Source organism: Rosa chinensis, chromosome 1 (genome assembly GCF_002994745.2).
Source record: "Rosa chinensis cultivar Old Blush chromosome 1, RchiOBHm-V2, whole genome shotgun sequence".
Classification (NCBI taxonomy): Eukaryota; Viridiplantae; Streptophyta; class Magnoliopsida; order Rosales; family Rosaceae; genus Rosa; species Rosa chinensis.
In genome coordinates, this window is record NC_037088.1 from 52860396 (window position 1) to 52931724 (window position 71329).

General features: G+C 38.9%; 5 protein-coding genes, 1 long non-coding RNA gene and 1 other non-coding gene across 8 annotated transcripts; 2 read left to right on the plus strand and 5 right to left on the minus strand.

Annotated features, from left to right (window-relative positions):
- The first annotated feature begins 429 nt into the window (after nucleotides 1-429).
- LOC112169581 (zinc finger BED domain-containing protein RICESLEEPER 2-like) lies at nucleotides 430-2953 on the plus strand. The gene is made up of 4 exons (XM_024306644.1): nucleotides 430-805; nucleotides 1210-2301; nucleotides 2354-2601; nucleotides 2948-2953. The coding sequence occupies exons 1-4, from the start codon at nucleotides 430-432 to the stop codon at nucleotides 2951-2953; spliced, it is 1722 nt and encodes a 573-aa protein (XP_024162412.1).
- A 10238-nt stretch (nucleotides 2954-13191) lies between these two features.
- Nucleotides 13192-17344, minus strand: LOC112196598 (probable L-gulonolactone oxidase 6). The gene is made up of 4 exons (XM_024336994.2): nucleotides 16523-17344; nucleotides 15171-15426; nucleotides 14297-14398; nucleotides 13192-14149 (listed from the first exon to the last, which is right to left on the minus strand). Exons 1-4 carry the CDS (start codon nucleotides 17192-17194, stop codon nucleotides 13437-13439), a joined length of 1743 nt encoding a protein of 580 aa, XP_024192762.1. The 5' UTR covers nucleotides 17195-17344; the 3' UTR covers nucleotides 13192-13436.
- Nucleotides 17345-22409: 5065 nt separating this feature from the next.
- LOC112169588 lies at nucleotides 22410-23453 on the plus strand. The gene has a single exon (XM_024306647.1). It carries the CDS (start codon nucleotides 22410-22412, stop codon nucleotides 23451-23453), a length of 1044 nt encoding a protein of 347 aa, XP_024162415.1.
- An 8887-nt stretch (nucleotides 23454-32340) lies between these two features.
- LOC112182141 (protein IQ-DOMAIN 1) lies at nucleotides 32341-34804 on the minus strand. Of its 2 annotated transcripts, none has more exons than XM_024320586.2 (5): nucleotides 34499-34804; nucleotides 34141-34404; nucleotides 33791-34042; nucleotides 33520-33657; nucleotides 32341-33424 (listed from the first exon to the last, which is right to left on the minus strand). In XM_024320586.2, exons 1-5 carry the CDS (start codon nucleotides 34580-34582, stop codon nucleotides 32579-32581), a joined length of 1584 nt encoding a protein of 527 aa, XP_024176354.1. In that variant the 5' UTR covers nucleotides 34583-34804; the 3' UTR covers nucleotides 32341-32578. The 2 variants fall into 2 exon arrangements, with proteins under 2 accessions (XP_024176354.1, XP_024176353.1); XM_024320585.2 differs by having other exon boundaries at nucleotides 33520-33660; nucleotides 34499-34803.
- A 2662-nt stretch (nucleotides 34805-37466) lies between these two features.
- LOC121051703 lies at nucleotides 37467-40761 on the minus strand. The gene is made up of 3 exons (XR_005806545.1): nucleotides 40626-40761; nucleotides 38432-38596; nucleotides 37467-37657 (listed from the first exon to the last, which is right to left on the minus strand). It is a non-coding gene; the product is annotated as an uncharacterized LOC121051703 (long non-coding RNA).
- Nucleotides 40762-52164: 11403 nt separating this feature from the next.
- LOC112175173 (NAC domain-containing protein 43) lies at nucleotides 52165-54047 on the minus strand. The gene is made up of 3 exons (XM_024312841.2): nucleotides 53678-54047; nucleotides 53313-53584; nucleotides 52165-53146 (listed from the first exon to the last, which is right to left on the minus strand). The coding sequence occupies exons 1-3, from the start codon at nucleotides 53859-53861 to the stop codon at nucleotides 52337-52339; spliced, it is 1266 nt and encodes a 421-aa protein (XP_024168609.1). The 5' UTR covers nucleotides 53862-54047; the 3' UTR covers nucleotides 52165-52336.
- An 8944-nt stretch (nucleotides 54048-62991) lies between these two features.
- Nucleotides 62992-63095, minus strand: LOC112183162. The gene has a single exon (XR_002929755.1). It is a non-coding gene; the product is annotated as a small nucleolar RNA R71 (small nucleolar RNA).
- Nucleotides 63096-71329: the final 8234 nt, after the last annotated feature.

Sequence of the window (71329 nt, forward strand, 5' to 3'; positions counted from 1 at the left end):
TGCTATTCGATTTGGGAATTTGGGATTCAATTTTCCCAAGTCCCGACTTTGTAGTTGGATAAGTTGGATTCAGTTTTCAATTTTGCAGTTGGATAATTGGGTTTTGTTTTTCTATTTTTGACTTGGATCTTTGTAGTTTGTAACTTTGGACTTGGATTTTGTAATCAAATTTGTAATTTGTAGATTGTAAATTGTAATCTCACTGTTTTCACATTCTCACATTTGTTTCATTGTTTGTATTTCGATTTTGTATTTTTGTTGAAACTTGAAAGCATTTGTTGAAACTTGATGGTATTTTGTTTCGATTGTCCATTCTGCAGTCTCTACTCTCTGCTTGCAATTGTTGAAAGCATTGCTGCAATTCCCAGTTGGTTGCATTGATTGATTTGTAATTTGTTTACCTACTTGCAATTTCAGAATTCAGACTTGATGGGATCCTTATCAGATTCAAGTCACTCATTGAATTGCCATTCGACTCATTCTGATAGTGAGAAAGATGAAGCAGTTGGGAATGATGCAGTAGCTATCTGTCAGCAAGCTAAAAACAAGGAACTAGAAGTTGCAGCAGCAATAGAAGGTGTAGAGGAAGCTCCAACTCAGGCATCCTGCGGCGAGCCGAAAAAGAGAAGAAGAGAAAATAGAATGAAGAAGGCTTCCCCGAGGTCCTTTATGTGGGATCATTACGAGAAGTATGACATAACACTGTACATTGAAAAAGATGGGAAGAAAGAGGAATGTGGATTTGAGAAACGAGCAAAATGTCGGTATTGCACCGCTGACCTTGCTGCTGATTCTTCATTTAATGGTATAAGTACTTTACGAAGACATATCGAAAAGTGTGTAAAAAGTATCCTGATAGGGAGAATTTGGAAGACAGTCAGCAAGTATTAATTGGTGATGGTGGAGCTGAACCTAGCTTGAAAGTTAATAAAGGGTGGTCACAAGAATCTTGTGTCAAAGCTGCTTGTCAAATGATAGTTATTGATGAACTCCCATTTAGCCACATTGAGAATGAAGGGTTTAGGTTGTTCTGCAAGGCAGTAGTTCCTAGATTTGAGGTGTCCTCTTGAAGAAAAATAGTGAGGTGTTTCTTGGAGATGTACGAGGAGAAGAAAGAGGAGCTTCAGATGATTTTAAAGAACCACAGAGTGTGCTTAACAACAAATACGTGGACATCTGTACAAAATATCAATTATATGGTGTTAACAGCGCACTTCATAGATAGTGGTTGGAATTTGCACAAGAGAATCTTGAACTTTTGTGTAATTCTCAATCACAAAGGCACAACAATTGGAAAGCTGTTAGAAACATGTTTGCTGCAGTGGAGGATAGACAAGGTATTGACTGTGTCTGTTGATAATGCTAGTGCAAATAAGGTGGCAACAGAGTATCTACAAAGAAAAATGGCTGGATGGAAGAACCCCCCAATGTTCGGCGGCAAGTTTATGCATGTGAGGTGTTTGGCTCACATCTTTAACATTATTGTAAGGGCTGGTTTGAGAATTATGGATAGAGGTTGTGCTGCAATCCGAAATACTGTGAAGTATATTAGAAGTAGTTCCAACAGATTGGACTGCTTCAAGGTGTGCGTGGACAAGGAGACGGTGGAAGGCCACGTAGATTCTCAAAAAATTCCAGCTTTGGATGTTCCAATGCAATGGAATTCCACATTTTTAATGCTCGATATAGCTTTGGAGGTGAGGCCAACTTTTGATCGGATGGCTGATGAGGAAGAAAATAAGTACAAAGACTATTTTGATGAAGATGAAGAGGTTGAGGAGGAAGAAGATACCGAAATTGGGATTCAAAAAAGATCAGTTCAACCAAGAAAAAGAGTTGGGCCACCAGTAAAAGCAGATTGGGAGAAAGCTGAAATTTTTGTGAAGTTCTTGAGGGTTTTTTACGATATGACAATGAGAATCAGTGCAACCAAACATCCCACTGCTCACAAAGCTTTTCATGACATTGTAGCAATAGAAGCTGAGATTAATGCATTCTTTGTGCCTCCAGAGATGAGTGATGGAACTCATGGAAGTGAAACTGAACTTCTAATGATGGAGATTGCAATGAAGATGAGAGCGAAGTTTAGGAAGTATTTTGGAACGGTTGATGATATGAATCAGTTGCTATTAGTAGCCCTTGTTTTGGATCCTCGATTCAAGTTGAAAAACATTAGTCACATATGTTTAACTCACCTCCAGTTTGATGCTGCCGAAGCAAAGACCAAGGCCAATGAAGTCAAGGAGCTGTTAGTTTCCTTAACTGATCTCTATAGATCATCAACCAATGCATCTTCAAAGAGTAGAAGTTCTAGGAGCAGCACTGTAACAAGCTGCGTTGTTTCTAGCAACAGCCACATCTTCCAAGTCCAAGGAGAAGACCAAGAAAATGTCCGAGAAAATGGTTGAGATTTTAGAAGGTTGGCAAAGAGCCCTAGCTGAATCGGACGAAGTTGTTGTTGAGAGTGAAGTTGACCGGTATCTACTTGATCCAATGGAGAATCCCAAAGATGAAGATTGGCAGCTGCTTGATTGGTGGAAGATAAACGGCTGCAAGTATCCAAACCTTGCTCTTGTTGCAAGAGATGTACTTGCAATCCAAGTTAGTACAGTAGCATCTAAGTCCTCATTCAGTACCGGTGGGAGAGGCATTGACCCTTTTAGGAGTTCTTTAACTCCTTAAAGTGTGGAAGCATTGATTTGTTTGCAAAATTGGATCAAGAAACGAGATCAATCTGAGATTGAATATTATCCAAGCCTAAAGAGCTTGAGTTTTATGAAAAAATGGAAAGAGGTACATACCGTACATTTGCTGCTGTTTTAAAGTTTAGTTACTTTTTTTTCTGTGTTTTGTTGTTACATTTCATTGCTGATTGTTTCAGTTGTAAGTCGTATTTCACTTGTTGTTTGACTTGTTCCATTGTTGATTGTTGTTTCACTTGTTGCAGATGTAGCAAAGGGAAAACAAGTAGCTGTCAAAACTGAAGATGATGCAACTGCCGCAGCTAGAACCTCAAAGTCTGCAAAAGTGTCCAAAAAAAACTGCTGCTGCAACTCCTTCAACAAGAGCTGTTGCTGGAACCGTTAAATCTGCAAAACAAGTGCTGCTGCAATCAACAAAGGCTAAAGGTTTTATCAAAATCAGTGCCTTACTGCCTTTTTTTTGTTTTTATTCCTAGTAAGTTCATTGGATTGAAGTATAAGTTGTATTGTTGTAGGGAAAAAAAATGAAAGGAGAATAAGAGCAACAGCATAGCTACACATGTGGAATTGTTGATTTGTTTTTAATTTGTTATTTTGTTGAGACAATGAGAGTTGGTGAGTTGGAGAATTAGGATAAAGCTTATTGAGTGAATTTAGACATTTGGTGGCTTGTTGGCTTATTGTAGTTTGTAGATTTGTGGATTGGTTTCAAACTTTCAAACTTGCTGGCTTGCTGCACAGCTCTTGTTGACTTTCAGAGTTTCAATTATTGTCTTATTGAGCATTTGAGTCTTTGAGTTATTGAGTCCATTGTCTTATTGACAATTCACAATTCGAGTTAATGACTTTTAGTTTTATGTGGTTGCAACTTGTAATTGTGTTATTTGTGTCGTTGATGGTTTCATATTATTTTTCACTAGTTTGAATACCTTGCTGAGTTGCTAGCTTGCAGCTTGCTAGTTGCTGACTTGCTACACATGTGGATTGTGAATGAGAAATGTAGAATGGTTTTATAGTTTTATTTGCAGGCTGCAGCAGCACTGTAGAAATGCAGAATGGAAATGCTAAATGCCTAAATGGTCTTATAAATTTAGTCTTTATTTGCAGCCTTGCTAGTTGCTAGTTGCAGGTTGCAATTCTCAACTTCTCATTGCAGAGTTGCTGTCTCTATACTTGTATGTGTATAGCCTTGCAGCCCTTCCTATTTAGTCTTGCAGTTCTGAACTTCTGATTGCCTAAATAGCAGTAGCCAGCAGCCAAGCATGAATGCAGCATTGCTGCTAACTCTCAGGAACCGAAAGCCCGGTTCTTCCCGGTCCGGGTTTTGGCCTGTCCCGGTATTCTACATGTCCAAGCCCGGCCCGAACTTGCATTTCTGGTCCCGGTCCCTGTAAATCCAGTGTCGGTCTAGGACCGTGCCCAGCCCTATAGGAAACTAAGAAAATTAAGAGAGAGGGAGAGAACAAAACAATTTGGGACGCAATTTGGGACTTCGGAGTTTAATATATATATATATATATATATATATATATTTTTTTTTTGAAAATTTTATTGCAAATTGGTACTAGGGATTCTTTGGAAAAACAAAACTTATAGTTTCATTTTTTTTAATAGATTATCGTTTCATGTTTTATAAACTTAGAAAAGTTAAAAAACAACCAAGCGAAAATTTATAAATGCAAAAGTGTTTTAGGGAATCAGGAATTGAGAGAAATTCGCTGTGTGTATTCATTGATAATAGGGGCCTCTTTATATAGAGGATTACAATGCATAGAGATAGAATCATACAAGGAAAGATAATCTCTAGATTCTTCTAATTGAACTCTATTACCACTAGGTCAAGTAACCTAGAGTTTGGATTAAACACAAATAGAGATATCCTTAAACACTCCCCCTTGTGTTGTCCAAACGCGGTGCTTCTCTCGTTGCCTCGTTAAAAACCTTGCCGAGTAACAAAAACCCAGTGGGACAAAAATAACCTCGGTCGAAGGGGAAAAAGAGCACAACACACCCTTCACGTTTCGAGGTGAACATGTAGACATCTCCCCCTGATGTCTGCGCCTCCCCCTGATGACTACGATCATGGGAGTTCGGATAATTTCCGCAAGCCAATTCTTGCCACATGTTTCTCGAACGTGGATTTGGCCAATGACTTAGTAAACAAGTCTGCCTTACTGTCCTCAGATTGAACCTAGTTCACTTTGATCTCGAGGAGAGTCTGTTGTTGCTGATTATGCTTGGTGTTATCGCTTTTGATGTAGCCTTGCCTCATTTGTTCAAAACAAGCAGCATTATCCTAAATGCTCGTAGGCTCATCTGTGGTAGACTTCAAACCACAATTGTTCGAACATGCGTAATTATGGATCCAATCCATATACATTCACGAACCACTTTGTGAAGAGCAATGATCTCTGCATTGGTCGAAGATATAGCGACTAGGGTCTATTCTGTAGACCTCCAAGATGTCACGGTCTTTTCCCATGGTGAACACTTAACCGGATTGGGAACGACCTTTGTGTGGGTCAGAGAGATACCCAACATCAGCAAAACCTTCCAAAGCACATGTCGTTTTGGGATGGGGATAGTGGACGCAGGCTAATGTTGGCGACGTACCTGGTGTGTGATGGGTCCGAATCCATCACCTCTTTGTAGGGATAGAACAAGCCCATATCAATCATACATCTCAAATATTGAAAGATATCTTTTACACCAATCCAATGGCGTCGCGTTGGCGCAGAGTTATATCTAGCTAACAAGTTCACAACATATGAGATGTCCGGTCTTATGCATTGGGATAAGTACAATAATGCGCCTATTGTACTCAAGTAAGACACTTCTGCCTCTAGCATATCTTCGTCATCATCCTTCAGACGAAGAGGATCCTTTTCAGGATCAAGACTACGGACGATCATGGGGGTGCTTGAGGGTTTGACCTTGTCAAAATGCCTAAGCATCTATCGACACGATGCTCAAGTTCTAAACCGAGACATAATCGTGTTCTCCCAAAATCCTTCATCTCAAACTCGGATTTCAAGTGTTCAGCAGTTTCCCTTAACTCTTTAAGAGCTTCTAATGAAGATCATGTCCAACATGAACCGCGATGGAATCCGAAACTTGTTATGGAAACGCGTGGGCATATCCCCTCCCAATCAAGTAGTCATTTTAGCGAGCGTTTCAACCTCTTTGTAAACGCGCTCCATGGTCTAGAGCCACTTGACTTGGGTAAATGAAGTTCACCATGAACCTTCATGTATATTCCGTATCTAGATCCCTATAGAGACACGTAGTGACCACATTTGTAAGCTGCATGTTCAGTTATTCGGAAACTACCAAACTGACAAGGTAGTGGAGTGCAATGACATCCATTACGAGAGAATATGTCTCATCGTAGTCGATTCCAGGGCGTTTTGTGAGAAGCCTTGCGCCATAAGGCGAGATTGCCATCTCTTTTTCTCATCACGCTTTCTAACGAAGACCCATTAGTCAACAGGTTTTATGTTAGGAGGTGTTGGCATCTCTAGCTCGAAAACCTTCCTCTTCATTAGAGAATCCAACTTAACCTGATTCGCATCTTTCCATTAAGGCCAAATCTCTCTACGTTGGCATTCATTCATCAACGGAGCATGGTTCGATGTCATCAAACTCAACAAACTCATGCGCAACTACATCATCAATCATGATGGAGTTTTTATCCAACGTCTCATGTACACTAGTGTAAGTTTCATAGAGCTCTATATTCTCAGGAATAGGTTCTGATGTTGAGGCGTCTCCCAACGATAACCATAACCCGGAAGATACTCATGAGACGGATTTTGAGTGTCGATGATCAAAGCATTGGAATGTGCCAAAGTATCCATCGAACTCACGGGCCTCCCACGCATCCTAGCTGGGGCCATGGCCTATAACGCCAGAGTGCCACTCTCTTTGGCATTGGTGCCATGCCTACCTCTGTGTAGGGTGGCGCTACGTCCTCTCGTAGGGACGTCCTTCCTTGCAGGCATGTTTGCAGCATATTTGTGTGATCTCGTCACTTTAATAGGGATCGAGATCAGACATAGTGGGGACAGGCCACGATAATCCCTGTCGTTCCTGCTGAACATCCGTGTTCTTATCTCCCCCTAACGATGGGAAGACTGTCTCATCAAAGTGACAACCCGCAAATCTAGCGGTAATGAGATCGCCTGGCAAGGGCATTAAGTGGCGGACGTAGTTGCCCATTCGTCTGTAAGGACCTATCATAGAGCGCTGTGGTGGCGCAATTGGCACATAAATGGCTCACTCAAATATGCGTAAGTACGATACTTGTACCCAGTCACTAGCTGTAACGCAGAGGTACATTGAGTGGCGGTGGGTCATAGACGAATTAGCATAGTTGCATGCGATATTGCATCACCCCAAGCGGATAGAAAGAGATTGGTGCGCATTACCCATGTCTGGACTATCATCGTAGTCGTTTCCGCAAGACCATTTGGGTGTACATGGGAATGTGATGTCCAACATCAGTCCCATTGAAATATCCATCGAAAGTCTTTCGATGTAAACTCTCTAGCATAGTCAAATCCAATTGACTGAATAGGATGATCTGGAGAGTGAGCCCGTTGTCTTATGATATGTGCTAGGAGTGTAGCATAAACAGCATTACAAGTGGACAATGGCACGACACGTGACCAGCGTGTTTGCGCGTCAACCAACATCATGAGATATTTAAACGTCCGCAAGTTGGTTGAATCAGTCCATAGAATCCTCATGGATTTGATGTAAGAACAGAATGAGTATTTTCATATCTTTTGCGTAGAGTCCACTAGAGAGGCACATAAACTTCTCTAAGATGCGCCTTTGTTCGCAATCGTTAGAGGTATTTGCAAAGGAACTCATCTCCGTTCTCTACATGCGTTTTCGCATGGAATCCGTTGGCTATTCATAGGGCAATTTGCCCTAAGAGCGTAGAGAGTTTCTGTGACAGTAATTAAAGTGTCATTGGGCAAGTGGAACTTGGGCTATTCCATGTCCTTGAATTAATATTGATGGCCCAGCCATCGTAGTCACAAAGTAATATGCTCAGAATCAAAATTGAGTCATAATGAAAAGAACTCGAAATTTTATTCATAAGCCAATGGAGTACATCATTGTTTCTTTGATCAAAGAAAATCTAATCCAATAAACTAGTTAATGCAAAACAATGGTAGTCGTCTAACTCCTTTCGGTATTTCCAATGTAAATGTGACCAGGTGAGTAGATAGATGTCGGTGGAGCAAAGCTCGCTTAAATACCACTTATCTCAAAACCTTCCTAGACATCACACTTACATTGAGTACGCCTACTTTGAAGAAAGACTAATATCATTGGCATCTACTACAAAAGTAATATGGCAATCACCTACATCTCTTGGAAAATAAAAAGACTTAATCAAAATCGCCAGTTTCTGGGTCTTGATCCTTGTAGTCTTCCACCCTTAGATCGAGATCGCCATCTTGATCTTCTTGTTCCATGTAATTTGCTTCCCTTGCTTCACGATACGTCTTGTATGCGTTTGCAACATTCTGGGGTGCTGTACATGTTTTGGCCCAATGTTCAGTTGATCTGCATCGAAAACAAACATCATTATGGTCAGGCTCCCTTGATCGAGGCGCCATTGGGGCGCGATTTGGACGACCTATGCTCTTGGTGGAGTTACCACCATGGTCGGAGGCTCCGCCTCTCTCTCTCTTCACACGTTGACCTCCACGGTTCCGTGCACGCCTCTCTTGGCGATTTCCTTCCTCTTTAGGGCGAACATATGGACCAGAATGTCCATAATTGTCCCTAGTCTTAGGGTTTCGCTCCTTACGTCCTCCATTGGGGGCGCGACTATAGTTAGACTCCGGAATAGGCTTAGTTCCCACGGGTCTAGCATTATAGTTCTTCACAAGAATATTGTCGTGCTTTTCAGCTACGTTCATGGCGCCAATAAGCTCATGAAACCTTGTGATGCGTCCTGCATTTACATCAATCCGATAATTCTTTGAAATCATCAGTGCAGAGAAGGGGAAGGTAGAGAGAGTCTTCTCGATCAACATCGTATCAGTTATGGCTTGGCCACAAAACTCCATCAGAGACTTGATACGAAGAGCTTCCTAGTTATAATCAAGCACAGACTTGAAATCACAAAAGCAAAGGCTATGCCATCGGACTTCTAAATCAGGAAGCAGGGAGTCACGAACGTTGCCAAATCGCTGCTCAAGTTCTACCCATAGCTTTCTTGGGTCTTCCTCATTGAGGTATTCATTTTGGAGCGCGTCATTCATGTGCCTTGTCATGAGAATTATGGCTTTAGCTTGTTTTGCTTCAAAAGCAGTAGCTTGCTCAATGGAGAGCACGTTCTGACTAGGCTCTTGGATGGCTTCCAGAAGTCCATCAGCCTTAAGATGTTGGCGCACATCTCGGACCCACCTATGGTATCCTGCGCCAGTTGTCTCTAGTGGAACAAAGTTCAGCTTGTTCAGGTAACTCATCCTGAAAAAAACACAAGATTAGGGTTAGTTTCGGAGCGAAAAAGGCTACCACAAAAAACTATTAAATTTCTGAGCGTAGTCGCTTCCAAGAAATTAGGTTCCAAGAGGGGTTTTGGATTAGATCGAAACAACGATGTATGTGGTTGATCGTTTTCTTCTCAACAAACTAGAAGTTTGGAGGACTCTACAAGCTCCAAGCTTGGAGTGAGCACGAACCCCCACAGTTCGGCTTTTGGTCTCCCCTATGAAGAAGAAAGGGGGGTAGAAGAAGGGATGTTGGAAGTCCCCGAGAAAAGAAGAAGAAATAAAAAAAAAACTTCAAAAACGGGAACTTTTAGAAAAATTACCTTAAAGAGTGGCCGGAAACTTGACCGAAAAGTTGGCCGGAAAAAAGTCGCCGGAAAAGTGTTTACCGGCGTTGACTGACCTTGACCGGAGGGTTGACCGAGCGGCTGACGTGGCAGGCTAATGCTGACGTAGCAGGCTGACTGGAGGCTGACGTGGATGCTGGCGTGGCAGTTGACGCAAGGATGACGTCAGAGGCTTCAGGCTGCTGGGCTTTGGACTTCGGCTTCTGGGCCTTGGGCTGACCGGAGTTAGACTTGGTTGACTGAAGCACAGATTGATGATGCAGGCGGCGGTTCAGTTGTTCAGTTGGTTCAGGCGGCCGGTTCGTGTGGTTCTAGGCCGGTTCCGGTGGTGATTTTTCGGCTCCGGTGATCTGGGGTCCGGTTGCAGCTGCTGGTGAAGTTTGGTAGCAGTAGGCAGGGAGGAAAGCTTCGAACCGGGCAGAGAGGATATCGGTATTTCCGGGGCCCGGTTCGTATATTTTCCAGCCGGTTCTGGGGACAGCGCCGCCGGTTCTAGGCTCCTGGAGGTGAGAGCTTCAAGGTGGGTGGCGGAGGTTTCTGGGGTTTGGAGGCTACGAATATTAGGTTTCAGGGTTAGTGCTTCGTGCTGATAACGTGTTTTAAGGAATCAGGAATTGAGAGAAATTCGTTGTGTGTATTCATTGATAATAGGGGCCTCTTTATATAGAGGATTACAATGCATAGAGATAGAATCATACAAGGAAAGATAATCTCTAGATTCTTCTAATTGAACCCTATTACCACTAGGTCAAGTAACCTAGAGTTTGGATTAAACACAAATAGAGATATCCTTAAACTTGCATTTCTGGTCCCGGTCCCTGTAAATCCAGTGTCGGTCTGGGACCGTGCCCAGCCCTATAGGAAACTAAGAAAATTAAGAGAGAGAGGGAGAGAACAAAACAATTTGGGATGCAATTTGGGACTTCGGAGTTTTATATATATATATATATATATATATATATTTTTTTTTTTTTTTATTATTTTTTTTTTTTGAAAATTTTATTGCAAATTGGTACTAGGGATTCTTTGGAAAAACAAAACTTATAGTTTCATTTTTTTAATAGATTATCGTTTCATGTTTTATAAACTTAGAAAAGTTAAAAAACAACCAAGCGAAAATTTATAAATGCAAAAGTATATATAAAAAGATTGTAAAGGCAAACAAGTAAAAAATAGAATTAGTTATTCAATGTAATAAATATTGAGTTTGAAGTGATAGTGATAGTGGAATTCACGTGTCATTTGTTGAGTGAGAAATGTTAAAAGAAAAAGGTAGAAAGTGATGGTAGCTGGCATTACTCATTATGAGTAATTTAACTAGGACACACCTTATTAAGTTTCCTAATAATAAAACAATTAAAGAAGCTGTATGTCAATGGTAATTAATGGTAAAATATTCTAAATCTAAGCAACATTTTAATATTACTTATTATAAATTGGGTAATTAGTACACATTAAATACTATTAATCTTAAGGGTAAATTTCTTCTATGGTACATTGGTACCTGATATATGGTCAATTGGGCACTTTGGTACTTAATGACAATTTAACACCTAAACTTAGGCTCCGTTTGACATTTTGGTACTTTTGTTAATTTATTCAGCTAAATGTAAGGATAAAATTGACATTTAAAATATGTATAAAATCAAAGTAAAAAACATCAGTTTTGTGGGTTGATGACTATCAGCCTTGGGATTGAGGTCTTGATGAAATTTGAGAAGAACCCAATGGGAATTTTCTAAATTAATTTGGGAGAGTGAGAGAATTGGGAGAGTGGGTGAGAGAGTTATGGAAGAGTGGTGGAATGGTGGTGTGGGTGTGTGTGTGAGAGGAACAGAGAAGTGGTCGTGGTCTGTTTTGTGGTCAAGAAGAAAAAACGAGATAAGGGTGGCATGTGCATGAAGGATAAGGAGCACGTGGTGGTAATTCTCGTCAACTGGGAGACAATGAGTGTGTTTGGATGAAGGAAAAAAAAAGGGAATTTAAATGAAAATAAGGAATTCATAATTCCTAAATATGAATTGCCTCGTATAGCATCTAAATTTGGAAATTATAAATTTCTCTATGGAAAAAAATGAGGGAATTGATTGTCTGAATTCGTCACTTCAATTTCTATCAAAATAGGTGTTATTTCGAATTTCCTACAAAAGTTTCTTCTTATCTCTTTATTAGTTTCTAAAACAATACATTTTTTCTTTTTTAATATTTTAGTTTGTTTTAAACTTTTTTAATAAAATTCTAAAATTTATAACCAAACAATGAAAATCGTACATTTTAAATTTTCTTAAGAATTTAAATTTTTTTCAATCAAACGCAGCCTGAAAAAATGAAACAAGGAAATGAATTGGGGAGGGCATGTGGCATGACCAAATTGGTCAGAGAGGTAGAATGATTAGCTAATTAATAGTTTAATTGATTAATCAAACTATTAATTGATCGATGGTTTAATTACCCCACGTGTTGCAGCTCACTTTGCTTCATTTATTATTATTTTCTTTTTCTCATTGTTGGCACTGACCACAATTGACCACGTCGCCAATTTCATCATTTTTTTGAAAACTCCAATTTGCTTCACTTTTGCACTGTTTTATCTCCTTTTTGCAACTCTGCTTATTTTCTACAAAATAAATAAATATGGATTAATTTCATAATAATTGATTTGCAGATTAGTTTAATTCTAATATTTAGAATGTAATTACACGTATAGAAATGCGTGTAATCAGTATTGATGGTGGAAATTGAAGTAGGTGGTGGAAGTAATGGAGATGGAGGTTTTTTTTTTTGAACGACGGAGATGGAGTTTTATGAAGGTGAAATTTGGATTATGAAAGATCGAGTTGTAGAGAGCAAGATGGAGCAGAATTTAGGTCTCAAGGGGTGAATGGCGTAAAATACTAAAATGACTTGAAATACGTTTCATCTTTTCAAAATTTGCTATGCAAGGAGACAAATGGAGAGAGAAACTCTTACACCATGGATCCAAATATGAGCCAAGATGCATGCTAATGACCATTGCCAATGGACAAAAATGATGGTAGAAATTTGAATTTCAAATTGTGGGAAACTCCCTCCACCTTGCTTCTTCATATCTTGATTAGGGATCCTTCATTGGTGGTGGCTCGTTAGAGACATTTCTGAAACTCGATCATTTTACATTTTTAGCCCAAGTTTACATATTCTTCTCATTTCTTTGTTTTGTCGCATTTTAAGTCTCAAATTAATCGTTTTTCCTCTCCTTGCAACGTTTTCTAAAAAAGTAAGGAAATGAGTTAGAGATGATGCAATATACTGACAAGTCAATTTTAATAATTTTTTAGCACAAGTACATAAAAAAATTATTCTCCATGTATCGTACTATATTTCATCTTGACCAACTACCAAACTATGTAAAGGCTATAATGACAATGGGAGAAGTTACATGCACTAGATGGAAGTACATAATAGAAGATTTGTAGGATAACGGATGCACGAGAATGAATCTTAAGGAACGAGTTCCACGTGTTTAGAGTTTAAGAGTTTATCTACCACTAGACCAAATGCCCGGAGTTTTCACTCCCCAATGTTCTCTCTTCAAAAGATGAAGAGAGCACCGTTTCAAAAAAAAAAAAAAAGATGAAGAGAGCACTAGAAAATCTTCTTTTAGTTTCCTTAATATTTGTTTCTGCAACCTAGGTAGCCCTTATGTACATATTAATTAAACTGGCAAAAGTACTACCTTATTCGTATGTTGCTTGTTTATTCCAACAGAAAGTACTAGCCATGCATGCAATCTGCTGCAACTGCATGCTAGTCTTCAAGCAAAACTTCTAAATCAAATTACACTATTGGCATTACTAGACAAGACAGTCTAGCTAGTTACTTGTGGTTCTTGTCTAATTATGGATTGGAGTACAGATCCTTGCATCCCTAAATACTTTCCCCGGTCTACAGAAGTAGCCCTTTCTTGGGGCACAATGAATGTCTTGTGAGCAAATGCACAACCCTTCTAGGGCGCACCCTTCCTTGACTAAGTTAACCTCACCCTTAATTCCAAGGACCTGGTCACTCCATTCACTTGAGAATAGCCCCATTGGGTCATACACTTCCTTAGCTCTCAAGAACTCCTTACCATTTTTGTACTTCTTCATCACCCCATCAAAGGCTATGTTCCTATTCTTTCCCCAATGTGGCAATGCTCCGTACTTAAACAGTGCCAATTGCTCTATTTCTTCAAGTATGCCTTCATGGAGCCTAGGCGTCATGGGGTCCTTGCTTCGGTAATAAGTGATGTCGAAGTCAATTGCATCTACTTGTTTGCCAAGGTAAGCAGTTGATGCGGTGACATAGCGCATTAGGATTCCATTGTAGATTTCTACTCCACAGAGGGATTTGGGTTCAATCTCAACTAGCTTCTGCACGTCTTGAATGAAGCTTTTGGCCACGGACAAGCTGATGCTGAAGGTTGTTTGATGAAAAAACTCGCCCTTGATCCTTGGGTCCCATGCGCATGCCGTGATTCTTGAATCTTGAAGACTATCAAGGCAAGTTCCAGAGGCTTGAATCCGGTTCTGATATCCAATCACAGGATAACCAGTAAAGATTATACCTATTAATCGAATTGTATGATCCCAAAATTCAGTAATTTTGACATATGGAAAAGCAAACTAGAACTGAAGTTCCAAATGATTTGGCAAAAACATGAAAGATGAGTAATTTGAAGAGCTATACAAGATGATCAAATGTCTATGCATACCATTGTTTGTCAAACCATAAGCATTGGATAGAAGCCCAGATGTGACCAACTTTGCCCCAGAGCATTTCCCATCAGCATCGCTTTTTGATTCTTGGTTCTCTTCTATTATAATACAAGAACAAATGAAAAATTAGGATTATTAAAAATGTTACTTGTCATGGTGGCATGATGCAGAAATGAGCATTATTTGCAAAGATTTTCTCTTCATGAGACTGATATATCTTTTTAAATTATGATTTAAAACCACCAATTTATGCGTGAAACCATAATCACAATGTAGCAACATAAACTGTGGGATGAACATGTGAGCTGCATTTTTGGAGCCAAGATATCATTTCTTATTTCAGAATAGAAACATCTTCACTGATAAAGTAATCTGGGGTTCGCTCCAAAACCAATTGGCAATAGATGAAGTAGCCCAAACCCTCATAAACTCATAGACAAGGTAATCTGGGGTTTGCATCCAAAACCAATTGGCAATAGATGGAGTGGCCCAAACCCTCATAAACTCATAGACAATATCTCATTTTTCCCATGTGGGATCTATATATTCTCAACACACCCCCGCACATGTGGCGAATTTTCAAGCCATACACGTGGACAACTTTGGGTGACGTGGAGCCCGTGTGGCCGTTAGGCATGCACACGTGGGTAACCCGCTCTGATACCATGATAAAGTAATCTGAGATTCACATCCAAAACCAATTGACAATGGATGGAGTAGCCCAAACTCTTATAAACTCATAGACAATGTCTCATTTTTCCCATGTGCATGTGGGATGTATATATTCTCAACATTCACCACCCTTGCTATTCAAAACTTAATTGTTCTTGATGTTGCTTTAGTTTGAACTGCATGAACTAAGAAAAGTACCTGCCGTTCTTATAACTGCCAGTGCAAGTGAAGGTGTTGCTCGAAAAGGAAGGAAATCATAAAAACCATTTCCGGATGTGTTTGAGGAGATACGATCATCTACTCGATAAACTGCCTTGTGCTGGCTAGGATACCATAATATGTCTGCAAACTCATGCTGCTTGCCAAACTTAAGTACTTGATCTCCCAAGTCAGAATCGTTCTTGCTCAAATATGTGATGGACCTCTTGAACATGGGTTGTAGGTTTAGAGTAACCTGCCAAAGTTTTTGTCTCTTAGACTAGTTTATCTTCATTAGCAGGCATATATACAAAAATAAATTAATGATTGTAATAGTAATAATAAATTTTGGTACCTTTTTTTGCTGTATAAAATTTGTACCAAAACTTGTATGATACCTTTTCTCATAAATTATTCATATATCGGCACAAAGATTATTTATCGAAAAAGAATAAAAATTTCTGATAAAAAAAAAAAGAATAATAATTTTGGTTGTTGTCAGTTTTTTATTTTCTTTTATTTTATTCATTTATTTTTTTTTTTTGCAGAGGTTGCTGTTGATAAAGTAATCTGGGGTTCATATCCAAAACCAATTGGCAATAAATGGAGTGGCCCAAACCCTTATAAACCCATAGGCAAGGTCTCATCTTTCCCATGTGGGATGTATATATTCTCAACACGCCCCCGCACGTGTGGTGAATTTTCAAGCCATACACGTGGACAACTTTGGGTGACGTGGAGCCCGTATGGCCGTTAGGCATGCACACGTGGGTAACCTAGCTCTGATACCATGATAAAGTAATCTGGGGTTCACATCCAAAACCAATTGGCAATGGATGGAGTGGCCCAAACCCTTATAAACTCATAGGCAAGGTCCCATTTTTCTCATGTGGAATGTATATATTCTCAACAGCTGTAACTCCTGTAAGTTTCTATTCGGCACAATAATTATCTCCTATAATGCAACACTCGTATTGTCAAAATGCATCACTCATATGTGGTACATTATTTTCTTATGTAGAGTGTTCCAATATATTGGGTACATTTCTTTTATAATTACTTCTCGAGTTTTCAAAAATACATCATGTTTTTTCTATTTGAAAAAATTTCCTAAGTTTTGAGATTCTAAACTGTAATAAAATTGTTTAATCTAAATTCTTATGAGCTAGACCATTTTTTTAATCTCTAGAATTTAAGGTTTAGCTTATAAGTTAAGGACAATCTTTTATCCAACCAAAAATTTTGTATCGATCATATAGACACATTCTTATATCCTTTCTGGATATGCAATACGTTGCTGAAAGACTGCCCAAAACATCAAAATATATAAATGAAGAAGAAAATGTACTTGCCTGTGATATTACTCCTAAGACTCCAAGTGAAACCTTAGCTGCATTAAGATCTTTATCCCCTTGACTGAGACTTCTCACCTTGACATAACCATCTTCGGGCCCTCCTGGACTCACAATCCTAAGTCCCACCACATAATCATGAACAGAGCTTCCCTTAGCCCATAATGTGCTTCCATGAGCACCAGTCCCTAGCAACCCACCGACAGTTAGCCCCCACCAATATGGTGCGTAAGGCAACGCCAAGCCAACCTTGGCAGCCTCACTGATCACCTGCCTAAGCGTCACGCCGCTCTCCACCGTCATCGTCATCCCTTCAACGTCGACCTTAACCACACGGTTGAGGTTGTTGGTGCTTATGATCAGCCCATCTTCGCCGCGCGGGCAAACCAGCTTGGGAATGCTGTGGGAATAACGAGTCGCCACCTTCATGCTCTTCTTGTTCGTGGTTGCATAAGCCACTACCTTAACGAGTTCTTCCTCCGTACTAGGGTATGATACACTAGTCGCTTTACAGACAGTTCGATCGGGGAAGATGCCGTAGGAGTTTGTGATGGTGCAGTTTGTGTTGTTTGACGATGAACACTTGATGTGGTCCTCCGGAGGGGTAGAACATACCAAGAACAATAACAAGAATAGACAGTTTACTCGGATAACAAGCCCCAACATACCCATTTTTGGACTGTTCTTTTTCTAAATATTTATCCATATATATAGGGTTTTTTTTTTTTGGAAATGATATATATGGAGTTATTTGGCTCGCACACAAGTTTTGCATACTTAGCAAGAAACGAATATAAAAATCGTTAAGCTATGGAATGCTTTGAAGCCATTTGAAGCTTGAGCCGACCAGAAGTAATAGAAACGTGATGATTCTATATACATCTACCGGATCTTTTAAATATCTACCAGAGTTTATATCTATCTACCCCGGCCCATAGGTATTGGTGGTGTCTGTTTCCCTCGTGACAGGTGTGTGGGTTAGTTGTAATTTCTTTAACTTGAAATCAAAGGGTCTTGTTGCTTTACAAGTAGTGCTGCCATAGAAATTGTTCGAGTGCGTAAGGAAAGATAAACAGTGGGGAGTGAGATCAAGGTGTACTAGTTTTGTGGGGATATATGAGTGCAAACCATGTGTTGAATCAAAACCAACCCAAAGAGGAAAATTCGAGCTATAGTGGAGACCTCAGTTGAGCTATAATGGACACATTAGGCCTTAGCACAAGGAGTAGCTAGTTGTTAATTTCATTAGTGTAGCAATGCAACAATGCACTAGATATTCTTAATTTGGGGTATTAATTGGTGGCCTGAGTGCATTTTCAACCGTTTTGCGTCACTTATACAATAATTGCATCATAAGAAAAGAAAAGGAAAAAAAATGTTACGGGTACATAAAAATTTAGTGAATGGATTGTAACCTTGTATTATTCTGATTAGCACCTGCAAACAACGTGAAAACAAAAAAAATGGAAGATTTTTGCAGGTTCTAACTTGCTAGTTAAGAGGTTCTTGCACGGTTGGCAAAACATGCTTTGCTTTTGTTAAACCAACCCCAGTTTGAGTCCTCTTATGTGTTTTTTTTTTTGCAGGTTACATTCCACTCATATTTTCTTTTACTTCTTCCTTTTTTCCTTTTTCTCTTTTTGGTTACTTCTTCTTCTTCCTGTTTTCTTCCACTCATATTTCTTACTTCTTCCTATTGTCTTCCACTTATACCATACGCTAGGTTTAATTACTTCTTCCTATTTTCTTCCACTCATATCTATTAAATGATAGTTTTAATAACTTTTTCCTATTTTCTTCCACTCATATCTATTAAATGATAGTTTTAATGACTTCAATGATACGTTGTAAGTTTCTGATTTAAAGACAGAAAACTCTCTCTAGGGTTTGAGAGAACGCCGCCCCCATGGGTGGACGGTTCTGCAACTTTCTCCATCTCCGATGGAGATCAATGTCGGCACATCCCTTGTTGTCATATTCCTCGAGTGCAGTGCATACCGTCTCTTCTTTTCTTCCGGTTTGCTTTTCAAAGGAGTGGTCTACGACTCCTCTTGTGGCGGCGGATCGTGATATGTTCCCTTTCTCTTGAGTCTTTACAACTTGGGATTCAAGGCTGTGTTCGATTTGGGCAAGTGGTCGGCGACTTTTTGCTGGGAAATCGGAGTTGTTGGGTCGGATCCGGATCTGGGATCTAGGGATTATGAAGATTTCTTGGAATTTTGGCCGTGAGGTTGGGTGGAGGAGGCACCTGGCTGCACGCCTCATTTATGAGGATTCCCGTCCGACTTTGCATCAGCCTTTCTGGCAGCGGTCCTGGTTGCACTGGATATTGCGGTCGGGATATTTGGAACCAGAAGGTTGGAGCGCTTGGGTCAACAGATTGCTATGGGTTTCTCCTTCCAGGGTCGGCTTTGCCTTGTCGAAGATGCAAGGGTGTGGTGCGATGCGGTAAGGAAGCGTTGCAGATCTGGAAGGGTGGCCGGACGTTAGGCCAAAGCCAGGGTGCCCATATCAGTTTAAGTGGGGCCTGGGCCTTTATCACTTTTGACCCGTCAGATTTGATTTTGAATTCGGGCCGGATTTGGATCCGTATTTGGGATCCGGGTCGCATTCAAATCCAGATCTTGGATATGAGAAAGCTGCTCATATTGATCTGGTATTTATTCTGGTTCTTGGGAGTTCGTTTGCTAATTTTCGAGTTTTTGACACCTTCGGTTACTTTCGAACTCCCAGTGAGCGAATCACCTCTCCTAGATGATCATATCACCGATTACGGTTACGGTTACTATTATATTTACACTTGCTATCCTTGATTGTTTTCCTACTTTATAGATGCGTTTGTGCATCTTGTTATGTTTTATTGTTTTTCTTTCGATGCTTTTGCATCGCTCCATGTACTTCTTAGTTTCACTTAATATATTTTGTCGTCTTTCCCTTAAAAAAAAAAAAAAAAAAAAACTTGCTAGTTACTGGTCAACTAATTTGATTTAATGATAAGACATTTCTTTTCTGATTAAATAGTAGTAGATGTCTTAGTACAAGTCTCTCAACAATAAGAAGAGGCCTCTTTTTTTTTTTTTTGAATAAAGGGCTGGTGCGGCTGTCCTCAAGTCTTGATTAATGAAACTGTCGAATACAAGGGGGGGACATTGAGCCTAAACCCCTGATTACAAATTTACAATAAGCATCTAGAGTATTTTCCGAAATAATATCAGAAATCTCTATAGGAGACTTGTATTCTAACAAGCACCAACTAGCAAAGACTGCACAAATAGCTACTCCATTTGCTTTAACATAGCAGTGACACAGTGGAAAGATAATTCGATATGTAACCCGATTACAACATAGCATAATTACCAGCTTTAGCACAGCTTTCCCCCTATGTTGCCGTTGGAGAATAGCTCCGGCGACAATTAGTTTCATCTTACCACTAGGAGGGTGCGACCATTTGGGAACTCGCCACCTAACTAGGGTAAACCAGGCACACAAAAGGTGCAGTCCGGCACTAAGCCCACGTCGTCCTGCCCTAAACTGACAGGGACTTATTACTGGCATATAGCCACCATTACCTAATAAAGACCAACAACAATAAAACATAAAGTAAATAAAATAAAGGGAATTTGGGCCCAGAGCCCAAAACCCAGTCAGCCCAACCAGAGAAGAAAACCGAGCAGCTTGCCACTGTCCAGCACACCAGATCCACGCTGTCTTACTACTGACGGCCATCCTCCCACATCGAGTGAACACCAGCAGCCCCTCCATCCTTCCATCCTCCCTAACACACATGTAAGCATCGCCGCCACTCCCATCCGCTCCTCTGCACCTGAAGGTTCCAAGCGACACAAACCAGATCGAATCCCTCCGATCTGATCTGATCCCCTCAGATCCAGCCTTCACACCTTTGGGCGACGCCGCCTAGAAGAGGCCTCTTATTATTAAAACAAAGTTTATTACGTGTTTTTGCCATGAAAGCAAACAAACAACCTGCAAGCCATAAATCTTTTAGTTGAAAAGAAAACGATTTACCAACAATTATACTCCATAAGTCACCAATTGAGTTATGAGTTGGTAAAGTATCAAAATAGCATGACAATCATTACCAACAAGAAACAAATAAATGAGTGTTTGTATCTATTTTTTGCATGTCAGCCTATTAAGCCCAAGCCATTAGATGAGATGAAGATTATAACATTTAATAATAATTATTGCGATTATGTCAAATAATTATCACGGATTCTTATTAAGATTTGCCGAGATTTATTATTTGGTATTTAACATCAATAAATGGCATTACATACCACATATAGGAGCAATGACGTTACATGAAAATAAATTGGCATTTATGGGCTAATTGGAAGCATTGAAGAGCAATATTTCATATTTATAGCTATATTAACTAGCAAATCAAGGAGAATGAAGCCGCAACTAGCAAGAAATTATGGGCATTTCTTTAGTCATTAAGACCGAAATATTCATTTAATTTAATTACTCTTTCCTTCCTAAATATCATGTATGTAACTGTATAAATGCAACCCTTTTAACTCAATTGTAAGTGGTCCCCAACCAAGACAAATTGAGTTCAAATACATCTACAACTTTTCTGCTATCTTTTCTCTCGAGCCTAGTCAATTTTTGTCGCTTTCTTTACAATATTTTTCATTCTTGCTCTAGCCTAGTTAAATTTTTATTGTTGTCTTTACCTTCTGTACTTTATATTTCCTGCAATTTACTTTTTGTTGTAAATATTATTTCTTATGTGGCTGTCCACGTTATTGGTTAGGGACCTACATGTAATATATCAATAGTTTAAACACTTATCATGTAAACCCTACCTCTATATAAGGGAGGCCTCTAAGACTGAATAAGACACTTCTCTATTTTCCCCTCATCTCTCTTTATACGTTTCTTACTCTCTACAAAGTAAGTCAATACTTTTTAACACGTTATCAGCACGCTCTGCTATTTTTCTTAAAACTCTATGATGATCTACGAGTTTATAGTGCAACGTTGTTGCTCTTAACTATAACTTATGATCTATGAGTTTATTTCTAATCTATATCAATTATGCATATTAGGGTTTATGGAGATATACGGCATCATATCAATGTTTTGTTTATTTTTTTTGATATACGGCGCCTTATTGCAGAATTAGGGTTTATGGAATGTTTTATTTTTTTGTGCTTCTGCAATCCTATATATAGTTTAATATATCCTGGGTACAATCGTCTATAGTTTAATATATGGTTGTTTTGTTTAATATAGTCTATTTGCTCCACAAACACGTTTCTTTATATAGTTTACTATGGGGCATAATCGCACTGTAGTTGGTTGCTAACTATTGGCAAGCATATATATATAGTTTACTATGATCTCTATTCTCTAATCGCACTTTAATATATATATATATATATGGTTTCATATGATTATCTAATCGCACGTTCCTGTATACATATACATATACATATACATATATATATATATATATATATATGAGATATATGTTGTTAACATATGGATATGTTTTTGCTGTTTCATTCTTTATAGCATATCTGATATTTATTTAATTAAATTTATCTTATATGTTTTATCAATTAAGCATATTTAATATTCATAATACAAGTGAACCTGAAGTTTCACTACTGCTACTCGAGCCAGAAGTTTCGAGTACATATCCGTTTGAACCCGAAGTTCAAAAATACGGAATTTTAGAACCTGAAGTTCTAATCATAAGACCACGAACCTGAAGCTTCGTGTATATAATTGCGATCCAATGTTCATTTTTTTTTCGAACCTGAAGTTTCGATATTGATTACTTATTTGTTAAGAACCTGTAGTTCTAACACTATACATGGATCCTAACATACCTCATCTTCATTGTGGCAGGAAGATGACGAATTTGGCAAAATTGGATTTTGTCGCCCTTGACATCTCTGGCAAGAACTACTTGTCTTGGGCCCTTGATGCAGAGATTCATCTCGAAGCCCAAAACCTTGGGCCTACAATCAAGGAAGGAAACTCAGCGTCCCCGCAGAATAAAGCTAAGGCTATGATTTTTCTGCGCCACCATCTCCATCAGGGATTGAAGGACGAGTACTTAACTGTCAAAGACCCACTTGAGCTATGGACAGGTTTGGCAGATAGGTTCGCTCACCAAAAGACTGTTGTGCTCCCTAGAGCACGTTATGAATGGACGCATCTGCGCCTTCAAGATTACAGTTCTGTGATAGATTATAATTCTGCCATGTTCAGGATCACCTCCCAAATGAATCTTTGTGGAGAAACTGTAACTCAGGCCATGATGCTTGAAAAGACCTTCTCCACTTTTCATGCCTCCAATATGGTCTTACAGCAGCAATACAGAGAAAGAGGATTCACCAAATATTCTGATCTCATCTCTTGTCTTCTGGTGGCTGAGCAAAACAATGAGCTCTTAATGAAGAACCATCAGTCTCGCCCCACAGGATCACAACCATTCCCTGAAGCGAATGCTACTTTTACTAGTGGTTATGGCAATAGACGTGGTGGAAGGCATGGCAAAGCCCGTAACCGTGGTCATAGACGTGGTCAGGGTCGACAAAATGGCCAAGCTCGTGGGGGCTACAACCAGCAGTTGGGCCCAAGGAACAATGCCAAGATTACTAAAGGAAATGGTCAGATGATCAAACCTCATAAAAATGAAGACAATGTTTGTCTTAGATGTGGTGGTAAAGGCCATTGGGCTCGCACCTGTCGTGTAGAAGACCATTTGGTGGCCCTCTACAAAGCTTCCTTGAAAAAGAAACATGTGGAGACAAACTACATTGACCACTCTGACCCTTGGGATTCATCTGAGCCTATAGACATTACTCCGCTCGATGTCTCAGATTTTTTTGCGAACAATGGAAGCAATTTTGATGATATGACCAGTGGTGGAATTCTTGACGACTACTAGTTGTCAGCCTATGTTTAGGCATTTTTTTTATTTTCTTTCTACATTAGTCACCTTTTGTTTAGGCCTCTGATTTTTTTTAGTTTGGTTTGTTCCTAGCTATTTTGCAAGGCAATAAAAAGAAGTTTTTTTCTGGATACTTGTTGCTCTATCATGTGGTTTATGATGCATTAATTAAATTGCATGTGGTCTATGATGCATCTATATTTTTGACGTCAGTTTGCAAAAAGGAATTATGATGGGTATATATATATATATATATATTTTTTTTTTTTCTCTCGTACCCAAATGAATGACTAAATTGTTTTTATAAATGATCGCTAATATCATGTTTCACTGCCTTAGTCAGACTAATTAATTAATTATTATTATTATTTCTTTTATGAAGGCATGAACATGGATTTTGGATGCTCTCAACTTATGAAGGATGGAGAAGAAATATGTCTTGCTGACAGTGCCACTACACATACGATCCTTCGCGATCGGATTTATTTCTCCACTTTAACGCCTTCTAAAGCCAATGTGACTACTATCTCAGGTCCTGCAGACCTGATTGAAGGCTCCGGAAGAGCCCACATTAGGCTACCCAATGGAACTCAATTGTCCATTCAAGAGGCTTTATACTCTTCGAGATCCAGAAGAAATCTCCTCAGTTTTAGAGATATCCGTTTAAATGGATACCACATTGAGACCACAAATGATAATCATGTGGAATATCTTTGCATTACATCCAATAAAAACTGCCAAAAGCATATATTGGAAAAATTGGTTGCCCTATCATCTGGGTTGTATTACACAACTATTCAACCAATTGAGGCATACCATGTTGTGAACCAGCAGTTCAAAAATCAACAAACATTTATGCTTTGGCATGACCGTTTGGGTCACCCTGGATCCACCATGATGCGTAGGATCATTACAAATTCCAATGGACATCCATTGATGACTAAACATATCGTTTTGCCAAGCAACCCTTGCAAAGCCTGCTCACAAGCGAAATTGGTGGTTAAACCATCTTATGCAAAGATAGATATCGAATCCCCATCTTTTCTACAAAGAATTCAAGGGGACATTTGTGGACCTATTGACCCATCTTGTGGACCATTTCGATATTTTATGGTCCTAGTTGATGCCTCTACAAGATGGTCACATGTTTGCCTCTTGTCTACCCGTAATGTGGCATTTGCCAAACTACTTGCTCAGATAATTAAATTACGAGCTCAATTCCCGGACTACTCTATCAAGTCCATTCGTTTAGACAATGCTGGTGAATTTGCATCTCAAACTTTTGATGATTATTGCATGTCTATGGGAATTGAAATTGAACATTCAGTTCCTCATGTTCATACGCAAAATGGTTTGGCAGAAGCTCTTATTAAGAGACTTCAAATAATAGCTCGCACTTTGCTAATGAAAACAAAGATGCCAGTTTCTGCATGGGGACATGCAATTTTGCATGCAGCAGCTTTAATTCGGTTGAGGCCCATAGCCAACCATCAATATTCCCCATTACAACTTGTTTCTGGGAGCCAGCCCAATATCTCCCATCTTCGAACATTTGGTTGTGCTGTTTATGTGCCTATTGCACCGCCACAACGAACAAAAATGGGCCCTCAACGTCGATTGGGAATCTACATTGGTTTTGATTCACCATCCATTATTCGGTATTTAGAACCCATGACGGGTGATACCTTCACCGCACGGTTTGCAGATTGCCATTTTGATGAGACAATATTCCCGCCGTTAGGGGGAGATAAGACTGTTCCAAATGAACGTCGTGAATTAATGTGGACTGTACCCACTATATCTCATCTTGACCCTCGTACTAAAGAAAGTGAAATTGAAGTACGAAGGATTCTGCACCTTCAAAATATTGCTAACACAATGCCTGATGCATTCACTGACACAGCAAAAGTGACAAGATCACATATCCCAGCAATAAATGCACCGGCAAGAATTAATGTCCAAATTGGACAAAATAATGTGGCGGCCAATGAGCCATCTGCTGCACGCCTGAAGCGTGGCAGACCTGTAAGTTCAAAAGATTCAGTTCCTAGAAAGAGGAAAACAAAGGCACATCTGAATCCTAATGAAATCGCCCCTGAAGAGAATATTGGGCAAGACATTAATGTCTGATCCACAATTCATGATTCTGTGACTACAGAAGAGGAAAATGACATCGGTGAGACACCAGCCCATGAAGAGGCTCAGGTACCTGAAAATAAGGAAATTTCCGTAAACTACGTGTACACCAATGAATTGTGGGATCGTAGAGATATGATCATAGACAATATATTCTCATTCGCAGTAGCTACTGAAATAATAAAAGGCGATGACACTGAACCTCGCTCTGTTAATGAATGTAGACAGAGACATGACTGGCTCAAATGGAAAGATGCAATCCAAACTGAATTAAATTCTCTAGAAAAACGCAGTGTTTTCGGACCTGTTGTCCAAACACCACCCAATGTCAAACCGGTTGGATATAAATGGGTATTTGTGAGAAAGCGTAATGAGAAAAATGAGATTGCAAGATATAAGGCGCGACTTGTTGCGCAAGGTTTTTCACAAAGGCCTGGGATAGATTATGAGGAAACATATTCTCCTGTAATGGATGCTATCACATTCCGCTATCTAATAAGTTTAGTAGTTTCAGAAAAACTTGATATGCGTCTTATGGATGTTGTTACTGCATACCTATACGGTGAGTTAGATACTGATATCTACATGAAAGTCCCAGAAGGACTTAGGTTGCCTGAAGCAACTGCAAAACCACGCAGTATGTACTCAATCAAACTGAGACGATCCTTATATGGATTGAAGCAATCTGGACGAATGTGGTACAACCGCCTCAGTGAGTATCTACTTAAGGAAGGATATGTCAATGATCCTATATGTCCTTGCGTGTTCATTAAGAAATCAAATTCTGGTTTTGCAATAGTCGCAGTTTATGTCGATGACATGAATCTGATTGGAAGTTCTTCAGAACTTGGAAAAACTGCTGAATATTTAAAGAAAGAATTTGAAATGAAAGACCTTGGAAAAACAAGGTATTGCCTCGGGCTGCAAATTGAGCATTTGGATAGTGGGATTCTTGTCCATCAATTTGCTTATACAGAAAAAATTCTAAAGAGATTTGGTATGGAAAAGGCTCACCCACTGAGTACCCCAATGGTTGTTCGGAGTCTTGACACTATGAAAGATCCATTTCGTCCAAGACAAGATGACGAAATTATCCTTGGTCCAGAAGTACCATATCTTAGTGCTATTAGTGCCCTTCTTTATTTGGCGCAATGTACAAGACCAGACATTGCATTTGCAGTTAGCGTATTGGCAAGATATAGCTCTGCTCCAACATCACACCATTGGAAGGGCGTAAAAGACATTTTACGCTACCTTCGTGGTACAACAGATATGGGTTTATTCTATACAAATAAATCTGTTGATAATTCCACGATTGTTGGATATGCTGATGCAGGATATCTCTCTGATCCGCATAGAGGTCGCTCTCAAACAGGATATGTTTTTACTTGTGGAGACACAGCAATTTCATGGCGATCATCTAAGCAAACACTCGTGGCAACTTCCTCTAATCATTCAGAAATAATTGCTTTATATGAGGCTGGCCGAGAATGTTTTTGGTTAAGATCCATGATTCGCCACATTCGAAGCACCTGTGATTTACCTTCAGTAACTGACAAACCAACAGTCATGTATGAAGACAATACTGCTTGTATTGCTCAGATTAAAGAAGGATTCATCAAAGGTGACAAGACTAAGCATATCGCACCAAAGTTCTTTCACACTCATGAGCTTCAGAAGAATCAAGAAATTGCAGTGAAGCAAATTCGATCCGACGAAAACTTGGCTGATTTATTCACCAAATCTCTACCTAAGTGTACTTTCCAGAAGTTAGTGGAAGGGATCGGATTGAGACGACTCTCGAAGCTATCAAGCGACACATGCAAAGATCAGGGGGAGATTGCAATCAGGGGGAGCATCAAGAAACATGCTACCTAGGACATATGCGCGTTGTGCTCTTTTTGTCCTTCGACCAGGGTTATTTTTATCCCACTGGGTTTTTGTTACCTGGCAAGGTTTTTAACGAGGCAACAATAAGCACGTCCAATGCCATCATCAATTGGTGGACATCCAAGGGGGAGTGTTGTAAATATTATTTCTTATGTGGCTGTCCACGTTATTGGTTAGGGACCTACATGTAATATATCAATAGTTTAAACACTTATCATGTAAACCCTACCTCTATATAAGGGAGGCCTCTAAGACTGAATAAGACACTTCTCTATTTTCCCCTCATCTCTCTTTATACGTTTCTTACTCTCTACAAAGTAAGTCAATACTTTTTAACACTTTTCACCTGTTTTAAGTTTTATGCTATTTATTTTCCCATTTATTTTATGCTCTTTACTTTACACACCGTTACTTTCTGCAACCTATATCAAAAAATAAAAAAGAGACGCAACATCTGTGAAAACGTCGAAAGCCTTGCAACAAAGGCATTTGAACCTAGTGATCGAGACGGTTTCTTCCTCGTCCGATAATCACTTGAAGAAATCAAATCAAGCCAAATATTAATCAAAACCTCGCTTAGCCAATCGGCCACAAGTTGGCACGACCGCGCAATCCAAAACGACAATTGGACTTCAAGTCCCTCGACCTCTCATTTGGGCCGAGACAATTTTGAGTCAAACAATAATGAGTTGAATCCTCAACAGTGCAAAAAGAGCAAAGCTGACATACTGAAACCAATGGGATTCCCCGTCGTTAAAGTTGGTCATCGATGGGTAACTTTTATGGAGAAGGCACAAAAAAGAAAAATTCAGCATCAGTGCCCAAACTCTCAACTATACCAATATGATACCTGAAGTCTTATTTTGATATTAACATGATATCTCCGTTCAATTTCCGTGACGGCTCCGTCAAATTGATGACGTGGCAAGAACATGTCATGCACATGATATTTTTATTAAGGATAAAATAGTCTTTCACTACTAACTAACTAAAAAAAAAAGAGCGAATCATGAACAAAGTGATGGCCCTCTCTCTCTTCTTCTTCACAATCCTCTACAACTCCCATTCTTCTTATTCAATATAGAGAATGACAAGATACAAGAGTATCAACCTGTATAACTGGCCCATCCATAATGAATCAGAGTATGCCACGCCTAATTCAATTATGTCTAATCCACAAGAATCCAGGACCTTCAATGCTTCTGCGGTGATTGATAGATCAGGATCACCGGCAGCAATGTAAGGGATTAATGCAACCTGCACAAAAACACATCTTGATCAAAACAACATATTCTCATAAATAAACACTCCCATCTAAAACCAACCACAAATCTTGATCCTCAAGTAAAATTCATCTAACAAACCTAAATGCTCCGATACTCAACTGATCTAAAGAGTGCACAACAAAATTTGCTCAACACCATTCAAATCATATCGTCTGACCAATTAATCTAATGAATTACTAAAATTCTGAATCCTTGATTTAAACCATTATTTACTTCAATCAAAGTCACAGTCACGTAAAATGTGGAATCTGCTACTTCAACCAATGATAGTCAGATCCATTAAACATGCAGATTACAGAGCTATCAGTCAAATCCACAGCAACCAATCCCAACAAGAAGAACTACTCCAAAGCCAAAGGTCTAATTAATCAACGCTCTCTTCCCCAAACCCAATTTTGCAATGAAGCCGAATATGAAAGCCAGCAGGGAAATGTCAAAACAATATTTGCATTTGCCTAGTGGATTGAGGCCAAATGAAAGCCCTGCATCTGGTGGGTCTGCAACTGGACAAGCAGAAGGAGAAGGAGCTCGAGGTCAATGTGAGCACTAGCATCGAAGAAGGTTTGCCTCAGGATCACGAAATATCGGTAAGCTCAAGTAATGTTAGTCTAAATATTTGAGTTTAGTGGCTGAAGAAAATTGCATTACGAAATTTGCAGAGGATTGCCGAATTGCTTAGTCTAAAGGTTCGAAATGCATTGAAGCACATGGTGGAGTGACCGCTGCGCCGACAATGCGATCCCCTTGCCCAACGTCACCGGCAACATCCTAGCCAAGGTGATCGAGTACTGCAAGTAGCACGTTGAGGAGGGCGCCACAGATGCCAAGAAGGACAAGTCCGGCGATGCGATCTGGTGCAAGGTTTTAAATCTCTGCAATATTTCCGATATATCCCCTGATATCTCCTTTTTTCGACTGACCGATATATCTTAGGGGGTAAATATTGATAAAGTAATCTGGGGTTCACATTCAAAACTAATTAGCAATGGATGGAGTGACCCAAACCCTTATAAACCCATAGACAAGGTCCCATTTTTCCTATGTGGGATGTATATATTCACACACCCCCACACGTGTGGCGAATTTTGAAGCCATACACGTGGACAACTTGGGTGACGTGGAGCCCGTGTGGCTGTTAGGCATGCACACGTGGGTAACCTGGCTCTGATACCATGAAAAAGTAATCTGAGGTTCACATCCAAAACCAATTGGCAATGGATGGAGTTGCCCAAACTCTTATAAATCCATAGGCAAGGTCCCATTTTTCCCATGTGGGATGTATATATTCTCAACAAATATCTTATCTTCTACCGTTTCTGCGAAATTTCTCCGACATCGTCAAATATCCCCGATATATTAGATATTTGCGATATATTCCCAATAAAGTGAAGAAATATTTGTAAAATTTGACATAAAAATAAATAAATAAACTCAGTAATTCTCTAAATGAAAATCTGTGTGAAGAGAGATCTCCTCAAGGCAAATCTGAGTGAGGAAAAATCCCCTCAAGGTGATCTAGGTGAGTAGAAAATCCCCTCAAGGTGAATCTAGGTGAGGATAAATACCCTCAAGGCGATTTTGGGTGAGAAGTAATTCTTTAAATGCAAATATGTGTGAGGAAAGAATAATGTGGTCAATGAAAACAACTATATAGATCTACTTCATGTTGCAAGCGAGTCGCTTGATAATGGCATTGATCCACTTCATGATTGGATTATGCCTGCACACCTAGATGATGAAGCTGGAAGACCTCTTCCACAAGTTGTAGAAACTGAAACTAATGCTGGAATCAACGTAGAGATAGTCTTATCTGAAGAAGTTGTTAAAAACCCATAAGATAATTCAAATAATGATGATGTGTGGGGTGGTACAGCAACTCCAGATAGTTCTGATGATGGTGGAGAGGGTGGAAGCGGAACAGGTGGTGGAGGTGAATAAGATATGAATATGGACAATCTTCTATGGATGAAGGATTAAACCAATTTACATGTGAAGGTAATTTTGATCATATCACTCAAGATGAAGACCACGGAGTGAGAACAGCTGGTCATGGTGCTCAAGAGAAGACCCGATATGGGAGGAGGACTAGAAGTGCAACTGATGATCAAAGTACCCCATCTGATGTTTCTTCAATTGCCTTAAGTTTTGACTCTATCAGTTTAGGCACAGAGCGCAGTGGGATCTCAAATGAATCTCTTGAAGGCAACAATCAATCTGGTTATGATGCTTATGGATATAATAAATATAGAGAAGTATATAATCAATCATCTAGTTGGGTTCATCCTTATTATCTCCTTATAGGGGAAACAGTCGGCAGCTCTAAAGAGATCTATAACTATCATGTTCATCACTACAATTCTCACTATATGGGTTATGTCTTGGTCTGATTATTGCATTTTCGTAGACCAGCGAGCGGCTTTTCAACCGCCTAGAGTCTCTTTTTGGATGTAGATGAAGTTGACATTCATAAGTATTTATATGTAATTCTAAACTTCTAATAAATTGACTTTTTTCAAAAAAGATATATTTTCTCCTCTATCCCCGATATATCTCTGATATTTCCGATATCTCCCTTTTTCAAAGTACCGATAAATATGAAGATACCAATATTTAAAACCCTGATCTAGTGATCATCTCCTAGTAAGAAGGAACAGTATTGATATGAAAAGTTTTTGTTGAGCTTAGTTGAGTTGATTAATTGGAGTTGTGCAAATTTTTGTGGAAATCCCTAGTTGATCAATGGAAAGAGTCCAAATGAACTGCTGCACCTATATAGCATCTATAATTAGCTAGAACAAAATTCCAGAAGAGTAAAACCAGGTGTGACACTTGTTCTTTTGGTCCGAAACAATAGGACAAGGATCTTTCAAGGACAATATAACTTTCCTTCTTATAAAAATGGAAAAGAAAATAATAATTATGAAATTTGAAAGTCCTGACCTTGTCCATAGTCCATACCGCAAAGCCCAAAGGAACGAAGCTAGGACATGAATCTCATTCCCCATCCATTACTATTCGCTACTGTTTGCCAAATTTAGAGGCATTGAGCTAAAGGCTGCAACGCATGAAACACACTTGTAGTTTTTAAGGCTTCTTGAGCTGAGCTGAGCTCAAACACTGATATTCTACTCATGCATCATGATAACTTGAAGTGGGAGATAAGAGATCTATGCCATCATGATAGTTTCAATTTTCCAACCAGTTGTAAAGGTTCATTCCACTGGCCGGAGAAAACTAAATTGAGAGCTATATTTGGCGAGGCATATCACACGGTGGGCCAAAAGTAAGAGGTCGCTTTTTTGAGCCAAAGACTTTGCTGCTGCTGTACTATGAAGCAGGGGAAGTAGTCATGAATGCCACTATCAATCACTATGAATTTTTGTGAGGAAAAAGACTTCACTATATCATAATCTGATAAAAGCTGAAACTTTTTTGAGAGAGTAGAGTTGCATCATCAAAAGTTTGAAGCACTTTAAATATAAACGTAACAATTGGACTTGGACGTGTACATATGAGGCTTATGATTTCATTTCAGAGTGAAGAAGAGAAATTATCAATAAAGTTACAGGGTCTGTTAAAAATTACACAACTTTAACCTCATTTGCAGCTTCAACTTACAAACCAATGAGTAAAATGGAACAAAGAAAACCTTCAATCATTCTACTATTTCTATCCAAATGAATACTCAGGGCTCTCTAAATTACAACAGCCTAATCACATTTCAAATCAAAGTAAGAATGTGACAAGTTATAGTTCACTTCACACTTCTGGCTAAGCCATCAATTTTCAGCCATTAAGCACCTCAACTAATCACCTCAACCACCTTCTAAGGTCACTCGTTGAAGAAGGAGAGGCCTCACCACCATGACTCTCAGTACAACATGAAGAATAGTTAGATTGTTGCTCCAACCCAAAGTGTGATCCACTCACCACACTCTTAAAGCTCGGACTCCTCAAGCTATGCCCATAACCTCCTCCTGCATAAACCCCCATTCCAACAACCCCATAAGGATCGGGAGCTGGAAACGAAAGTCTTTTCTTCACCGATCCAACTCCTCCTCCTCGCTCCCTGTCAGGTGTCGAAGGCCTTTGCCTCGGTGCACTTTGGGAGCGAATTCGAGCCTTGGCAGATTCAGTTGCTGCCATGTAATTAGGCAATGTAGCACCAACATTGCCGCCACTAGTGCTAGTGCTGCCCCTACTATGTTGGTGCACAACACCACCATTGTAGTAATAATTAGACCTCAGGCTAGGGGTTTGAGACGCATTGGAGCTTCGGTCTTCTCTAACGCAACGAGGGCTCGCAGACCGCACTTGGAGAGGAGGGCGGCTCTTTGATGGTGAGGGTGTGATGGGGGAGTGGTGGAAGTGTTGGTTTTGGTGGGATCTATCTTTATGGAGTGGTGAACTAGGTCTTTGCTGTTGGTTTTGTTGGTGGTATTGGCTTGCATTCGATCTTCGGAAATTGGATGATAAACTTGAATAAGGCTGCGAGGTGTCGATTTCAACTGTTTTGATGGGGTCTTTGCGGTCAGTAGAAGCTCTTCCTCTGCTGCTCTCCCATGGCTTTGGGGCCATCCATCTGTCTAACCATTTGGGTTTCTCTTCAAGCTCTTCCTCATTCCCCATTGATGGGCTCCTCCCATTTCTCCATATCTTCGATTGTGCAGAAAATTAAGGCTAATTAGCTCAACTATTTCAATGTAATTAAATTTGCGAAAACAGGAGAAACAGGGTAGATGGTAATAAACCTGTTGAGAAAAGGCGTGTGATAAAGCTTTCTCACGCTTCATTGCAGCTTCTTTTCTATGTTGCAACATTGCTTTTACTTCCTCAATAGTGTGAGGCCTTTCATCCCAATCATCTGCTATACTACTTCCCTCTCTAGACTGCTACACACACAACATACAAATGTTAATATGTTATCATCTTGGAACTAATCATAACAAAGCAGCATTTTTTTCTTCCAAAACCATGAAATTGAAATGCCTTTTGATAATAAATCTGATCCAATTAACTCACAATGGATTTTCGGTCTGAAATGTCTTGAAGATACCGCGATTCCCAAGCGCTATTGCTATTAGTGTCGCTAAAGGCCGATTTTCTACTACCTTCATGGGAAAGCCTAGTTCTCTGATCAAGAACCCGAGCTTGAACTCGAACCAGAGCTTGCATACACCTGAGAGTCATCTTCGCTTGCTTCCTCACATTGTGTCCTCTCACCAAAGCTTGCAGCTTCACAAGCCCTTTAAGCGCACGAAGCGCCCTCCTTGCCTTCAACCCCAAAAAACAAACAAACACAAAACAATCAAAACCACTTCCCATTTTCTTTTACTTAACATCAATTTACCAAACAGAGATAGATCTATTACCAAGTAACCTCTAAAAGCGGTCTGAATGACAATGGCTGCAAACTGAAGTTGCTCTCTGGCATGGTTAGATGGCTTGGTCAGCCGAGCCACTTCGACGGCGGCCGCTTGAGCAGTCGCCATTGCTGCTTCGGCTGTGGCCACAGCAACATCAAGAGCATGCCTCTGCTCTGCAGCAGCTACTGATACATTTTCAGTTTTCTCCTTTGGACTTTCTTGACTTAAATTCGTGGGCTTCCTGAAAATCCACCGACGCTTCTCTCTTTTCTGCACAAAACCCAGAAACCAAAAACCAAAAACCAAAATCACCATCTGCCAAGAAAACTCAAATGAAGATTGCAGGGGGTTTAAGGAACTTGACCTTATGATCTTCATCGTCCTTGGTGGGAGATCTGAAAGCTCTTTTCACAGCAGTCAACCAAGAGGAGCCCCCCTTCTTCCCCATGAGAAAATACAGTAAAACCCAGCTGCATTTACAGCTGAGGAAGATCACAAAGTGCCAGGGAGGTTAAAGACACATGATGGGTGCTTATTGATCGTGGCGTGTACGAAAGTGCCACACCCTTTAACTCTGTGAAAGGGAGAGTTTATTAAAGTGTGAGAAAGAAACAATGGAAAAGACGGGGACTTTCAACTGGCCCAACCTTAGCTTAGATTCATTTCCATCGTGAAAATTGGAAACCTTTGTTTTTTTTCTTGTTTTTTTTTTTACATCAGTAGGTTGAAAAAACTGATTTTTTTTTTGGGGGCATGTAAGGACAGCAATGGTGGTGTCAGAGAGTGAATATACAGATAGATTAAAATCTCATTATTTATAGGAGGTGACAAAGTTTGAGGAAAAAATGACTCTGGTGTGTTTGTGAGTGATATCGAGGTGGTTATTGAAGCCTGAGATAGCACGTTGAGAGCGCACAGGAACCAATTACAGGGTGCTTTTAGGCCATTCTTTTTTAGGGTTTCTGTTGTTCTGGATAAAGGAGGAGGCTGTGTGTTGCTGGATTTGTCTTTTAAAAATGAACAACTGGGGCATGCACCTCTCATGCTATCACGTGGTGGTAGCAGCTGGTAGAGGTCACCGTCATGTGGTTGATGGACCACGGTGGTCCTCACCTGTGCCTAAATTAAGTAACCCCCTAGTAAAAGAAGTTAGAGGCCATCGCTTGGAACTCCATATTTCGATTCTTCGAACTGCTGAGATTATAGAACTCGATGTCAATTAAGAATGTAAAAGATTAAAATTTTACCTCATCAATGATTGAAACACTAATATACAAAATAGAAATGGATGATATATTCACCGCTAACAAAGATCTTTAAATCATTAATCTCTTTGAAGAAGTTTAATGATGCAGAAAACTTAAGTACATAATCTAAATATATGGTTAGGTTATAGACAATATCCATGTTACATAGTACTAATTCTGATTACAAGTCTCCAAGTAGCTCTAGTATGCACATGAAGATGCATACAACTATACACGTAAGGAGAAATAATTAATGTGTGGTTGGAGGATACAAACTTAAAACTCTCAATTATTATGAACAATGTCTTGTACGTGTCCAATCACATTTAATTAAATTATGTGAAAAAGAATTATGAATTAATTGCAAATCGAAAACACTTGTGCATAATTTGATTATACCAACCAAATGAGAAACCACAATTTAATAATCCAATTAGTAATTCTGATGTGGCTAATTAAGTGTTTCACAATCTTTCCACACAACAGGTTTACACGAAATAAATAGCTTCTAAATGCAGTTCTACATTCCTGCATAGCCAAGTTACATTTAATTTTGCGTTTCAAAATCATATAAGGCACATCATTGTTACTAACCCAAGTTTCACAGTCTTTCTTAACATAACATATATTTCACTCAGCAAACTCCAGTGGTCCATGTATAAGACATTGTTTCCAATCTCCTGAGTCGACTTTCGGTTATAGGTGTACTGGGTTTTGGCTGGTTAGGCTTCAGACCTTCCTGAGCTCACATGGTCGATCTTCAAGACCAGTCAAACTTTCAGAGTCCCCCAGTCTCCCCTAGCTATGAAATTTGTTTTTAACTTGGTGATCTTATACCAGAAACCAAATTTTTATGATGTAATTGGTGTACTGCATGTGCTTCAGAAAATAATTATTGACAGAGAGGCCAGGAAGATAAATACAGATTCAAGAAATTCATTATATGCAGTGCAGAAGAGGATAAATGTTCATCAGCTTTTTCCCGTTTAGATATAGATGCTGTAACCCAATAGGACCTGGAATATATTATTGCGTGTGTCAGATTCGTTTATTGGTATAATTGAATCTACGGAGGACCCCCGGCCCATTGAATTCAGCATCAACTCCACTTTCATTTCTTTATTTCTTTTATATAATCAGAGACTCAGAGTGATCTCATAAACTCACCCCTGTCATGGCTAACCTGGTTTTCTATTCAGAATTATTGTGTTGCCCTGTGGTTGTTTTCATCTAAAAGGAAATAGAAACTGTCAACCTTGGCTTCCTGGACTCCTTTGCATAGCTGGTTTTGTACAAGTACGTAACACAGTAAAAGTTTAACGAATTCGAACCACTAATGCAAATATGCAATAAGTGATGAGTGTTTTTTGGTCGAAATTTGTTTGAACAATATATGCAGACCCATTATGAGTTTATTTGAACAATATATGCTGACGCATTATGACCAGACGTACACGATGAATTTTCTTGGTGGTCTTCACCAACCCAAATTTCCAATTATCTGGTCAAGGCTATTACACGTCGTGATATTATAAAAAAGACGGAAGTTTGCATAATTAGGGAAGTGAACAAGATTGCTTGCAGGGAAAGCAAGAGTATTCTTTATTTTACATCAATAAAAGAGACAGTAATTAATCCTAAGTTAATTAATTAATTACAAAAAGGGCAACAACGGATATGATGAGAAATTGATAACATATTCAATGAGTTACTAGTTGAATTTTTAAGACAAAGTTTAGGAAGAACAATGCTAACGATGCTCCATACAACACTCCTAAAAGCAACTCCAGTAGCATTTAAAATTAGGCTTTTTATTTTGTTCAAAACCGTTCCTAAAAGCTATCTTAAATAAGATAATATTCATTTTAAGTCCAAAGTTCATTTTTGAAAACTCAATCCACCAATGTTACTTAAAATTTTACTAAATTTATATATTTTATACTTTCAAAAAAAAATAAAAATATATATATATATATATATATTTTATTATTTATTTTTGATAACATGGCTATCATGGTGTTGTGATTACAGATTTACTCGCGAAGCTTAACGAAGAGGATAAGAAAATTCTAGATAAAATTTTGACAGAGTAATATCAGATCATTCTAATCGTCTTCAGCTTAAACAACTATTACAATTCAAAGACTATATATCTAAGAGAAACTACTAGTTTGGTAACAGATGAAGTCACCCACTCACAGGCTTAACAAACTTCACAACTGGCACATAGAAGATAAGATGCCATCAGTCAAACACTCTGTGGATCTATCTGGGACCTTCATGCCACATCAACACAACAACATCTTTATCATGTCAACAATTTTCACCCATTCTTCACCAAGGAGCTATATATGATGCAATATGCTGAAGAGATCTTTAATATGTATTAAAAAAAATTTAAATAAAAGGGTCGGATAAATAAACTTAATAATCCTAAAGTGACCTTATAAGTAATTTGTGTTGAGAATATATACATCCCACATGGGAAAAATAAGGGTTTGGGTCACTTCATCCATTGCCAATTGATTTTGGATGTGAACCCAGATTACTTTATCAATTTGCTACATTAAAATAACCATGTGAATAGCAAACAAATTGATAAAACAAGTTCATATAGATCAATTGTGGAAAAAAGATAGTTATATATAGTTTAGTTTTTGGGATAGCATAAATGTTTGCTGCGCGAACAAGGTCGATCGACTTGAGAGAATGGACCGAACACATGTTCCCCCCTCTCCCCCCCCCCCAAAAAAAAAGTCTTAAGAATTGCAGTGAAGTTATCCTGAGATTAAGGATTTGGTATGTTTTAGTTTCATTCTCTGAAGAAAGAAAAAGAGAGAGAAAATTAGAAAAATGATAAGTTTACTTCATGGAAAAAAGAAACAGAAGCAAATTAACACTACAATTGAAAGCAGGGAGATGACTTTATGAATACATCCCTGGCCCAATTGGTGAAAACGTACGTACCCAATTGTTCTGGCCCAAACAAGTAGAAGCTAGGTCATAAACCATGGTCAATTAGCAGCTAATAAACAAAGCACCAAACTTACATGCATGACAGCTCAGCTTGTGGTCATCTTTAAAGTTTCAGCCAGAGTCCACCGAGAATCAGGAGTCGGATACATTTATGATTTATCATCAGCAAAACAAGCACCAAACATTCTTTGTAGGTATCTGTCCGAATTGCGGTTCACATTTGTTTGTATTCTGATATCCTGTTTTGCAAGAGAACACAAGTATAAGACAGAATTGATATGTTAAAAACCCAGACAAATGAATCCAGCCATGCTTATCGATCTTTCCACCTTTAACCTGACCATGACATACAGATTACAGAAGTAGCAGAACATGTTACCATAATACAAATTACAAAATGTTGGGAATAGTTAACGAAATATTATTCTATCATCTCAAAGAAGTGAGTGTTAAATTGCACCGATGCTTTTTAGCATAAAATCTGATATCTATTATTCTATGAGGTGGCTAAGTCTGAAAATTTGGACAGAAAAGAAACATGCTTATTGGTTGCAATCCTCCCAAATCTAATCGTTTTAAACTGATGGTAAAGCTTCAATAGGATTTGTTATAAGAAATCATGCATCATGGAATTGCTATATATGGTTAGAGACAGTGGCGGAGCTAGAATTTCTTATTAAGTGGGGCACAAAATTAGAATTTAAATATATATACCAAAATTTTAATAAAAAATAATAAAGTAAAATAAAATTAAGGTAATATTAATATTTTTCTCTAAATTACATATTTTATTAATAAACTTTATAGCTTTAGATATTAGATAATTTTTCATTAAGGAGACATAATTTATTTTTAACTTTTAAAACTATAAGGAAAAATTGTATTATTGTTCTCAAAAGGTCAAAAAAAATTGAAAAAAATAACATTTCATGCATCCATAACTCGAACCTGGGACATACAAAACCAATGCACACCTTCCCACTACACCGAGTTGGTTAGTGCTAATATTAACATACTCTAGATTATTTAAGCAAGTTTTCATGTACAGAAATTAAAAAAATATATAAAAGTCAGTGGAGCACTGGACCCACTGGGTCCCCATGTGGCTCCGCCCTTGGTTGGGGATGCAATTCTCCTCGGAATAGCATAAGTTCGTCAAGCATAATTAGTTGTTCGCTTGAAGACCTAAGATCGACTCCATATCAAAAATTTGGAGGTAGAAGGCAACTGTTTATTGCTTATCAAGATGGTTAGGCATCAGTTCAAGGTTTCTTTGAGACTCTCTTAACTCTTGCAAGCTTATTGAGTACTCGACTTCAAGTAATCATGTTTACGTAGAAGCTTATATGATAGCAGATATTTACTAAATTATATCAAACTTATTTCCAAAATAATATTTAGAATAATCATTTCCCTCCTCACATTTTATCCTTGTTACGTTTTGATAAAGTCTTGTGTAAGATCCCAATAAATCCTCTTTATAATTTATTATAATGTTTCAAAAAATAAAATGTGGTGGCTAGTTATTAAGTGTATTGATAAAGTAATCTGAGGTTCACATCCAAAACCAATTGGCAATAGATGGAGTGGTTCAAACCCTTATAAAAACCATAGACAATGTCTTATTTTTCCCATGTGGGTTTTATACTCTTAACACACCCCTACAGGTGTGGCGAATTTTCAAGCCATACACGTGGACAACTTATACTAGGTGACGTGGAGCTCGTGTGGCCGCAAAGCATGCACACGTGGAATAACCTACTCTGATATCATGATAAAGTAATATGGGGTTCACATCCAAAATCAATTGGTAATGGATAGAGTGACCCAAACTCTTATAAACCTAAAGGCAATGTCTCATTTTTCTCATGTGGGATTTATACTCTTAACACGTATCACTATCAGATTATGCTCGGAAGACACATGGAGCATGATTGTTCTTAGATCTGCTTAGTTTGTGAGATATATATATATATATATATATATATATTCTAAAAATTAAATGATGGATTGTCCTATTTACCAATGTTTGTAGAACAACTTGGTAACAAAAAGCGAATGAAGAAAAAAAGACCTCTCTAATTGTTGGTCACCTTTTTATTAAATTGAAATTGAAATACTGAAAATGATTGTGAAAGCAAAACTGCAAAAGAGTCATCTCACTTTTGATGTCATGGATGATATGATATGATATATATATATATATATAGCTAATTAAATTCTTCATCTAACATTAAATCAGTTCATAAAGTTGAAAAGGAATCTTACAAAATCATGTCTCCTCCTTCAAATAGAGCTCCTGTTTTCTGGTGGCCTCGGAGTTAGTGATACGAGAATATATGTCTCCAAATTAAATCAAAGAAAACACAGAACTAATCGATCCAAGATTCCAAGGAATGTTGTGAAGAGCATTGTCCAAGTCTTTAGGTTTTGTTATTCAGTTGAATAAAGACATGGTCCTTAGGATTAGGTTATGCTTTGAATTAGTTTTGTTTTCTGTTAAATCACGTGGCTGCATGTAGCCAATACGTGAGCATGTTTTCAGTTTAGTTTGTTAGAGTCTGAGACTATAAAATAGCCAGAGTTATAATTGAATAGGTATTGATCGCATTCAATCCAGTTTAGAGAGTTTTAGTCCAGTTTAGAGAGTTTTAGTGTATTGCAAGTTCTCATTCCTAACATGTTACATGTCAGTACGAGTCAGGGGATAATCTCTCTTAACCTAAGAAGTTGGAAAATGCCGCCGAGCCCGAAGTCGACTTCTGTGTTCCTCTTTTCGTCCGGTGGTGCTTTAACGTCGTCTTGTCAATGTTGTGATGTTGCCGGATGGATGATGAATTGATCTATGGTCTTTTGACACCTGAAATTGTTATGTTTGTGGTTTGACAGTAAAGGTTGTGTTTTGTTTGGATTGCAGCGACTCTATGGGCACTGTGTAACGTCCCGAACCAGAATTTACTGATTTACTAATCATTAGGACGGTAAACGACATTTACTTTCACTTTTATTGTCATTTTAGCACTTTTAGTGGCCCTAAAAGTTGACTTTTTGTTCGGGTCAAAATTTGAGAAAATGTTCTTCATGGAAGTTGTAGAGGACGTTAAACCGAGTGCGTGGATATGTGGTACGTAAAAATTGGAGTTCGTATGCGAAAGTTATAAGCAAAATACTAAAGTTACTGTTCACGTGGTAAGTTTCTATAAATAGCCAAATTACTGTGGTAATTTTCCATTTTTGGAAACCTACCGGGCTTTCTCTCTCCTCTCCCCCGATCTTTTCTCCTCTTCGGCCGATTGCTTCTTCCTCCGATTTCTTCCTCCTCCGGCCACCCCACGATGGAATCCGGACATCAGCTGGCTCGCCTCTTCACCCTGGTCACGTCTGTGGTGGTGTTTTGCAGCGATTTGGCCGGAAGAACTCGATTTTGAGCTGTGAAGGTTACTGTAGCAGTTTGGAGTTTTGATCGATTTCCGGCGATTCCGGCCGTCTCCGGCCACCAAACCGGCGTCGAAGGTTCGGTTTTTGTCAATGATCATTTCCCCTAAGGTCTTTCATTTCAATTTGCAGTGTGGAGGTCGAATTAACGATTTGCAATTTCTAGGGTTCTTGGTTTTTCTGGAAAAATTTCACCGGCCAAATTGGAGCCCTTCAAGGTAAAATTGGAACTTGTTGTAGTTGTGAAAAATGTTGGGTCTGTTGTGTTGGTGGTGCTGCCAAAATTTGGTGGCCATCGGAGGTGGTGGCCGCCGGCGCGTGGGGCCCACGCACTGCCACTGTTGGTGGCGCGTGGAGGTGTGTAGGGCAGTGTTTTAATTCCAGTTTTTAGCCCAATAAATTTTATAAATGTTGTAGTGCTTGTATGTGAAGTTTGGTGAATTTTGGAATTATTTGTGAATTTTCGAAGTTTGAAGTTTGTGATTGAATTGTTGGAAATCCGACCGTCGAATATCCCTCGTTTTCATTGTGGAATATGTTAATTGAGGAATTGGTGTTGTGGGAGAGATTTGGGTTGAATTTGAGAAGTATTGGAGATAGGGATTTTCAGGTTTCGTTTAGGTTCGTAATTATTTTATCGGATTGCCGTTTACGGAAATATAATTGTGTACAGGGCAATGCCGCGAGCTACGGTTAAATGAAGGAACTCGTTTGCGTGGTCGCCCAATAGTACTGTGAGTGGACTTTTGTTTTAAATAATGATGCATGCGTTTATTTTCTTGAATTAATGCTTTATTTAATTAACATATTACTTTCCGAGCATATGAATTGATTTCGGAATTTGATTTCGATTTATCTCGTGAATTTGCTTTCAATATTGATTTTCTTGAAGTATTTATGATTTATACCGGTTGTGAATTTCAGATATTAATTTGTTATGCTCGGATTCGAATTTATAATTGATGTTGAATTTCGACGAATTATTTTTCCGAGGTGATTTCCGGAATTAATTACATTTCTATTCGATTTTTTGAGATTTCTGGAAAGGTTTTCGAAATGGGATTTCGATGAAGTTATTTCTTATTTATCTATCGACTTTCGGTTTTGGCATTGGGAATGCCTTGATGATGATCTAATTATTCTTTTAGCGTGTGGGACACGCTGTCGATTTATGTGACTTTCTACGAGAATTTTCGGGTACGGTTGGGAATCGTACCCGTGTTTTTGTTTTATTCGCGGGACTTATGGGGAAGCCTTACTGATTTTCGATTTTCGTATGATTTTAACCCACCATACCTGGGTCGTCATATTTATTGCTAACTAGCCTATTAGTACTCCTCCCTGCTTACTATGTGTTCGTGGGTGAGTAAGAGCAGAGCATGGGATGCTCCAGAGTGTAGGACACTCCGACCCGAGCCTGGGAGGCTCCCTTCTTTCGTATGGTGAAACTTCTTCCCCATATTTTATCGTTGCTTGACTAGCGGGGCTAATCCGATTTTCACTGTAGCCAGCGGGGCTGGTCTTATCTTCTTGAGAAACGAGATTTCGGTTTTACGATATAGTTTTCGAATGTGGTGACTAGCGAGGCTAGTCGATTTATCGTTTTGAAATTCTTAGATTTAAAGCTAAATGTGTTTTTCTAATTGTTTCATGCATCTGTTTTTAATGAAATAAATGTGGGAAAGTATGAAATCCTTTTTCTTTTAAATTGTTTCTTTTTGTCCACTCACGCTAACGTTTTTCGTCTACTTTCCCCTGGGCCTTTCGGTTTCTAATGACCAGTTTGCAGGCGAATTAGTGGAGGTCGGGCGTACATGACATGTGAGGCATAATTGTCACTACTTCCGCAGTGTAGGATCCCTTGATCCTTTACCCTTCTTTTTATATCCCTGTGTATAGTTGTATTGCTCTGATAACCTTTGGGATTAGTATTGTTGAGTTTTGTGTTATGTGAAAGTAGAGTTGTTGGTAATTGGGAGCAGGGTGGCTCCAGGAGTATAAGGTTGGTTTTCTTGAAGTGTTTTTGTGTGTTTTACAGGGTTTTGGGTAGTCCATTTTAGAGGTGATTCTGTTGAATTTTTGGTAGAGTTATCCCTAAGGTGGGCCCCACAGGGCCACCTCGGATTTCAGGGTGAAATTTTGGGCGGGTCTTGTCACACTGGGCACATCATTTCTGGAAGGTGAGGCGGCGAATTGGGTTTGGTTAAGACGATGGCTTGGGCGGCACTATTGTCAGGGGGCTACTGGCTACTTGGATTCAGAGGATCCCTACATTTACGGGCCAATCTCCCCTACATCCAACAGTGGAAAAAGGTACACTTTATGTTTTATAGATGACTTTAGTTGAAAATCATAGGTGTACCTTCTGCTTGAGAAGTCAGAAGCACTGGATTGTTTTAAGAAATTCAAGAAGTTGGTGGAAAAAGAAGCAGAAGTGTCTATCAAGTGCCTAAGGACTGACAGGGGAGGAGAATTCACATCACATGAATTCAATATATTTTGCAAAGAGCATGGAATCAAGAGGCAGCTCACTACTGCATATACGCCACAACAAAATGGTGGCGCCGAGAGGAAAAATAGAACAGTGATGAACATGGTACGCTCCATGTTATCTGCCAAGAAGATGCCGAAGTCTTTTTGGCCTGAAGCAGTGGTTTGGACGTTCTATGTTTTGAATCGGTGCCCTACTTTAGCTGTGAAAGATGTCACACCACAAGAGGCATGGAGTGGTGTTAAACCATTTGTTGCTCACTTTCGAGTTTGGGGCTGCGTTACACATGTCCACATCCCAGAAGCAAAACGAGGTAAATTAGATAATAAAAGTTTTCCTTGTATCTTATTGGGAGTCAGTGAATAGTCTAAAGGTTATAGGCTATTTGATCCGAAAACAAAAAAGGTGGTTGTGAGTAAAGAAGTTGTGTTTGAGGAAGATAAGCAATGAGATTGGGGTGAAAAATATGAGGACCAAATTAGGTCAGAGTTGGTTTGGGGTGATGATGGTAAGTTCAGTGATGAAGAAAATGAGGGAGAGAATAGAGGTGATCGATGTTGGTGATGGTAATGTTAAGGTGAATGGTGAAAGACAAGATGGAGAAAACTCTAGTGAAGCAATTGGAAGCACTAGCGAGGTCAATGGCAATGAGGGTAGAGAAGTAGGTCACTCTGAGGGTAGCTTAGTTGAAGGGAGAGAAAGAAGACCACCATACTGGACAGAAGATTATGTGAGTGGTGAGGGTCTGAGTGAAGAAGAGGAGGCAGTGTATATGGTGCAAAATGCAGCGGAAGAAGATCCCACCTTATTTGAAGATGCTATAAGAGAAGATAAATAGAGAAAAGCCATGGATAACAAGATCAACTCCATCGAGAAGAACAAAACCTAGGTTCTAACTCAATTGCCGGCAGGAGCTAAGAAAGTTGGTGTCAAATGGATTTACAAAACAAAACGTGATGAGCATGGTGAAGTTGTCAAGCATAAGACTCGTCTCGTAGCTAAGGGTATTCACAAAGAGAAGGCATTGATTATTCAGAAGTATTTGCACCAGTGGCAAGGTTAGATACAGTGAGAACCATCATTGCTCTAGTGGCTCAAAAGAAGTGGGGAATTTTTCAATTAGACATCAAATCAGCATTTCTTCATGGAGACTTGAATGAGAAGGTTTATGTAGAACAACCTAGAGGATAGGAGAAGAAGGGAAAGGAGCATATGGTTTATCAATTGTAGAAAGCCTTGTACGGTTTAAAACAAGCTCCCTGAGCTTGGTTCAGCTGCATTGAAGCATACTTTGTCAGTGAAGTTTTCAGAGATGTGAAAGTGAGCAAACTTTGTTCACTAAGAGGAGCAACGAAGGCAAGATCATCATTGTAAGTTTATATGTTGATGATTTGATTTTTTCTGGTGATGATGCTAATCTGTTGCTTGAATTCAAGACTTCCGTGATGAGAGAATTTGATATGACTAATAAGGGGAGCGTGAGTTATTTTCTTTGGATAAAAGTGATACAAAAACTAGGAGGGAATTTTATCTTTCAAAGAAGATATGCATTGGAGGTGTTGAAAAGGTTTGGAATGATGGAGAGCAACATGGTTACCAGTCCAATTGTGCCAGGGTCCAAGATAGGGAGAGATAAGTATGGTGTCACAGTTGATGAAACTTACTACAAACAGCTTGTAGGAAGTTTAATGTACCTAACTTCTACACGGTCTGATCTGATGTTTGTTACAAGTCTACTAAGCAGATATATGGCAAATCCCACTAAACTTCACTTGCAGGCTGCCAAGAGAGTCCTCAGGTATCTAAAAGGCACAGTAGACTACGACATTTACTACAAGAATGAAGGTGGTGACAAGCTAATGGCATTCACTGACAGTGGTTATGCCAGAGACATGGAGGACAGCAAGAGTACGAGTGGATATGTTTTTTTGTTAAGCTCAGGAGCCATCTCATGGAGTTCGAAGAAACAACCAATTGTGACCCTGTCAACAACTGAGGCAGAATTTGTCGCAGCAGCAATGTGTGCGTGCCAAGCAATTTGGTTGAAGAGGATAGTGAAGGAGCTCGGGCATGAAGAGGAGGACTGTACCTGCATCAAATGTGACAACACGTCCACCATTAAACTTTCAAAGAACCCAGTGTTACATGGACGCAGTAAGCACATAAGTGTGAGGTACCATTTTCTTAGAGATCTCACAAAAGAAGGTTCAATTGCTTTGGTTCATTGTGGAAGTACTGAATAAGTAGCTTACATAATGACTAAACCTTTAAAGTCTGAAACTTTCATTAAACTCCGGAGCATGCTGGGAATGTGTGAAGTTAGTGAAGTAAGCTAAATTGTTTCATTGAATTTAGCTTAAGGGAGAGATTGAAGAGCGTTGTCCAAGTCTTTAGGGTTTGTTATTCAGTTGATTAAAGACCTGGTCCTTAGGATTAGGTTATGCCTTGAATTAATTTTGTTTTCTGTTAAAGCACGTGGCTGCATGTAGCTTATATGTGAGCATGTTTTCAGTTTAGTTTGTTAGAGTCTAAGGCTATATAATAGCCAAAGTTATAATTGAATAGGTATTGATCGCATTCAATCCAGTTTGGAGAGTTTTAGTGTGTTGCAAGTTCTCATTCCTAACATGTTACATGTCAGTACGAGTCAGGGGATAATCTCTCTTAACCTAAGAAGTTGGAAAATGCCGCCGAGATCGAAGCTGACTTCTGCGTTCCTCTTTTCGTCCGGTGGTGCTTTAACGTCGCCTTGTCAATGTTGTGATGTTGCCAGATGGGTGATGAATTGATCTATGGTCTTTTGACACCTGAGATTGTTATGTTTGCGGTTTGACAGTAAAGGTTTTGTTTGGATTGCAGTGACTCTATGGGCACTGGGCACATCATTTCTGGAAGGCGAGGCGGCGAATTGGGTTTGGTTAAGACGATGGCTTGGGCGACACTATTGTCAGGGGGCTACTGGCTACTTGGATTCAGAGGATCCCTACCTAGTTTTGGGTTTGGGTTTGCCTATGTTGCAAGAAGTTTTGTTCCTGATCTTGGTGGTGGTCTTTTCTGAAGCGGTGCGCTTGTTTTACGGCTATGTCGGCGGTGGGTCATGGATTGCTATCAGTGTGCGTGCGTTGCGCAGGCTGTGGTGATTTAGGTGAAACTAGACCTTGTTTTTGGACCTAGGGCTCATTTGTCTTTTGGGTCTTGGGCTGCTCTCATTTGGGCATAGATATTTTTTTTTAGGTTTGCATTATCGTTAGGGAAAATTATAATATAGTCCCGAACAATAGTACACACGGTAGTCCCGATTGATGTTATTAGCCCATATGACTTATAGTTATTTCTGATTGATCTCTTAATTTAATTTAATTTAATTTTTTTCACCCTCCTCCATGGTCCCTACCAAATTCAAGTGATATTATTGGCTTAGACCACCACATGACAGTGTCACCTGTTAGTCCGAGACCACAGAATAATTCTTCTCATTATGTTAGTAGTTTAGTTTATTTTCAACAATTTTCTAAGATTTTTAGGGACCTACGCACTCTTTGTGCTTCTAGAAGATTTTCTAGAGTAGTACCGAATGAGAATTTAAGTTATTTTTTGTGAGCATTGTTCAATAAGTGGCATATTTCTATGTATTATTATGAGTACTAACACATCTTCTTATTCTGCTTGATGATAGTAGAAGAGTATATAACAATTATTCTGGTTTAAAATGAATGATATTGCCGCCTGATTTTGGTTCAATTAAAAAAAAAAAATTGATCTAAGGAATTAACTGATTAATTCAAAATGGCATTAATCAGCTTGATTTTTCCCCACCTTAAAATGCCATCAACTCGACATCCACTCACGTCCTTTGACATTTGATTCTCCATCTCTCTCAGGCCTAGTTTTTCAGAAAAGTGATCAGGCTTTCTAGAGCTGACCCTGTCAAAAATATTGTTGATCATGATTTTCTGCAGATTAGATTTATTATATGTGCTGTCCTAGATATTTCAGATTGATCTAGACGTAACACCTTGCCTGGATTACCCCACTCTCACCCACCATATATGACGAGTACCTGATGATCACTAATCAGTAAATTTAAATTTGGTCTTAATTTGACATTGCATTCGGTTGTCCCATTCATCATGATAATCTTGGGATAATCATGGTTGAGATCGACCAGAAAAATGGAGGTTTAACCAAAGTCCAATCCAACAGCCATTTTATACCTGGAGAGCATGATGGCACCACTCTTTATGTAACTATCTAGCCAAGCCGGTTGTTACTGTGTGGGGCTTGTCGGCGAATCCCTCACCGCAGTTAAAATTAGTTTTTTTTAACTGGTCAGTTAACTCCTGTGCAAGTCTTGTATGTGTATATTGAGCGACACTAATAGCTAACCCTACGGCAAGCTAGTAAACATCGATTCGGATTCGGAGTGGTATCGTACGCTAGAACTGTTTTATATTATTTTAGTCCTGATATCTAAATTATGTCGTCTTTTCTCTATAGATCAAAAAACATTATTTTAATTTTACATTTTCACTGAGGTGATGTACATAAATATATCATTTAGCTCGTCACATTTGATCTTCTACATCTTTGACATTTGTTAACACGAAAAGAAAAGAAAAACATCCAAAAATATAGCTTTCTATTAGGTGATAATTAGTTTGAAATGCATGGATGTAAGCTACTTTAATTGATTGAAAGGGGCTATACATGGAATATTGAATTTGAAGAAATTTGACTAGCTAGCCAATCTAACTACTAGTTCGGCTATGTATGGATTCTCCTGCGGATGAGACGTCGTAAATAAAAAGTTCTGTAGGCGTTTTGTTGCATTGTTTTCATGAAAAAGGTGATGGAAAAATGTGTTGCCCACTAGCCCACCATGCAACTCACTCAAAGACAAGATAACATGAAGAGAACGAATTTAATTACCACACTAATTTGGTTGTCGTTTTTTCTCTAAGGAATCTTTCCCTGTTTTAGTTAGAGGGAAGTGATGAAGTTAATTTATATTTTATATGCTAGAAGAATCTTTAAAGGAGTTTCTGAATATGACTTGAGAACATTTTCTTAAGAACATGTTAATTGTTTGCTTGGCTGCTGTATGTAAACGTTTTTAAACGAAAAGAGAAAGTAAACAAGAAAAGGAAAAAGCAGGGCTTGATTGGGATTTGGGAGCAAGAGGATTTCTATCAATTCACCCAATCAATGATCAATAATGGGAATTGTGTGAAGCAGTATGATTGATCTTGCAGAAACAAATTCATCTTCAGAATATACATGCACAGACCCAAAATTACATATACTGATGCAATGATATTACCACAAGCTATTACACTATAATCTCTATTTCTAGTTTCTTTAGTTCATCAATCATCACATAATTGCATAAATAGGTTTTGTCCAATAATAAAAATGGGATAAATAAGTCATCTCGTGCTAATTAATTAATTTGATTAATAAGGCCTGTGTATGAAAGAGCACTCATCACAGTTTAGTTCAATTGGATTAATTAGGTCCTGTAATGGTTATACGGTTATACCTCATATCATGAGATTATCCAATTTCACTGAAGAGTAACATCCCACGGATAAGGAACAAATAATAGTGTTTGTTTAGGAAAGTTAATAAGATAGTGATGCAGGTTGTGTATTGTACACACACATGCATAACATATATGAGATCAGTGATGATGAGTATATGTCATGCTCTGAGGTTCTTTCTTTTTCCTGCTGTCCTTGTCTGTGCCGAAGTACTGCCGGTGATGATAATATCTGGGGAGCCCCCCTCCATTAGTTTTTTTTCTTCTCTGGGATCATAAAGCTGTATGTGGACAAAGGAAGAGACGAGTGAACCTCATACCCACGGATTTAGTTTAAGCAGCAGTTGAGATACGAATAGATACAGGATAATTGTACATCTTAACAAACATATATATTTACCTAGATTTACAGCTGAAATGATGTAGGACGAGAATGGACCCAATTTAACCTAAAAACCACTAGAGTAAAGAAGAATGTAAAATGAAGAAGAGTAATTGAACAATAAGTAACTCATGCGTAATGAGGTTACTAGTTGCCGGAATATTCAAGAAGATTTAGTTTTGGACTTTTCGGATTTCTCGTGTGAAAAGTCAGGTATTGATTGTGAATCAAATTAGATCAACTTTTGGCCAGAATATCCGTTTAAGACGCATGATACCTTTCCGGAATATGGACGACGAGATCTTTAAGACTCATTTTGGTGAGCCTTAACAGATTTAGGCCAAAATATATCATTTTAGTTATCCGTTTCAGGATTTAATATTTTTAAACTAGTTCTATATTTGTTTTAGGATTCTTAGTTTCCTTTTAAATTTGGATTTTTTTTAGGATTTCTTGTTAGATTATGATTTTAGGTCTTGGATGCCTATATAAGCACCATCATGTTTTGTATTAGGGTTTTGTATTAGGATCAGTTCATCATATCAAATTTAATAAAATGAGAGTTTTTTCTCAAATTCTCTGGTGGACTCCAGATTTATATTTTTATGGTTTATTGCTTTTAAACCCAGAGTCAATTGTGGCAAGAGCCATAGTTTTAGAATTTGTTGAAGACGAGAGGCCAACAAGTAAACCCTAACATAGCGGCTAGGTCCTTCTTTTTCTAATTATTATGAATCTAGTTATACTGAATTCTTCTTTTGTAAAAGAACAACAAGAAAATTAAATATAAAGAAAAAGAAACGACCAGGGTGGGAAAGGGTTTTGAGAACCGTAGTATACCTATGAATTAGCTCCACACCAAAGAACATTGCATTCAAGACATAGGAAAAAAGAAAGGGAAAAAAAAATCTATTAGCTACCAGAAATTAGGGTTTGTAGTGGAAGGTCGTTATCGGGTATATATATAGTAATGACGTCTGCGCACTCATACGTACCCATTGGTTGGTAGCATGGCCTAGAATCCCGTTACATGTCTGCCTTGACCACCTGAGCTTTTAGTCCTCTCCCGCATCTTTATCGTATTCCTGTCTATCTTTCGGCTTTAATTTTGGTTGATTTCCTGTTCCATACATATATAAAGCTAGGATTACTCAAAAAAAAAAAAAGGCTTAAAATATAAAGCTCGATCTGATAGCATATAGGTACCTCATGGTGTATAATCCTGGCTAGGGCTTAAGCTTGCCTACAGATTAAGAGGATCTAACATCAATCCTAACACGAAAGCACACAATTTTAACCAAGAAATCTACCATTTTTGTGTTCATGGCTTTATTGATCGATACTCCTACAGAGAATGGGTTGTTATAGTGTACGTTGGTCAATATTAATATACTCATCTCCAGAGCAATATCCTTTAGGATTGGTTTTTCCTATAATCTTTTTAGGTTAAAACGTTTTAGATTTTATGATTTTTTTGATCGAGACGCGTATGCAAGATTGATCAACACCAACCAAAAGATTTAGATCCTCTCCCTTCATAGCAAACTAGACGATGAAACGTATTTTTCCTCGAGTCGGTAAAGCTTGCCACCTCTATGACTCGTTCTTATAAGTTGACTTCGTAAAAGGAGGGAAACGTGCTCTCTCTATCGGTCTTTCTCTGGGTTAGCTGGTTTTATAATACTCAAGGGTTTCTTGATCGATCACAATGATCAGTTTATAGGGCTCAGATTGGTCGAGCCATGGACTCTGCACCTAGATCCTTCAAAGTTCAAACAAACCGACAAGCCACGTGACCCAAAGAAAACAATTAGTGATGATGATTATGTATATATGGTCCATTTATATCACCTAGCCTACTTGATCATCTTAGAAGATAGAAAAGTTAGAACAACTATAATTGCAGTTGGAAAGTGATAATCATGATCGCTCTGTACCACTAACAGTCACAGAAAAATTCAATACCAGACCACTTTTATTAAAACATAACCTTTATTTATCTTACATATATCAGCAATCATGTAATAATATATCTCACATTACAATTAACAGTGCGCTGTAATTATACTCTTCTGACTTTGGATTCAACGGGTAATAAAATTCCTTATATTATTGTATAATGGGTTGTTCTGTTATATAGGAGCATTCGACGCGTGGCATACGGCGTCGGAGGATGGCAAAGGTAATGATGATTGCAGTCTGCTTGCAGCAGCAACAGTACTCCACAGGTCAATTTCGTTGGTGTTGTAATCCTGATGGGTGGCATGGTATGATTTGCTGGATGAATTCGATGAAGTTGACGATCGTAGTGTACTTGGTAATTGGAGTTCATGATCAGTGGTACTGTTACTACTGCAAAATGCATTAATGGTGGGTTCAATTAAACAAGCAAATTGCCTAGACGACCCGGTTTCGTGGCCGCCATTGAGTTGTGAAGCCACCAAACGATCTAGCGCTGCCCAGTTGGTGAGGCTGGCCGAGTCGTCCACTTGTTGATAACTCAGATGCTGGTTAATAACTGTACCTTCATTCTGATCTATGACCATGTCCTCATGATTGATAATGGGCTGGTAGTAGTTCTGGCTACTGGTGGAGTTTGGGCTCTCGAGGCTTGGAAGTTTCAGGAACCTATCATCATGATCATGGTAGCCATTGATGTGATTTTTGATACCTGTGTTAATGGGATGAAGATGATGATCATTAATCTCTTCCTTGCAGGTCTTTGTTCCTATGTACTGAAGCATTTCCTCAAAAGCTCCCTCCTGATCGTCATCATCATCAAACATTTGGCTTGAACTTCTTGTAAGTTCTGCTGTGATAGATGAAGAAATAGTAGTACTCATAATTGGACTACTCAAGCTTTTGTGGAGATTTTTCTTCTTGAAGATTCTGCAAACCACCCATCCCTCCTCTGCTGCCTCTCCCACGACAGTGATCGAGACCTAATTAATATAAAAGAAAAATGTTCAAGAACAATCGGTCAATATGTGTATAGACTCAGAATGTGCAAGTGTAAACTCGAAACGTGCTGTAGACACAAGGTCTGCAAAGTCCGCACTTGAACATTTCCTCAGGAATGGAACCCTGGTTTTGAATCAAATGACTTACACTAGTTATGCTGCTGGTGTTGTCGTCGAGTCTATACTCGTGCATGATCCAATCGGACTTTTGACCGTGGGGAGCTCGGCCTTTGTAGAACACAAGAGTCTTCCTCATACCGATCCGTCTGCAGTTGCTGCTTATCACCTTATCACGGCCGGTGGCCTTCCAGAATCCGGCAGCCGTTGCACGGTTTGTGCGAGTTCCAGTAGGGTATTTCTTGTCCTTGTGGCTGAAAAAATACCAATCATTTTGCGGTGTCGTTCCTATCTTACACTTCTCTGCAAAAACCAACATCAAAACTTGGATTCATTCATACGGATACATTTGAAAATCAACATCAAATCTTTTGGCAGTCTTATATATGTACGTACCTTGTATATCCCACGGCTCAAGCTTATTAAGATCGACATCGCGGATAACATCGAGATCAATCCTCTGATTGGAGACCTTCTTCCTCAAGTAGTACTGCAAGAGCTCCTCTTCAGTTGGATGAAATCTGAAACCAGGAGGGACTTGAGATTGTCCATTCACAGATATACTCACGTTTTCAGTCATTTTGAACTTTAATAAAAAAAGGCAATTTGTCCGTCCACACAATTAAGATAGAACAGTTCTGAAGCTCAGAGAGAGGGAGGAAGAGAGAGAGAGAGAGCTAGAGAGAGCTCATGAACAAGTTGTTGTACGCAAAAGGAGTATGTAGGAGACGACTATATATATGAGTTTGATGTGAGAGATAGGTCATATACATGAAAGAATGGCTCTCATGGGAAACATGGGATACTAATCTTTTGTTTAGTACGGGGATTGTTTCACTATGCTCCGAGAAGACACCCACCTCACCTACAATATTACATTACATTACCAAAATAGATCGACGTTAGAAAGACCAACGCGGGGTCCATGAATGTGGGTATCAACTAAAGGCCCCACCGGGCTAAGAGGATCCGGCCCGTTAGAACTTAGAAATGCAAACTATGAGTGCAAGAGGGGAAGCTCACATCCACAGAGACCTCCGACCTTAAAATCTCCATTGAAAAGCACCTCTTAAACAACCATATTATGGACCATCTCTCTCTCTCTCTCTCTCTCTCTCTCTCTCTCTCTCATGGTGCAACCACCGCGACAAGAAAACAGATAGTGGGGTACGTAGGGATTGCTCTTTCATGGTCCGTTAGATATGAATTGGTGAAAAAAAATGTGACAGTGGAAATGACATTGGCCTTCTAGAGAAAGAAATCCAAAGCCATTGTACTTTGTAGAGAAAGAAAACATTATAATGCAGGAGGACTAATTCCTTGTAACCGGTCCGCTTCTTTTTTGGAGAGAGAGAGACCCACCTCACCTACAATATTACATTACAAAACAAAATATGCGTAGCAATCCCCAGCACATTTGGTGTGTTAATTATATATATTCTTTGTTATACTGCAGTATGTACAATGTTAATTTAGCCATTAAATTGTACTAAACCCAAATACAGAGTTTAATATAATCCTATTCAATTGAACTTATACAGGCATGGTCAATTTTTTTTTTTGGGGTCAAGTACAAGCATGATTATTGAATAAATTAATTAAAATTTTAATTACGAGACTACATTAGGAGATAAAAAAATTGAACAAGAATTTAAACGGTACTATAGTATAATTGTGAAAACTCGCTGTCTACATGTACGAGAAAATTTTCTCTTCAAAATTAGAAAGCCTTGGAGCTTGAAATCAGTTATTACAGCCATATTAAGAGTAAGTTGATGCTCAAATTTCAAGTAATTAAAAAATATATAATGTTCTGAAGCGCCGTTAACTTCAATCGCTCTTCAGTAATGCAATATGATTGAGTAAAATTGGTGCCCTATTGATCGTTGGTGTTAAGGGTAGCTCGTAATCTCATTTGCATTATTGTATGAGTACAAAAAGAATGTGTATTATTGTACTTTGATTTCAATCATTAAGTCAACATGTACATTATATTGGCTGAGTTGTTGCATATAATGTTCTTTGTCGTTGATTTGACATTAATCTTGATATTTATATGAAGTACTTAATAAAAATGCTAAAAAACTATCATATGAACTTACTAAAATTTTAAACAAATTGTAACCACTAGGAATAGTGGGGAGGTAGAAGGTCCCAGTCTGGAACCCCCAGGTTTGGATCCCCATGAGGCCCTGGTGGCCAGCTAATGGATGCTTAATGCCTCGTGGAGTTTGGAAGGGATTAGTCCGGCTTTGCTGGGATACCCCATGAAGGGTGTGTGTGTGTTGCTAACTTTCTAACGCTAACCTCTCCCAATAAATAAATAATTAAACAAATCGTGATAATTCAATCCATTAACTCAGTCAAAGTCCGTATTAAGTTAGTGAATTCAGCAAAATTCTTAAAAATCCGTGAATTAAAAAAAGGGGTCGTGACCACTTACCCAATTTTAGCCTAAAAATTGCCCACTTACTCCACCAAGAGTTTTTTGACCTCATTTACCCAATCTAACCTATAGTGACAGTTTTGCCCCCTATTAAACTCTATCCTCTCAGACTCTCTCTCTCTCTCTCTCTCTCTCTCTCTCTCTCTCTCTCTCTCTCTCTCTCTCTCTCTCTCTCTCTCTCTCTCTCTCTCTCTGTGCCATGGTTGCTCCGGCAGCTTCGGGCCACCACCTCCATCAAGTCTCCACCGCCATCAGAGAAGATAGGAGCACTGCATCCGGATTCGACCTCAACCTCCGAGCGCCGCCGTCACCCGAACCATACTCTCTCTCCCCCAGACTCTCTCTCTCTCTCTGCCATGGCTGCTCCGGCGCTCCACCTTCGGATTCGGGCCAACAACTCAATCGATCCGGCGGATTCTGGGCCATCAAGTCTCTGTTTCTCTATCCAGATCTTGGCCGGGTCTTAACTGACGCACGGTGGTTGAGGTTGAGGTCGATGGTTTGGTCCCATCAACCTTGTTTCGCCAAATCTTCCCATCTCGACGAAGACGATGACGATCCGACCAATCCTGCACCGGCCTCACACTCGGTGGGTGCCCAGAGCAATTTCTGGGTGCCCATATCACCTTTTTTTTTTTTTTTTTTGTATACTGTGAGCTCCGAGAATGGGAAAGGAAAAAAAAAGTGAACGTGTACAATTGAACATATAAATTGATCAATTGTGTCTTTAGTGTATTCATTTTGGTTCACTTGAAGGCAATAATATGATTATTGGAGGGCAATAATATGATTTTTGAGAGGCAATAATATGAGTATTGGGAGGCAGTAATATGGTTACTAGGGGCAATAATATGATTACTGGGGGGCAATAATATGATCAATTGTGCCTGTAGTGTATTCATTTTGGTTTTGGGAGTTTATACAATTCACTGGAGGGCAATAATATGATTACTGGGGGGCAGTAATATGATTACTGGGGGGCAATAATAGCCGGATTCCGGTCATCGGTCGCCGGATTTCTGTTACCGGTTCCCGGAATCAGGTAAACGGTCGCCGGAATCAGGTCACCGTTCGCCGGAATCAGGTCACCGGTCGCCGGAGACCGCGCCGGCCACTGGTCACCGGAGCATAGCAAGGTGGAGGATGACTTCTCTCTCTAAGTGAGAAAGAAGGAGAGGGCAAAAAAGTCTCAAAAAAAAAATTAATTGGGTAAATGGGAAATAATCTCTTAGAGTGTTTTGGGTAAATGGGGTTAAAAAACAGTTGGTGGAGCAAGTGGGCAATTTTTAGCCTAAAATCGAATAAATGATCATTTCCCCTTAAAAAAAACTCGAACATAACATTCTAAAATTTAATTTGAATACACCCCTCTTAATCCTTTCTTCCACTTTTTCAATCTTCTCATAGTTTTTACAGGTCCTTAAATAAGAATTAGAAAACAAATGACTCAGTGTAAAGCTTTCTTTTTTCGTTTCTTTTGTTTGCTAATACATGTACGTATGCTCATTGAGTAAACTTTAGAGCCACACAAGCCTGATAATTACTCATCCATCACTTAGATGTGTCGAACTTTTTGGCTGTACAAGGTAATACGGAATATTATTAGATTTCTAATCAAAAATGTGCCAACTTATTGCTAACGGACAAATCAATTAATATATTGATGTGTGAGTGACATTCTTTGCAAACAATATATGAATATCGTTGCTCCTGCACATTTAATTTTAGGAAGAATGATCATTTACCTAATTTTGGGTATATTAATCCCACTTACCCAAATACTTTAAGAGATTGCCCACTTACCCAAACACTCTAAGAGATCATTTCCCTAATATCCAATTAAGTATTTTTTTTTAATTCGTTTTTATTTATTTTTAAGACAATTTTACCCTCTCTTTCTTTGTCACTTAGAGAGAGAAGTCGTCGGAGGCCTTGCCGAACTCCAGTGACCAATGGCCGGCCACGGACTCTGGCGACAGGTGACCGGATTCTAGAGACTGGTCACTAGAATCCCGAATCCGGCTACCGGACTGGTGACCGGATTCCGGCATCTGAATTTATTATCCCCTAATAATACCCAGTAACCATATTATTGCCCCCCAATAATCATATTATTACCTCCTAATAATTATATTATTGCCCCTAATAATCATATTATTACCCTCCAATAATCATATTATTGCCCTCAAGTGAATTGCATAAACTCTGAAAACCAAAATGAATACACTACAGACAAAATTGATCACTTTATATGTTCAATTGTACACGTTCACTTTTTTTTTCCTTCCCCATTCTCGGAGCTCCCAGTATACCAAAAAAAAAAAAAAAAAGTGCTCTGGACACCAGATCGGATTGACCGGGGACGAAGACACCGACGATTGCTCTGGGGACGAAGACACCGGTGATTGGCGCGACAGGTAGCCGGTGGTCTTTACAGATCGGCGATGAGATGTAGGTCTGGCTCGTCGGAATCTGGGTCGAGCATCTGTCGGATTGTGCTAGAGTGGAGCAAAAACTGGTTTTCCGACGGTCTGGGTTGTAGTCAGGTGACCTGGCGGCGTCGAGTTTTAGTCTAGAGTCGGATTTCCGGCGTAATTTCATCGATGGTGGGGGGAGAGAGAGAGAGAGAGAGAGAGAGAGAGAGAGAGAGAGAGAGAGAGAGAGAGAGAGAGAGAGAGTAGTTGTTAATTAAAATGAGGGCAATACTGTCAATACAAGTTAGATTTGGTAAATGGGAGTAAAAAACTCTTAGTGGAGTAAGTGGACAATTTTTAGGCTAAAATTGGGTAAGTGGTCATAGCCTCTTAATTTTATTATGAAAAAAAAATCATATGGTTCTATACTTCTATAAACAATTTGAATTATTCAAAAAAAAAAAAAATTTGAAAAAGAATACATGATGTAATGAAGAAATTTAGACATCGATCGAAAACAGAATTGTTATAGCTGACGATGTTCACAGTCCTCATAAATTGTAAATTTATAGTTTCTAATGTTGGACATCACTTCTCAAACATTTATATGTCACATGTGACCTAATTCAAGAGACACATGTGAACAACACTTCACATTTTCAATAGGCTTGGTAAAGAGAAATTAGTGACACCTTCTCTAAACCGAGATCAGTCATACAACTCGTGCCAAAGAAGGACTGTGGAGACATGTTGGACTTAAAGGACTGGTCGCCGCAGGTAAATGAAGATAATTAAATTAGGACTGTCTTCACCTTTAGGCATAAACCAAAGGAACCGAAAAGACCCACATATAATTATCCTCAGACACGCATGGAACTTTTGAATAAGATTAACCTATTTTTGAAGTTCGATTTGTCAGAAAAGCACATCTTAATTGGTTAGGCCTTTTTTTTTTTTTTTTTTGATCGAATAATTAGTTAGGGCTTGAAAGTACTTTTGGAGGTCTCTATACTAATCATGTTAAAGCTTTCACTGAATTCCTCGAGCCTAATCATTATCATCCTGTGCTGATAAATGACAGAGCAACCACTTTGCATATACTTTTAGTTACTAACCGGCATTTATAGGGTTTGTTACCCCATATCTTTTCCTTCCTTTTCAAATTTTGCTATTGCGGTTGTCGCTAAAGAAAGTGATTAATTTGTTGAATCTAACATATAATGGCACAGGAAAGAAGCTTCTTTGTCGGTAGTGTGTACACATATATTCTTGTTTGTTTGAACTTTGAAGTTGAAGGTTGAAGGAGATCATGTAGATTAAGAAGGTTACTTGAAGCTCATTCAGCCCTAAAAGGCATTCTTATTCTATTGATGTTATAGTACGAATTGAAAGTAGTCTGGAAACTAGAAATTTTCTTTTGCGAAAAATGGGAAAAAGTAAGTACTAAGCTGAGAAAACTGTGTAAAAGACCAAAAAATTAAAACAACAACAATTAACGTATCCTACTGGGGAACTGAATGAGGAGGGTCAACTGACCTTTTGGGCCTTAATTGGCTCCCATTGATGATCATGACAGTAGAAATGTGACGACAATTGCAGACAGCTAAGAAGATTTTGTGTTTTGGGATTTACTGCTCGCTTGCCATTTCCTTTATTCTAGCTGTTACTATCAGAGAAGTCACTATGAGATCGATGTACAACCTATACATTAACAGCTGACAAAATATACTCTTGTTTACATTTTTAACTTTCTTTGATTAGTTATGCATCGTTTTACCGTGTACGTCCATAAAGAATACAGAGAAGACAAAAGATAAAAATAATATTAGTATTCCATATATTTCACCGTACGTTTCATCCCTAAGTTGCACAGATAATGAGTGTACCAGCTCTTGATAATGACTTCCAATTAAGTTAATCTCTGAAAATGAAATATTAATTCATACAAGGTTTTGTCAAACGTTTGATCACTTGGTTATGTAACAGCATACCAACTGATCGAGGACATCAAGACAACGTCTCTATGATTTGATTAGTTCATATGAATTTATTTCTTTCTTTAGTAGGATGAAAATTAGAGCATATTGGCCACGTTCACAGCCCAAGCCAAGTTAATCAAAGGAAAACTCATAAGCCATTTCTTAAGACAATGAATTGATCCGTTTTATTCACGAATCTTACTTATAACCAAGATGCAAAGACATTCATGACAAAATTAGTTTCTCTCAACATATAAAAACAGGGAAATTCTAGTATAGTGGTGGGTATCTCATACCCACATTTACAAAAGTGAGAACAAATTTTGTTATCAAAGTTGTAATCTGAGTCATACTTTGTGTAATCTTAGTTCTAATAATGGTAATTACACCTCTTACGACATTTTACAAGTTTTTGAATAAATTCATTGTCAATGTTGTAATCTTAGTTCTAATAATAGTAATTACACCTTTTACGACATTTTTACAAGATTTTGAACAAATTCGTTGTCAATGTTGTAATTTTTGTTTAACTATATGTAAATAGTGTAAATGAATATGGTAACTTTTGTTCTCGATGTTGTAATTTTGGTTCAAATACTTGTAAATTTTTGTTCAAATAGTTGTAAATGAGGGTATCTCATACCCACCATTACACTAGCTTGTCTCATAAAAACAATGAACAAAATGAAAAATCAAGCCAAATGATAAATGTTGTTGACTACCATCCGTGCCCTCGAAGAAATATCGTATCCTACATTGGAGTCATACAGTTAATCATTGAGTGGTCGATGTGTATCGAAAATCTACAAATACTATGGAATATCCTGGGCTTGTAACCAAAAAAATTTGGATCATCTTGTCTACTTCTCTCTTTGCAGATATCTTGGAATTCAAGCGGCCGGCCATTAAATTATCCAAATTTAACACTGAATCTTAAGTTTGGAAGTGTGCACGAGAAGCAAACGTGGGTGGCCATGCATGTACTATATTTTGGATGGCCCTGGAAGTGGTGAAATGTCAACATGAAGATTAATTAGATCAGATACCAGCAGCATGAATTCGAAGATAGATCGGTTAAATCCAACCTGGATTTCCATACAGATTTTCTATATAATTTTTTTGTTTTCTCATGCGCTCCCCAGTCCCATCATCGCTCCGATCCAATTGTTGGGAGAGGAAAGACCATTTCACTATGTACGTACGTAGTCTATGCATAAAGACTTCTTTATTATGATCAATGTCTCCTTCTGTATTGTGTTGCTTTGCATACAATAATCCTGGGATTTGTTAATATATATACAGAAAGTAAATATCGTTAGAATCCTTATTTGTCTCGTTCGCCAGAGGAAATACTACATTAGGAGGCGCAAACTAACTTGTAATCCAATAATTCAGCTGTGACTTTCAATTTATGGAGCTGTATCTCATCATTTTTGGAAAGATGATCGATGTTAGAAAGTAAACTTAACTAACTAGCCCTCAGTAAAAGATCCTTATGTTGAAAATGAATCTCAATATGAGAAAATGAGAACGTTGCAGGATTTAGGTCAATTGTATCCATTGTTAATTAATTTTAATTGTGAAATTCATGTTACTTTATCACGTTACACATAGGATCTCGATGTTATCTGGAGTATACAGTTTTGGTGCCTTAGAGTTTCACATTAGCAACAGAATCAATAAATAGTAGAATTCCCCCTCTCTATATATCACTAACTATATACATGTGTAAAGCAAATACAGTATTGCATTCTTAACAACGAGCTACATTTTCTCAAGCGGCTGTTCAATTATCACTTGAATGTACGTTTAATTTATTTAGAGCGAGTTAAGAAGTTGACGTTTTGAGTTTAAATTTTCCTTATACATATTATCATTTGATTTTATGTTGAACTGTATATGACTAACGTCTTGTTTAAGTGCAATTCTACACGTGTTCGAGTTTAACAAACTAGCATGGCGCCATCTACTGTACTTCTACTAACATAACGTGATATGGAAGGTGCTTATTTCTCACACTTCAGCTAATTAATGGTAAGAAACTGAATAAACTACTCCATGCAAATGGAAATCCAATTACAAACGACAAACTCAGAACATATGAGTTTACAACTACACTTATATTGTCACTCTTTTATTATATTGCTACTTCATGACGCATAATCATTGCTGGGTTCATACTGTGACATCATCTGGAATTTATATATGATCGAGGATATTGCTACGTGCTAGCAAGTTGTATTGTAGAACTGGAAGCTTAAGGAAGATTAAGATTGTTGAAAGTAATAACAAATTAATACTCAAACCGCGAAGTTTGATCTACTATAACTGGTCTGTCATCACAGACAAGAACGACAGCTTGTGAGGCTAGATCTAGTCGTGTTTTGCATGTTGCAATGAGCTTCCAAGCATATGTGTATATGTCTAATTCTGGAGATATCCTGCTTGGTCAAATAATAGAACAATTAATAATTTACATATTAGTGAATCAAAATACATCACCACATGCAGTTCATAACAATTTTTAAATCAGAAAATTATGTGTAAATGCTCCATTTTGCATTGTGCTTCCTCCAACAAATGCCAACTTTGAGATCAAACCTAACATGTTGTCTATTCTACCTACTTTCCATGACATGGCTAGTGAGAGGCCCTATGATCATATAATTAATTGAGTTTGATGCCATATGTTCCACTATGCACTTGGGAGGATTAATTTTGGATGGTTTGAAGCTTCGATTATTCCCATTTTCTTTGAAAGATCAAGCACGCATATGGTTTCATAAGCTCAAGCCAAGATTCATCCTCTCTTGGGCCGATATGCAAAGAGTCTTCTTGAATGCTTATTATCCACATCATTGGACTACTTATATGCGGGATAGCTTAACCAAGTTCTTTTAAGAGGATAATGAGACTTTTTATGATGCATGAGAGCGCTTCAAGGATATTGAGTTAGGTTGCCCTCATCATGGACTCACCAAGTGGCTTCTTTGTGAATCTTTCTACAATGGGTTGATTATTGATAATAGAAGGAGATTGGACAATGCATCGGGTGAAAATTTTCGTAAAAAATGTCCCAATGCTGTTTGGGATATTTGTGAGGAAGTGGCTACACAATCCGGTCAATGGGATAATCATCAAAGGAGAAGAGGAGGTAGAGATGACAACACTACTTCTAGAGGTTGCGATTCACATGCATATGGTACTAGTGGTCATGATGATTCTATAGAGTCTAGAGGCCGAGTTGATATGGAGCCTCGTGGTAAAGGTTTATATGATGTTTCTCATGTTTCTAGAGATGATGGAGCTACGACTTCTAAGCTGGAGAGGCTTGAAGTAAAGATTGACAAGAAATTTGATATGCTTCTTCAAGCGCAAAAGGGTAATGGTACTTCTTCTTCACATGTCAAGAGTGTTACTACTTCACATCTTTGCTTGATTTGTGAGTCCCCTTATCATTCTACTCATGATAGTCAATTGGCTTCGCAATTTCCGGAATTTGTTGAGGAGCAAGTTAAAGCGGTTAGTTCTTATCAAAGGCCACCAAGAAATGATCCTTACTCTACTACATATAATCCAGGTTGGCATAATCACCCAAATTTCTCATGGAGAGATGGTGGAGGGTCCTCTAATACACACCAAGGTGGTTCTAACTCATATGGAGGGAATCAAGGCCGCCCTAATTCTTCATCTTTTAGTCTCCACGGCCATGGTAACACACAATTTGGTGCACAAAATTATTTTTGGCAGCAAGCATCTACTTACAACTCTCAAGGCCAAGGGACATCTTTTAGTGCTACACATTCTTATGGAGGAGCCCCACATGACATTCAAGGGTTGGGTCAAAGTTCCCAATCATTTGGAGGTGTCAATCCTACACAAAATCCTCCTCTTGGATTTCAAAATAGGCAAGCACCACAACTGGAACCAAAGAAGTCTCATATGGATGATATATTGGCCACCCTAGCTCAAAGTCATACTTCTCTTACACAAAGCCAAGCAAAGACCGACCAAACTCTTAGTATTCTCGCTCAAGGTCAAAGTTCACTTGCACAATGTGTGGGAAAGTTAAAGGTTCAATTGGGTCAAATTGCAAAAGAGCTTGGAGCACGTCCATAAGGAGCCCTACCTTCACAACTGGAGCCAAATCCAAGAGGCAAAGTCCATGAATGCAATACAGTTACCACCTTACGTTCGGGAAAGGTATATGATAATCATATTTACATGCCCTCATCTTCTAGTTTCCATTCAAATCCTTTATTTATGCATGATGATGATTTGCATTCATATGGGGCCAAGAGGGAAGAAAATGTACCTTACGGTAAATATGGAGTGGGCGATGTGTCTTTGAATGCAAAAGGAAGAAATAAGGGGGTGGATAAGGTAGCCGGAGGGAAAGAAAATGTACCTTCCGGATGAGCTATTCTTGATAGTGGTTATGGTTTCTTGTCATTTGAAAATGATGCAAGTAAGTATGGTTTGATTGATAGCGGCAAGGAAAGAGTTTTGTTGAGAAAGAACACTTCTAGGGATGAGTAATCTCGGCCTCAAGATTAGATGGTGAGGCCATGAAGGCTAGGGACCCATCTAAGGCCGATGACACCTCTAGGAAGGTTCTTAATGATATTAGACCCACATGCATCCTATGAGTTTGAGTCATCTACTTCAACCGAAAAAGAGGGGAGAAATAAGGAGGAAGACCTACATGTGCATGATAGCTCTAGGGATAGGAGTGGTACGGTCTACTCATCACTAGGCGAGGCCTTGAGAGCTAAGAACCCTAGTGGGACTGTGACTACCCTTAGGGGCACGGATTCCGACAAAGTTGATCGAAGAAAATAGATTATGAGAAAGTGGTCGAATAAAGGGTGACAGGCCAGACCACTTGAAAACAACCATGAAACTTAATTTTTCATTAAATATAAGGAAATTTTGCATCGGGTATGTATACTGGATTCTAAAAGGAAACTCGATGGAGAGATGATTCCCACAAGATTTGGAGTTGTAAACCAAGGACGAAACTTAAAAGGTTTTCTCATATAAAAGGAGGATTTGAAGTCATTCTACACATCTATGGATACACAATATCAGTTCATTGCCGCCATTCTCTCCTCCATTTTCATATTTTATTTTATTTCTTTTATGTCTTGCTAATAGTTTTTGATAGTTAGGGGTTGCCTAAACCTTAGACATGTGTAAACTAAGATTTTGGCATTAATTTTATAGTTTCTTGGATATTGAATGTTTGTTTGATTCATTGGTTCCTCATTGATAAATTCTAGTTTCGTTTCTTATGGTTGCAAATGTAGTAAGTATGCTAGGATTATATTGCTATGATTTTATGTTTAGATCATCCATGTCAAGCATGTTATCTAAAGTATCATATGAGTGACTACTTAAGTCCCATTCATATGAATTAACATCTAGGCAATTAGAACAACATCAGTATCGAGTTTGTCTAGCTAAGTTCATAATTTTTTCATGCTTAATGACTTCTATGTGTTAAACCCTTCAGAAACATAATCCTAGGCTGCATATTAGAAGTTAGGTTAACTTGAAAACATCATTATGTTAACACACCAACCATACACATCCATTGGCTAAATCTGAACTTAGACATTCAATTGAAAAAAAAAAAAATCACATAGGGTGAAACATGGTCTAGTGGTGTATGGTTGTTCCTAACTATTGTTTACCCTTTTTTTTTTTTTTTGAAGTAGGAATTGATATATTTAGAATCAATAGCTAGCAAACTACCAAAGGCTAGAGTCTAGCTGCACTTATAACAAAATATCCAGCAAGAAAACCGGAAACCCTATCATAAGCAAAAGCAAACTCATTACAAGACGATAATAAGCTCGCTAAAATTAGCAAACTTACAAACAAAGAAACTCCATGTCTCCTAGGGAAAAATCATTAACTAGCATCCCTATTAGCCAGGTGTGTAATTGCGGTACCAACAAAGAGTCACTTTCTAGCAAACAAATAGGAGCACTTCCTTATTCATAAGCCGCTTGAATGAACATTAATCTTATTATAAATAATTACTAACTCTCGTAGTAGTCTTGATCTGAGAATGATTGGACCTGGACCGTATAGCAACCCAAATGCCTAAGAAGGTCCACCTCTCAGGCCAGGTCCACACCCATCACTAAGTAAGCAATGAGAGTGGCAAAACACCCTCCGTAAAGGCCATTGAGCCCAGTAGTCAAAGTTTGAGCCCAGACCAGAAGGCCCAAGCCTAAACCCAAACCAAGAAGGCAAAAGCCCTAAAACTCTGCTACTCAGTTGTTCCTGCCTTTGTCAGACCCTCCAGCAGCCGATCTGACTACCACCACATCACAGCAACGGCCATTAGAGCTGCCTGCGCTAGGCCTCAACGACACTTCGCTGCCCAGAAAAACTCCAGAAAACTTTCGACCAAAAGCCGAACAGAAACAAGCCTCCGATCAGAGGCGGCCGTAACAGAGGACAAGATGCAGACGCATCGTTAGCTGCACATGCCACTTGTCCGCCCTCAACACGGTGCTCAGCTAGCCGGAAAAACACAAAACCTCAGATATCCGACCCGTTTACTGGTTGTCATGCTTCCAACCCACGAGCACACATATCACCTTTCCACCCCGAGAACCAGAGAAATGTCTCACCTAACTAAGGCCGACGCTATACGTGATTGGAAAAGGCCGCCGCTCTACACGAAACCCTAGCTATTGTTTACCCATTGATTTCAAAACCCAAAAACAAAATTGTTTTTTTCTTACCGTTTGTTTTAAGTTTTTCGTCAGTGCATCTGTTTTGTGGATTTACTTCGCATAGCAAATCAACTCCGTTTAACTCCAAACTTTGTTAGCAATTAATTTACTATGTTAACATAGTGTGTAAATTTTCATTGCATTCAGAGTAGTTTAGAGTCGTCTTTCAGTCAGTTTTTTTAGAGTGGATAGATTAGGTTTTTAGCTTTAGATTGAGTGATAGATTAGTGATTTGGATTTAGTTCTCTGTGGAAGACCCCTACTTTTCTATACTTCGATTGACTAATAATTGTGATGTAGGGTATTTTTGTACGAAACTTTAGATGTATCAGAGATCGAGTTCACTTTGAATTTTTAATAGTTACAAGTTAAGCATTCTCACCTAATTCGTTCGTTCTTATATGGATGTAGCACGATTAATTAATAACTACCTAATGTGATGATAAGCTATACCAGTTTCTATTCATGAGAAAAGTTGCTGCCAGAAGAAAACTTATGAAGTTATGATTGTGGTTAATGCAAATTACATTACACTATTTTTCTTGTGTACTTCAAAGTTAAATACCCATGGAATTTGAGTTGTATGTTTCAATTTTAAGGTGATACTTCGCATGTTAAGCCTACAATCGCGTGTATTACACATCGAAGCAATTTCTTATTTGTTTGGTCCAGTTATATACTTACTATTATGTACTACTGGATTAGCAAACAATGTTTATGTATAGTCGATCTCGGTAAATTAAAAATATGGGGAAATGATCATTTACTCGATTTTAGGCTAAAAATTGCCCACTTGCTCCACCAACTGTTTTTTAACCCCATTTACCCAAAACACTCTAAGGGATTATTTCCCCTTTACCCAATTAATTCTTTTTTTTTTTTGAGACTTTTTTGCCCTCTCCTTCTTTCTCACTTAGAGAGAGAAGTCACCCTCCACCTTGCTGTGCTCCGGTGACCAGTGGTCGGCGCGGTCTCCGGCGACCGGTGACCGGATTCCGGCGACCGATGACCGGATTTCGGAAATCGGTAACCGAAATCCGGCGACCGATGACCGGAATCCCGAATCCGGCTATTATTGCCCCCCAGTAATCATATACTGCCCCCCAGTAATCATATTATTGCCTCCCAAAAATCATATTATTGCCGTCAAGTGAATTGTATGAACTCCCAAAACCAAAATGAATACACTACAGGCATAATTGATCAATTTATAATCATATTATTGGCTCTCAATAATCATATTATTGCCCCCCAATACAAAGTCCAATGTCTCTACTGCCTCCCAATAGACCACCAAAAATGCACCATTTTGTATGATTCACTGATAATTTGACTTTAATACACAGAAAACAACAGGTAACTTATCAATACACCACACTATAGTGATCCCTGTCCCTCATTTCAAAGTCTACTGGGGGCCAATAATGTGTCTACTGCCTCAATTTATATGTTCAATTATATATATATATATATATCAATTTATATGTCGATAGTCTGGGTTGAAGTCGAAATCTGAGGGAAGAGCAGTGGTTGTCGATGGCGGGTCTGGTATGAATCGAATGGCAGATGATTATTGGTTGTCGATGGCGGGTCCGGTCTGGGTCGAATGGCTGATGATTCGTTGCTGCTGGGATGCAATCGACTGGCTCGGGTCGGTGGTTGAACGCCGGAGAGGGAGTCGTCGGCGTCTGGGCGGTCGAGGTAAGCTTGTACAGGTGAGATCGAGGTCGTCGCTGGCGGCGGTGTGCAAGTGAGATCGAGGTTGTTGCTGGCGGAGGTGTGCAGGTGGAGTAGTCGCCGGTGCTAGGAGATGATCAGGTGGAGTCTTCGCTGGTGAGCGTCGTTGAGGCCACTGAGATCGCTGTTCGGGCTGGAATCGCTGGTGGAGTCTTCGCTTGATTTTTTCGTCGTTGAGGCCACTGAGATCGCTGTTCGGGCTGGAGTCGTCGTCCTGTCCCTGTCGGCGTCGAGATGGCCGGAGTCAGAGGAGTTGATGGAGTCTGGGTCAAATCTGGTGTATGGTTATGGGTTTGGATATGTGTATGGCGGAGAGAGAGAGAGTGATAGTAGGAGAGATATTAGACTGGGGTAAAAATGTCACTTAGGTTTAAATTGGGTAAGTGGGTTTAAAAAACTGTTGGTGGAGTAAGTGGGCAATTTTTAGGTTAAAATTGGGTAAGTGGTCACGACCCCTAAAAATATCTAGGAAAGATAGGGATGTCATAAGTGAATATGGTTTAGGGAGTTATATTGCTACGGATGACAATTTTCGACTACGTAATTAGTATCGAGCTAATAGGTTTCGTTTTTCTCACGGGTAGAAACTCACAAACCTCATATGATTAATGTTCTAATAAATCCCCTTCCACTCCCACTAAAGACTTGGTCCGCGAGAAAAACCCTAGAGAGAGAGAGAACGCTGTTTGCAGATCGCGCACCTGTCCGGCTGCACCTCGACTTTGGCGTGGGCTGCTGGCCTCGCCGGTGCACCATGTGTGCGGCAGGGACGTAGCTACAGCAAAGGCTGTATGGGCTACAGCCCAACCCTTATTTAGTCCAAAATACCTTCAAGTAGGAATAGATATGTAATAGCCCAGCAAAAAAAAAAAAAAAATTTGCTTGGAGATGTTGTAGACGATGTGCAAGTACTTTCCATGTAGCTTTTTCCTTTTTTTCCTTCATTTTGGCTCTTCCCCTCTTCCCTTTTGGCTTAATGAAGTATTTAGTAGATCAATATAGCTTTCATCAAATGGTTCAACTTTTAGGCACCATTCGTCCTTCTCCTTTTCTGAGATATTTTACTACTTATAAATGCCAAGTATTACTCGCCAATTGTAGTCCCCCATGTTCTACTATTCTTTATTTCTTTCTTAATACTTTGTGTTTTCATCTTCTCAATATCGTTTATATCAAATGGTGGTCAGAGTTGCAGGGAGGGATCAGAGTTGGGCATGGCCATGGAGTTGCGGCGGGACTAGGGGCAACGCCTCCACGGGGGAGATGAGGGGTCGAGATGGTCGGCTTTCATCCTGATTTGTTTTTGGGATCAGGATGGAGGCCGGGTTGTTTTTGATGGCCAATGGAGATCTGTTTGGTGCTGCATTCTAGTGACGGTGGCTTGATGGCGGCCCAACGCAGGTGGCTGGGATGCGGGTTGGAAGAAGGGCCGGTAGGGTAGGTGTGACTACAACCTCGGGCCTGGAGAGATGGAAACGGTACCCTTGCCAGTTTGGATTTCTGGGCCTGGATATTGCATGTGGGCCCGGTCTGGGCTGGAGTTTGGGGTTGGGCTCATCTCTTGGGCCCTGCTCCTTACTACTTTTTTCTTTAAAGTTGTTATTTATTTATGTTAGTTAGTTTGGTTGCGTTTTTTGCAAGCAATAAGTCCATGCACTTGGTGTGTAGGGCTAGTCGGGCTTTGTGCCTGTGTGTGCACTCAATGTGCCTTGTCAGATGGTTGTTGCCGCCTAGTGGTAGGGTGAAGCTAAGTATCATCGGATTTATTTTCCGGCGGCAACATAGTGGGAAAGGTATGTTTTTGGTAATTATGCTATGCTGTAATCGAGTTGCAGATCGAGTTATCTTTCTGTTATGTCACCGCTATGTTAAAACAAATAGAGTAGCCAGTAGAGCACTGTTTGCTAGTTGGTGCCTTGTTGAATACATTGTTTTAGTAGAGACTTCTGATATTATTTTGGAATGTTCTTTAGATGTTTATTGTAATAAGAGGTTTAGGCTCAATGTCCCCCCCCCCCCTTGTATTCAAATGTTTCATTAATCAAGGCTTGAGGGTAGCCGCACCAGCTTTTTATTCAAAAAAAAAAAAAATTCTAATAAATCTCATAAGTTTAATATTTAGAAAAATATATAGCAACACCAGTTGGAAAACATAAAAACAATCTTATGTAAGTTTGTTAAAATCAGGATATAGGGCCCAGGCTCAAGGCGAATGGAGTAGGCCTAATTTATGATCTTTCATGTGCAATTACAAATTAAAACAATTATTTTGGTAAAATTACTGCGATGCTAATATAACAAATCCAAAATTCAGAAAAACCATTTCATCTCCCACCCGAAAATCTGAAGTCATTTCATTCCAGTCACCCTACCATTTGTCCAAACCGCCCGTCCCAATTTCAACCTATGATCGTCGGAGATCAATCCCCATTTCATTGTCTTAGATTTGATTTTTCACCGTCCCAATTCCAAATCACAACTTTCCTTATTAAGAGATCACACAGAAAAACATACACTATCACTACTGTTGGCACCGTATAAGATCGAATTGAAACCCCAAGATACTTCCGAAGAAGATGGCTCTGAACAACAAGGTAGAAGCCTCTAGGGCACCGAAGCTAAGAGCGAAGCTCGCCAGAAGGAGGAGCAATACTTGCGAATAGTGGTGGAGGTCGGAATATATATAAATGGAGGCAAAAAAAATTCCTTTCCTTTTCTGC

What these genes read in the sequence shown, in the direction of transcription:
- LOC112169581 (XM_024306644.1), top strand. Translation starts at nt 430, where the DNA reads ATGGGATCCTTATCAGATTCAAGTCACTCATTGAATTGCCATTCGACT. An exon ending in TGCTGATTCTTCATTTAATG is followed by an intron (nt 806 to 1,209) that starts GTATAAGTACTT and finishes TGGTGTTAACAG; the next exon opens with CGCACTTCATAGATAGTGGT. An exon ending in AACCAATGCATCTTCAAAGA is followed by an intron (nt 2,302 to 2,353) that starts GTAGAAGTTCTA and finishes TTCTAGCAACAG; the next exon opens with CCACATCTTCCAAGTCCAAG.
- LOC112196598 (XM_024336994.2), bottom strand. Translation starts at nt 17,194, where the DNA reads ATGGGTATGTTGGGGCTTGTTATCCGAGTAAACTGTCTATTCTTGTTA. An exon ending in GGCAGTTATAAGAACGGCAG is followed by an intron (nt 14,399 to 15,170) that starts GTACTTTTCTTA and finishes GTATTATAATAG; the next exon opens with AAGAGAACCAAGAATCAAAA. An exon ending in TTATGGTTTGACAAACAATG is followed by an intron (nt 14,150 to 14,296) that starts GTATGCATAGAC and finishes TTCGATTAATAG; the next exon opens with GTATAATCTTTACTGGTTAT.
- LOC112169588 (XM_024306647.1), top strand. Translation starts at nt 22,410, where the DNA reads ATGACGAATTTGGCAAAATTGGATTTTGTCGCCCTTGACATCTCTGGC.
- LOC112182141 (XM_024320585.2), bottom strand. Translation starts at nt 34,582, where the DNA reads ATGGGGAAGAAGGGGGGCTCCTCTTGGTTGACTGCTGTGAAAAGAGCT. An exon ending in TTTCAGACCGAAAATCCATT is followed by an intron (nt 33,661 to 33,790) that starts GTGAGTTAATTG and finishes TTGTGTGTGTAG; the next exon opens with CAGTCTAGAGAGGGAAGTAG. An exon ending in CACACGCCTTTTCTCAACAG is followed by an intron (nt 33,425 to 33,519) that starts GTTTATTACCAT and finishes GCACAATCGAAG; the next exon opens with ATATGGAGAAATGGGAGGAG.
- LOC112175173 (XM_024312841.2), bottom strand. Translation starts at nt 53,861, where the DNA reads ATGACTGAAAACGTGAGTATATCTGTGAATGGACAATCTCAAGTCCCT. An exon ending in TGAGCCGTGGGATATACAAG is followed by an intron (nt 53,585 to 53,677) that starts GTACGTACATAT and finishes TGGTTTTTGCAG; the next exon opens with AGAAGTGTAAGATAGGAACG. An exon ending in ACACCAGCAGCATAACTAGT is followed by an intron (nt 53,147 to 53,312) that starts GTAAGTCATTTG and finishes TATATTAATTAG; the next exon opens with GTCTCGATCACTGTCGTGGG.